The following is a 72,089-nucleotide window of genomic DNA, read 5'->3' as shown; positions in this document are numbered from 1 at the left end:
ATCCAGGCAATATTTTCTTAAAATCAAGTTGGCATGAGCACTAGATGAGACGGCTTAAACAGAAAGTGCAGATCTGCTCTTAGTTCCTATAAGTATCTATATGCTGCATTTTTTATATGTGGTAGATCAATATTTGATCATCTTACGTAACTAACATAATGACTGTAGTTTATTGACTAAACCACATTTAGGTTATAGATTGCCTAAACTAATGCTGAACAAACCACATTATGACTTAATGTGATGCATGAACTCAGTTATGGAATTCTATACAAAAATAAATGGCAATTGCATTAGGCTTATATATCAGATACTCCTCCTTTCCCCCTCCCACTTTTGATGTGACATTCAGTGACTTTGAAAAGTGAGACAAATGACATTAGCTACTGATTGACTTGAGTGTTCTGCTTTTGCCTTTCCTACATGAAATAATATCTTTCTGTATAGATGGGGCAAGTGTGATCACTCATCAAAAGTAACACAGACTGTGTGGGTTGTACATATCAACCTATTGGGAGCTTAATAAATGCTAATTTTGCCTGAGATTCCAAAGACAGAAAGCCTTTTCCAGCAGGTGGTGGGCTGCTTCACATTGGGAGTCAAAGTTATGTACATCTGTAATGTACCAAGCCTAGCAATTTAACCGTTCCTTCAGTTTGTTTTCTACTTTGTAGAAAGTATCTGTCAACTCTCGAAATGGCCAGTATCTATCAATTAATTATGCCAAAGAGCGGGAATTATTCAGAGTTGGATTTGCATCTGAGTGTGCAGAGATGATGTACCCAATAAACAGGATCTTTGAGAAAGCAACCATCTCAGAGTCTTGAACTAATTGGGAGCATTACTCGGAACCATGACATTATCCTTTCTACACTTTGTAGAAAGTGTTTGCTACTTTGTTTGCAAGTATCCATCATATGCATATAATCATATGGTGATTATGGGCGCAGCTCATTATGCCCATGTAACACCTCTCCTACGCGAGCTGCACTGGCTCCTGGTGGTCTTCCGGGTGCGATTCAAGGTGTTAGTTATCACCTTTAAAGCACTCCATGGCTTAGGACCTGGGTACCTACAAGACCGTCTTTTGCCACCAATAGCCTCCCACCGACCAGTTCGTTCTCACAGGGAGGGACTACTCAGGGTACCGTCAGTCAAATTATGCTGACTGGCGACTCTCAGGGGGAGGGCCTTCTCTGTGAGGGCTCCAACCCTTTGGAATGAACTGCCCCCGGAGATAGGGAATATCCCTGATCTCCGTGCTTTCCGCCGGGCCCTCAAGACCCTCATGTTCCAACAGGCGGGGCTAAACATATGAACATGTGAATGATTTTTTAAAATGTTATCTAATTCTGGTTTTTATTTAATTGACCAAACTAAGTAATAATTTTAATTAGCAATTTTATGATGTTTGTGTGTCTATATTTTTCTTGACTGTACACCGCCTTGAGTCCTATGGGAGAAAGGCGGTATAGAAATATAATAAATAAATAAATAAATAAATAAATAAATAAATAAATAAATAAATAAATATGCTGAAGATTCCATATATAAAATTGAGTTGGAAATGCTGTTCAGATGGTCAAGTACAAATGCCCCCTCAAATTGTTTAAACCAAACAGGCCTGTCCGTTTGTTAACTAATTCATAATGGAAACTAGAATTAGGGCTGGCCAGCATTTCAGATGTGTGTTGTAATGAATCAACTGCAGCAAAACGAAGTCTTTGCGTTGCTCAGAAGCAGCCACGGAGCTACTCTCTTCTGTTTACAAAAGCCGAGTTGCCAAAAGCGAACTGTTCCTAAAGCTTTCCAGTTAATTCTACATTTCACATCATAGCAGATATATTCCTTCTGGTCTTGGCTATCACTGCTGCCAAATCCAATTGATTCATCTCTGTCTTGCTTTTTTCAACAGATGCCAGATTGTTGCCCTCTTTTTTGCGTTCTTTATTTCCATTTTAAATGAGAGCTGGGATTGTGCTAAGAGCCCATCATTTTATTCACCAGCAAAATGAAACTGACAAACTAAGAGGTAAATTGCTGATCAGGGAAGAATTAAAAATGGGCCTTCCTACTTAACTTTCTTTCTCTTTTGGGGGTCTCATTTAGCAACTGCAAATAGCTAGGGATCTTTGATCAATACATAGTATACATTTTTGAGATAGATAGATGACACATAGATAGATAGATAGATAGATAGATAGATAGATAGATAGATAGATAGATAGATACAATTTGTTAAATCAGGAAGGAATATGTTCCGTAATCCTTGAATGTAATTTATGCTCATTCCAACATCAGCTTCCTCTCTGCACATATTGGAGATCTTGTAGAAGTCATAGTTCTTCCAGATATATAGATTTTGGGATCTTCCATGTGGTTCCACTGCAAAGCAATGCTTAGATGGAGATGGACAACTCTAGCATGTGATTCTGAAAGTGTCTCAAGACTCTGTTGACAATTCACTTTTGTCAGCTGCTTTTGGTTTTATTGGACGTGTTGGTTGCTTCTGATTTTAAGCACAATGCCCTTCAGTGCTTAAGCACAATGCTTCTATACATTGGAGATGGTATAATCTTGGTTTTTCAAATTTTATAATTTTTCTCTGGAAATGTCAGTAAAATAATGGTGCATGATAAGTAATACAACATGGATGTGACAAGACATCTGAATCTTCTCCAGATGTTTATTAAACTTTCAAAAAGAGCTGCTGGTTTACTATTATCCTATCCTACTTATGTCCTCATTCCAGCTCCCATTTACACGTCTCTTGTCATTCCCTATACTTATAGGTATAAATTAAGTCCCTCATCAGGTTACTATCTTGTTAGAAGCACCTTTTCTTCCCATTGGCCTCATGTTCTTTTGCAATTTTGAAAGGCTTTGAATATTACTTTCCAGAAGCTTGTTTGGGTCTAATAACCCATGGCCTTATCCTGGACAGCTAAACTTGGAAATTCCTGCAATAGTTTTAGAAAAAGAGTCTAAGTGGAGGTGGAAATTTTGCTGTTCTTCAGATTTATTGCTCTCTTTTCTCTATTTTTTTCCAATGAAACCGGTCCTGCTTATATTTGAAAGAATATGTATTTGCTAGAGGTAAAGCTACGGAGAGTATTTGGATCATAATTATATAGGTACTCCTTGACTTACAACAGTTCATTTAGTGACCATTAGAAGTTACAATGGCACTGAAAAAAGCAAATTATGACTATTTCTCACAGTTACAACTGTTGCAGTATCCTCAAGGTCATATGATCAAAATTCAGATGCTTAGCAATTGGCTCATATTTATGATAGTTGCAATGTCCCGGGGTCATGTGATCCCCTTTTGTGACCTTCTGACAAGCAAAGTCAACGGAGAAGCCAAATTCATTAACAACCATATTACTAACTTAAAAAGCTGCAGTGATTCTCTTAACAACATGGCAAGAAAAGTCATAAAACGGGACAAAACTCACTTAACAACTGTCTCGCCTAGCAACATAAATTTTGGGCTCAATTATGGTTGTGAGTCGAGGACTACCTGTTCGGTCCTCAAGCCTCTTAAAGCTAAAGTAAAAACTGTCCACTTCCAGCCACTTTGATGGCTAAGCATTTCTATAACCAATACAAACTTTGCTGGAGAAAATTGAATTAATGATTGTTAAGTCTAATCAAGCAATGTTGGATGAAACAATTATGTCAGAATGGGAGAAGACATGTGAGGGAATTGGAATGATTTCTCCAATCTGTCCTGGGCATGGTGCACCTTAATGTATTTTCAGTCTTGCATCCGGAAAAACATAGCCTTTAATGCTGCCAGTACAAACTTTACATAGTCTAGGAGAAGCAGAGAAAATTGGGGCACCTCGATATTTCGAATAACGTCTTTCTATGCACTGCCACTCAAAAACATTAGCTTTTGTGTGCTGAATCATAACACCAAAGCATCATTGCAAAGCAATTTTTGAATGAAACGATATACAAAGCTCCGAAGTCTAAATGTAGTTCAGACATTGAATGGTCTTGAATGCCATACAATATTTGCTGTAGATCTTGCCTTTTACCAACAAAAGTAGCTGTTAATTCAAGCACCTTCAATTCCTTTTTCTTTGTAATTATCAAATATCTTTGTAAATATGAGATAATGGAAACTGTCATGCTTAAAGCTGTGTTTTGCAATAGAAATGCTAGGCATAATGGTTGATGATACAAACCTGACATATTTTCACTTCCCCCTAGTTCCCTACAATTCTTCCTTCTGTTCCTGACTTTCTATTTTTTCCCGTCAACATATTCTATTCTCGTTTCTATACACGAATCTTATGCACTGAGAAGATAGCGTATACAATAGTGTCTAATCTTCTGTGAAAGCAAATGGAGGACAGGACCTGTGTGAAAAAGACTATCAATTACTTAAAGAACATACACACAGCAGTGCCATTAATGTAATGGCGAAGAATGACTTCAGAAGCATTTGCTCTGCTCCATTCAATGCAACAATTAATGTTGCCAAGTTGACTTCCATGTGGGCATCTCTGGGAGGCAGACCGGCTTGGACCATTAACCTTCTTGGTGTCAAGGTATTCTGGCACTCACATTCGCTTAATTAGTCTCCAAGGTAATATCACAAAAGTCCCACTGCACAAAGGAAAATGTATAGGCATCATTGATTCATAAATGGAGTAGCTCTATATTGTACTGCCATGCTTCAGGGTGATAGAGAGAATAGGTTTTTATCTCCTTGTATACAGAGACTTGTGGCATACTGTGATTCAATCAAATCAAGAATACGACGCTTTTACTCTTAAGAGGCATGATCTGGAAAAGCTATTTTGATGCCTGTGTTCATGCAATGGTGTTAGAAAGAAAGGCACAGAGATACAGAATGGCATGTGACTCTTTACAAAATGAATTTTGACGACATAGGAGAGGAGAGGAAAACAATGGAAAAAGGATAAGTGCATGTTAGGGTAAAAAAAAAAAAAAAAAAGCCCAGTATAAGGGCTTGACAGAATACTCTTAATCCTAAAGCAGATTGGAGTAATTTGGGACAGGTTCTTAAGAACACAAAGTAAAATGGATGGCTCTGAATTACCTTGTTTTGATTAGAAACCCTCCATGAAGCTTCAGTTCCAATTTTAGCTGCAGATTTTTACTGCAAAAGCAGTGCAAGAGAGGAAAAGTAGGAGAAATGGAAGGACTTAAGAGAATTAGTAAATGACAGGTCACCCATCCCAACTGCAGTATTTTGGATGAAGTGAGATCCAAAATTCCTTGGATATTAATTAGGCCAGGGGTCTGCAACCTTAAACACTCAAAGAGCCATTTGGACCCATTTCCCACAGAAAAGAAAACACCGGGAGCCACAAAACCCTTCCCGTGCCTGACTATTTCTTGAGAAGCCACAAAACTAGCATATGTAGTTGAATTAAACGTTCTGTTTTCTTCTGAAACTTTTCTTTTCTTGGATTTATCCATGGTTGGCCTACTAGGGGTTGAAAAGCTCAATAAATTGTGTGCTGGTGGGTGTCGCACATTGGCAGTTGTCACGCATATTTTGAGTGATAGGGAGCTGAAGCAGAGGGGTGAAAGAGCCACATGCGGCTCCAGAGCCGCAGGTTGCTGACCCCTGGATTAAGCCATAAGGATTAGTCTGAGAGATTGTGGAAGGGCAAGTCAAGGACAGGTCTCAAAAAAATGCAAGCATAGAAGGTTATTGGAAATTCTGGAAGTATTCTGACCAAGTAGATCACCAAAATATGTAAATGGTAATATCTTCTAACCACATGGAAAATACTTCCACACAAAGCATTATTGCATGGGAGAAGTAACACACATTTCCCCAAGTGTGAAAGTGCTAAAATTATTTTTATCCAATAGTTGGATGTTTCTCAGATTTGGATGGCTCTTTAAGACCTGTGGTGGGTTGCTACCGGTTTGTCCCGTTTCGTGTGAACTGGTAGCAGCAGCAGCAGGAGGCTCGGCCCACCCTACTGGACGTCATCAAATACGATCTGTGCATGTGCAGAAGCTTCGCGAGCGAACTGGTAGCAAAGGTAAGAGAAACCCACCCCTGTTTAAGACCCAACGCAGTTTGAGATCATACAAACACATTGCCTTGCATCTGTTCAGTGAGTATTTCAGATTATCTCTCTTTACAGGATCAAGCACAAATTCTGCCTTCAATAAAAAGTATAAAAAAGTCTGATTTCTGAATATCTTCTTCGGTGATGTCAACATACCATCTAGCCTTTTTGTTCACATCCAGTATGGATGTAAGAATTCTGATTCTATCTGAATTGGCAATTCAATTAGGAAATCCATTAAACAATCAGTTCAACATGGATGTCTGAATTAATTTAGAAAAACTCTCTTTTGTACATGTGACACATCAAAATCTATTTGACGGCCTTCAATTCAAATTGGTTTAATCATTTGATTTTATTTCTGATTTAATTTGGAATGTCAGTTAAAATTGGAGATTTGATTGAATTGCCTTTGAATTGGATCTTTGAACTGAATTGTTATGCAGCTCTATTCTCTAATAGGTATGTATTTATTTTATTTTATTTACTTAAATGATTTGTACGGCCATCCATCTTAAACACAACTCTTGGCATCTCCAAATAAAAATAAAACCCAGTAACAATAACACGAAAACAAAAACTTGGTCTTTCAACTATCTCCTGGAATGCCCCATAACTGGCTTCAGATATTCCCATTCTGTCCCAGGGCATAGACAAAAAGCCAGGTCTCAATGGTTTTCTGAAAGACAAAATTGTGGAGGATGATAAATCACTGGGAGTGATTTAGTATTTCATATGAGGAAGGCCGCAGAAAAGACAGGCTCCAAGGTCCCTCTGCATGGCAAGATTTCAGGGAAGGGATCTAGAATGTGCCTACCCTATCTGATCTGGTAGGATGATGTCAGCTTTATAAGGTGGTCTAGAAAGTAAAAATTACCAGTTGAGCTAATTCTATTCATTTTAAAGCTACATTAACATAATTTTGCAGATCTGAAAGTACAATTCTCTCCCCTACCCCCAGTCCTTTACACCCTGAGAAATTAGAGAGGGTCTCTTCTGACCTCTTGCCTTGCCCGCTGTCCAGCTGCAGAATATGCCGTCTCTTATCTGACCACTCCCTAGAGAGAATTATAAACAGGGAGATACTCTCAGGGACAGAGTGGCCCTGCAAATTGTCTGTCAGCAAATAATATGACAGATGATCTAATAAAACATCCTAATTCAGAGCTATATATAACTTCATCATGGCTGAAATTAATCAGTGGATCATAGATTTCTCTACATATTAACATTCTCAGATTGGGGGATATCTATTTATTTATTACATTTATACCCACCAGGGGTGGGTTTCACTTATCTTTGCAACCGGTTTGCTCTCATGTGCATGCTCACTTCGCTCTCATGCGCGCCACGTCTGTGCATGCACAGCATTTTTTATGACATCCAGGTGGGTAGGTGGAGCCTCCCGCCACTGCTGCTACAGGTTCACCCAAAGGGGGGCAAACTGGTAGCAACCCATCACTGATACGCACTAAAGTTACCCAGTTCTTTGTGGTTTACTGAGATCAGCAACCACAACCTCAAGATCAATATAAATTAAAATATCCACAGTAAATCTAAAAACAAATACCAGTATAGAAAGCACAAAGCCATCAAAACGAATCAGTGCAATGTTAGCTTCCTCCTCGCCGCACGCGGAAAGCAAATATACACTTTATACACCGCATACATTGCATATCTTTGCTCTCCTGAGTTCCAAATGACTTGATTGGGTCTTCCTGTCTGAGGCACTTGGGTGGAAGGGGCTCATTATCAGCACTGTGATAGGAAATAGCATTGAAAAACATCTGTAATATTTAGGAGTCTTTCAAGCAAGCAAGACACATTTAGCCACTGACTTGCAGTGTGCTCATTTGGTGCTGTCTCTGGAAAGATACAAGAATCATTAGAAAATCATGTGGATCAAAGAAAAGAGTTTCTGCCCCTTATTTGCTGTTTGAGGTATTAAATGGCAAGGATAACCAACACCATATTTTTTTTTATCAACTCTCCAGCGTTCTATAGAAGCTCCAGAAGTCCTTGTTGCTTCCCAATTGTTAAAGAAGCAACGCCCCGAGACTGAACTGCAAAACTCTCTAGGCTAAGTCCTCAAAGCACTTTTTCACCCCTTCCATTGTCCCTTGCAATATATTCTGCAACTGCATAGTGGAATATTGGTACTTCCATAAAGTAGTGACCTAAGTGAACCTTGAGCATCTTGAAAGATGACAAGTCCTGGGGAGAACTTGTCACCCTTGTCAGAACTGCCATCTCTACTCAGTGAAAAGAGAGTAAATCACCAGGATTGCTCAGGGATGGGATCCGTGCTATTTTCTCTAAAGCAGTGGATGGGAGGATTGTCTTTCCTATATCTAGATGCAGATTTCTTATCTATTTCACCATCTACAAAATTGCTATCAATTCTACTGAAATGGTGACTCACAGGAAAGTGGGAGTAAATTCTCTCTCTCTCTCTCTCTCTCTCTCTCTCTCTCTCTCTCTCTCTCTCTCTCTCTCTCTATCTACAGTATCTATCTATCTATCTATCTATCTATCTATCTATCTATCTATCATCATCTCTCTCTCTCTCTCTCTCTCTCTCTCTCTCTCTCTCTCTCTCTCTCTCTCTCTCTCTCTCTCTCTCTCTCTCTCCATCCATTTATCATATCTATATGATATGTTTATCATAACCCTAACCCCCTCCTCTCTCTTCCCTGGGTTCTGGATTGGACCTGGATTTTATTAGCACTCCGGAGGCTTTGAAGTTTCCTTGAAGTTGTGGGGAGGTCTTATGATTTGACAGCACTTTCATAAATACTGACAAGCATATGCTTCACAAAAGTGTCCTTTCTTTTTTGGACTGGTTTTATAAATCCTTTTCTTTGTACAGAATGTGTGGAACTGAATGAGGTTTTTCCATAATTTTGCTTGGATTTCTTTGGGACATGATGATGAAATAATCAGATTTTGGAATTCTTCTGTGCTCCCTGAATGACTTGGATCATGTGTGCCAAGCCCATGAACCTGCCTGCTTTTGCTACAATATTTCTGGTTTCTGGTATAATATTTGCCTGGTTCTCTCACAAAGGTCTTGCAAGGACCACTAAACTAGTTGGAATCCTTCTACATTAAAAAGGAATTTCCCAGTATTGCTTTTTCAGGTGGGATGATCCTACCCCAATCCCTCCCTCCCTTCCTCCCCCCTTCCCTCTCTCCTTCTGCCTGTCTATGTGTATGTGTCAGTCAGAAAAAAAGCAAGATGGCACATGCAGTGTTATAGTACAAATCCAGCCCTATTTTTTTAAAATTCACCATTCAATTTTCATCCAGCAGTACTCCAGTGACCTTTAACATTGATGCATATATAGATAATCCTCAATTTATGACCAAAAGTGAGCCCAGAATAATGGTCGAAAGTCACAGAAATCATTAAGCAGGTCACCACATGACCACACCCAATTTTAAAAACTTTTTGGGGGGTGATTATTAAATGAAAGTAGTGGTCATTAAGTGAATCCATTCTGCCTAATGGACAGTTTTTGCTGGAAATCTGAAGTAAATAACCAAATGGGATCACGTAAATGAAGGGCCATTGGAACTTTGAAACTGGGTCATAAGCAGCTGTGGGGAGCTCTGACATAACTTTGGTGGCTAAGCAGCTAGTCATAATTCAAAGACTACCTGTACAAAGGAGGAGAGCTTGCATGGCAAGGTTACTTTTGTCAGCTTGCCTCTTTAACCCCTCTTCCCACAATTGGATGTTTCCTAGCTTTACAGCTAACAAAGAAGAAACTATGTCCTGCAGGTTACAATGCTCAGATTCACCAAGGGTTTGGGTGGAAAACCAAAAAATCCATATTATCACTTAACGTGATGGATGGGGATGGATGGATAGTAGACAGACAGACAGACAGACAGACAGACAGACAGACAAATAGATAAATAGATAAATAGATAAATAGATAAATAGATAAATAGATAAATAGATAAATAGATAAATAGATAAATAGATAAATAGATAAATAGATAAATAGATATAGGTAGGTAGGTAGGTAGGCAGGCAGGCAGGCAGGCAGGCAGGCAGGCAGGCAGGCAGGCAGACAGACCACTGTAAGGGAAAGACAGATATCATATTTCCCAAGAATTGACAAAATCTATTATTGGAAAATAGAGGATGCTAAATTGAATAATTTATCAATGCCACATCTGACTCCTATCTGCTACTACTTATGGTATTTCTGTTACAAAGAGCATAATAACTTCCACTGCTTCCCCCAATATTTCTTTTTTAAAAAATGTGTTGTTTTATAGGCCTTGAGCATCCCAGGTTCAATATGCAATTATATTGTTCTCCAGATGTGTTGGGATTATAATTCCCAGAATTCTTGGGAAAACACCAGGAGGGTAAAATGGGGGAATTGCTTGCTTGATTCTCAGCTCAAAATTTGAGCTCAGCTCTTTCTCCCACTCTACTACAGAAACATCCATTTGTTGAAATACATCCTTTTAATGTGTTGTAGAAAAAACATCAAAAGTCTGTAATAGGGGAATTCGCTTCCTCTATTTCTCCAGGAAAAGTAAATCTTTACAAAAATGATATCCTCACAATACAGTTGATTCTCCCTTAAGTAGCCGTATATTTTACTTGCTGTTCCCTGGCAAATCAGTTTCAATATAGTACAAACAAATAACATAGGATTTGGACAAGTTGTCAGTTGTTGTCATCATTCCCTGTTAGTTACTTATCGCTTCTATTTCCATTGTTTATAGCTCTCTATTTTTGTCCATGCAAATATGTTTAAACACATAGGATCACAGTATCCCTTGGAGAAGCACACCAAAATTAGTAGCACAGATGGTTCAAACAGCAAATTGGAAGGTCACTGGGAGAAGACTACAGCTGAGAATCTCCGACAGAGTATTAAGTCAAACCCAAGCAAACTCCATAATGACTTTATTAGAACTGAATGAGCTGGACTGCCAGTTCCATTAGATGGCAACAAAGAGATCCAAAAAAATGCTAGCTGTTGTCTACCCTCTCAGAATTATTTGGACTTTTTGCAATTCAGATCTCATACAATCTCATAAATCTTCCAGCATAATACCTTATGCCACCAGACTTGAAATTTTGGGCTTAGACAGTTTAGAACTTTGCCGTCTTCGGTCAGACCTAAGCGTAGTATATAAAATCATCTGCTACAATGTCTTTCCTGTCAATGAATACTTCAGCTTCAACCAAAACAATACAAGAGCACACAATAGATACAAACTTATGATAAACTACTCCAAACTTGATTGCAGAAAATACAACTTCAGTAACAAAGTTGTCAATGCCTGGGATGCACTACCTGACTCTGTGGTTTCTTCCCCAAACCCTCAAAACTTTAACCTTAGACTGTCTACTGTCAACCTCACTTCATTCCTAAGAGGTCTTTAAGGGCATGTATAAGCGCACCAGCGTGCCTACCATCCCTGTCCTAATGTTCCCTTTTATTTGTATAATAGATTGGTCAAATTAGCCATGGTGGTTTGTAAACCATGGCTTATTATTGTGCCACAGAACACCCAACAGGGAATACTTTGCAGCACTGCATTTTGGGAAGTTGAAAAGATGGCTACCCAGGAGTTTAGCAGTTGTTTGGTTTCTACTGAAAGTTTCATTATTCCTGCTTCTATTGCTGAGGTCATCATTGGGGTTAATTCCAGGAGAGTAGAGCAACACTGGTGTCTAAGTGTCTATGGAGATTCTCAGTCGTCCAGGTCATGGTTGTCCCAAAGGTGCTTTTTTCAAGAGGCAACTGGACTTTCTGGTTTTACTTTGAAGATGTTTCACTTCTTATCTAAGAAGCTGAAAGGAGCGAAATGTCTTCAAAGAAAAATCAGAAAGTCCAGTTGCCTCTTGAAAAAAGCATCTTTGGGACTTCCATCTAAGGAGACATTGTGGATGCAGGATATGGAGCTGAGCAGTGAGTCTACTAATGCTCCTAATGAGACTGGCATTTCCCTAGGATAAGATATTGTTGAAAAAGAGTCAAGCCACTGCTACAAATCATAGTATCTGCTTGACCTATTCCCATGATTGGAGTCCTTGTATAAATTTTGCCAGATTACCAGCCATGTATTAGCCCCGTTACTCTGAGGGTCATATGTATGGGTTTCTGAGTCCAAACTCCACCACATTGTACTGCCTTTTGCCTTTTCTCACCCATTCCTTTCATTTCTTTCAACATGACTGGTATAAAAAGAAGCCAGAAGGGATGTAGTTCCCATGCCATATATTGGGCATCAATCAGTCTTTGGAGGCAAAGAATAAAAGAGAAAAACCTTAAGAGAGCTAAAGATCTGCTTGAAGAATGGCCTAAATTCTCCAAACCAGTGTTATTTGTAAGTTGAAAGAGTATTATTACCTGTCAAAGGACATCAGATTGCAGTTGGAAATGGAGGATCCTGAGGTCAGATTTCAAAGGGATGAACATATTCCTTTCTAAAGATAGCTAGCAAAGTTTTGAAGTTCTAGACTGCCAGATGGAGTTAGATAGGTGCACAATGCAAAATTGTCATGCAGGTTAAATTAATGGCTTGAGATACTTGCAAAAAAAAAAGAGGAGAAAATAATAAAAGACTTGACTTTGTACCAGCAAGTATATAGTTTGCTGCCACTCATAGAAATTGTACTATTATAGTGAAACTCACCTTTTCTAGTTTGCTTTTACAGGTTCAAGTACATTTCCATATATGAGACTTAACTTGTCTTGAAGCCCCTCTCTATTTTTTCTATTTACTACTTTTGCTACTTGCGTGAATGTCTGCTCAGTGGGAATGCAAAAGGAAAAAAAAAAAACCAGAAAGAAAGGAATTTGTAATGAAAATGAGCTATTTGGCTGATGTAGATTTTAAAATGTAGTTTATTTGAAGAGCAGATGCCCGAATTTCTAGTGCCATAAATAACAGCAGCACAAACACTGATTTTGCATAGATGGCAGTCTTTTAAAAGCTTTCCCCCAAAGGATGGAATTTAATGCATACACATAGCCCTCCTTTAATTCTGCCTTGTACAGAGACTCTTCACAGTTATGACAGTGATGAAAAAATAATTTTGTGACCAGTCTTCAAATTTACGACCTTTGCAGGCCTGCAAAGCAAAGGAAGACTGAACTGTTAAGCACAGTTGTGGTTTCACTTAGCGACTGCTTCACTTAGGGACCAAGGTACCAGTCCCAACTGTGGTTGCTCAAAGAGGACTACCTATAGTAAAAGAATGAGAACCTAGATATGAGAAAACCATAGCTAGTGGGGCAGTGGGGAGATCTATTAAACCCTTGTCTTTCAGCTTCTTGCAGTTCAATAATACTTTATAATCAAAGAAACGCAGGTTTACATTTTAATTCAAAGATCTTTGAATTACAGTCTTTTCCTGTAACAAGAGACTAGACGGATTTCAAACAAGTAGCTGTAGCTATGGCTATGGGCTCCTGATTTTGATTATAGTCGTCCACAGAGGGAAAAGATAAATCTAAATAAGGATGGGGCTTAACATTCAAGTGACAAATTGTATTCCCACACCTAAAGGGGCTCAGTAAAGGGGCTTCTTGGTTCTGGCTTTTTTGTTTTTAATTTTTATGTAAATTATATAGTTATTAAACTGTGGCACTTTCCCCTGCTCCTCCTCCCCCATTTCCATTTGGGATAAACAGATTTTGTTTCTGTTATTCGCGGATGAATTACAAGATGCTAATCCATTAATTTATGTGGTAGGAGGACTATAAAGCTCTGTTACCCAAATCATCTAATTATTGAAGACTGTTTGCAAATTAAGGCCTGGTTCATCTACCTCCTGAGTTATGGATTCTGTGTGCTTAGTGGAAGTGCAGGGGCTCAGCCCTTCATTTTTTTTAAAAAAAAAAATTAGGCTTCAATACTGCTAAATAAGTAGCTTACCGAATCCTACAAGGGTTAAAAAAACCCCACAGACAATCCAATACATCAGGGGTGTCAAACTCGCGGCCCATGGGCCAGATGCATCATGCATTGTCCATCCCCAACCCTGTTTTAGCGAAGGGGGAAAAAGTTGTGATACATCCTGTGACGAAAACGTGATGCCGTGAGTTTGACAACCCTGCAATACATGAATACTCCACCCTACAAAACATGACAAGGACATCCTATGAGGTAAAGTTAAGTCAGAGGTGGGTTTCAGCAGGTTCTGACCAGTTCTGGAGAACTGGTAGCAGAAATTTTGAGTAGTTTGGAGAACCGGTAGTAAAAATTCTGACCATCTATTCTCTGCCTCCCAAGTCCCAGCTGATCGGGAGGAAATGGAAATTTTACACTATCCTTCCCCTGCCACTCCAACCAAGTGACGCCCACCAAGCCATGACATGCCCACCAAGCCATGCCCACGGAACCGTTATAAATTTTTTTTGAAATCCACCACTGAGTTAAGTGTCTCATTCTCAAGTGCTCTCCTAACATGTAAAAGGTGAAGTGACTAGATCACGAAGAAGCTTGCATAAGTATACAATGTGTAGTATAGCCCCCACTTCTGAAATTGGATGGAGAAGAAGACCAGGCTTGCAGCTCTTCTTGATTTTATACATTCAACCAGCTATCCAAAGATGAGCTGCACTCATTTCTAGAGCAACAACTTAGTGAAGTTAAGGACTGCACTGAATACAACTCTTAGTATATTCCCGGATCACTTGAACACATTTAACCAATGGACTATTGGTTAAATGCATGAAGGTTGGGGACAGAAAGGGATGAGATCAAAAGATGCCTCCAATCTTCTATAGTTGGAAGCCACAGACATTGCTGAATGTCTGAAGAGAGTTTATAGGATAGAGGAAAACCCTCTGCATGAAGAATTATACATAAATAGCTACAAACTACACTTCAGCTGCTATCATGACATGACATGACATGACATGAGCATGGATTCACTTAGACCTCAGAGTAACTAAGGTCACTCACTGGCTAAGACATCATTTGTTTGGATTCATTTTGATTCAGTGGTTGCTGTGATTTGTAAACCATGGCGTATGATTTATCGTGATTTGTTTAACAAGTCACATTGAGCAAAACATAGTATGATAGCTAAAATTTGTGATTAATCAATCCATAGGTACAACCAGTTCAAAGCTTAAAGACAACTGGTAGTTCCAGACAGACAGCAACATTGCCACAACCATTTTTGACGTTCTTGGGAACATATGAGATGACCCCACCCAGTTCCTTAAGAAGGCAGCATCTGGAAGGATAGTGGTCTGGCCTTGCCTTTCACTCAATGAATGATACTCTTGTGAACTGCTGATGAATTTCAGGGTAACCTAAGAGAAAGGATTACAGGTAGTCCTCTACAGTTCGTTTAGTGATTGTGCAAAGTTAACGTTAGTGAAAAAAGGAACTTACTGTATGACCATTTTTCACACTGGCGACCGTTGCAGCATCCCCATGATCAGTGGTGAAATCCAAATTTTTTTACTACCGGTTCTGTGGGCGTGGCTTGGTGGGCGTGGCAGGGGAAGGATACTGCAAAATCTCCATTCCCTTTCCACTCCAGGGGAAGGATACTGCAAAATCCCCATTCCCTCCCCACTCTGGGGCCAGCCAGAGGTGGTATTTGCTGGTTTTCTGAACTGCTCAAAATTTCCGCTACCGGTTCTCCAGAACCTGTCAGAACCTGCTGGATTTCACCCCTGCCCATGATCACATGATCAAAATTTGGACGCTTGGCAATTGGTGTGTATTTATAACAGTTGCAGTGTCCTGTGATTCCCATTTGCGACCTTCTGATAAGCAAAGTCAATGGGGAAGCCAGATTCACTTAATGTTGTGGCCCGCCAGCGGCCTGCGCAGATCGGGGCTAATCCCGATGACGAGGAGGCTGGTGTGGTGTTGCGCCAGCAGCCTGCGCAGCTGGTGCTCGTGTCGGACAGCGAGGAGGCTGAAGAGGATGTGATGCCAGAGGCAGAGACTCAGCCACGACCTTCAGAACCTCCAGAGGCTCCTTCCAGTGGAGAGAGCGAAGTGGAGGAGCCTCTCCTCAATGCTCAGGCACACAGGCAGGAGTGGCTACTCAGGAGGAGGAGGTCTACTCGAGAGTAGTAGTTGAGGATAATTGGCCACTCCCTTAGCCTATTTAAGTCACACACAGCTAGCGTTTTCTTGCTAGAAACAATGTCTCATTACTACAGAGCATCTTGGAGAGCAAGCAACTTCTCATATCTGGTTTTCTGGGCTGGTTGCCAACCTTTGTTGGACTTTGTTCTTAATAACTTAATAACTTTGATAAGGACTCTTTGCACGGGAAGCCTGCATTCTTGAAAAGGGTTTGTTTGGAATTAAACAGTGTTCGAGAAGCTTGGTGTGTGTCACATTCTCTGGGAATCCGAAGCTGGGGCAGAACACTTAACAACCATGTCACTAGCTTAACAACTGCGGTGATTCACTTAACAATTGTGGCAAGAAAGGTCATAAAATGGGGCAAAATTCACTTAACAATGTCTTGCTTAGCAACAAAAATTTGAGGCTCAATTGTGGTCCTTAATCGAGGACTACCAGTACTGTATGTTTGGAGAAGATTGAGGATCCCAGATCAAGAGAAATCTTCTTGGCAATAGCATCCAGTTTATTGTCAGAGTCACAGCCAAAGTTGTGCCATTGGTCTTGCTGATATATATATATGTAGTTGAGAGGTAAAGGAAATTATTTACCTACAGAAAATCCTACATTTATAGTAAAATCTTCAAGTTGGGCTGAGAAATCTTCCTTGAGATTTTGGCAACTGCTGACCTACTGTAGATAGACAAAGAATCTGATCTGGTATAAGGCAGCTTCCAGTATTCCACCTTAGTGGAATACCGGTTGCTGTTTAGGTTAGAGAATTGTGGCCACTGCATTCCTTTCTCCCAAGGGCTACCAGATCTGAGTTGCAAAAATCCAGATGCCAGCTAGATGGTAGAAAAGGATTGGAGTTTTCTGTATCTTCAGGTAATCCTCAATTTACAGCCATTCGTTTAGGTGACCATTCAACATTACAGCAGCATTGAAAAAAGTGATTTATGACCAATGTTCACACTTATGACTGTTGCAACATCCCAAGGTCATGTGATCAGAATTTGAGTGCTTGGCAACTGGCCATTATGACAGTCGCACTGTCCCGGGATCATATGTTCACCATTTGTAACCTTCCCAGACAATATCTGACAAGCAAAGTCAATGGGAGAAGTCAGATTCATTGAACAACTGCAGTGATTTTCTGAACAACTGGCAAAAAAGTCCATAAAATGAGGCTCAACTCACTCAACAACTGCCTCACTTAGCAGTGGAAATTTTGAGCTCAATTGTAGTGGTATGTTGAGAATTACCTGTAATTGCTGCAATCTATCTGGTATCAGAGGATTTTGTAGCCTAGGTTTGATAGACTTACTCCTCCCTCCAATATATGAGCTGGACAAATCTTACAATCCATTACTTTATTTTCTGGATTATGGGCTAAAAAAAGAACTCTTACTCCTGAAAACGCAGCCATGGAATGCTTTGTACAAACACGTTATCCTCAGAACAGTCTGTGCCATATGAACCTTTAGTTCATTACAAACAGGATGGAATGAATGATCCAAGAGTTCTCCCTTTCAAATAACAGTAAAATTTGAGATCACCCAATGAAATTGTTTGGCAGATCAATTTAGAGTGGACATTTTTCATTCGAGACATAATTGATTGCAGCCGTATAATGCTGGCCACTAGCCTAGATGGCATTAAAGGAGATTAAACCAATTTTCAAGGACTATGAGCTATAAAGTGTCTTTCTCTTGCTTTTTAAAGGAGACATTGTTTTTCTGACTAATACCACTTGAGAGAAGAACTCCGACTAGTCATCAGGTAGTCATTCCAGATTCATCCACCTGACCCATGTTGCTGGGGTTAGAACCTTTTGTTCTGATCCAGTAGAGCTCTTATATTAAATTGACTCCAGTCTCTTCCTTGCAAGGGCAGACGAGGCCTCCTTCTCCTCATCTGTGAGCAAGAACTCAATTTACAAAAGTAACAGGAAACATGAAGCTGGGTCAAAAATTTAGTTCTGGCTTCTTCAAAGAGAAGAGCTCGTGACCCAGAGGGAAAGAGGAAACCCCCAAGCTTATTTGATAGGTCACGTGCTTTGAATGCTGAACGTTACAGTTTCGGTGATTTGATTCACTTCAATGAAAGACGAGGTCACATGTTAAAATGTAGATGGAAAATAAAAAACGGATAAGGGGGTATGTCCCCAGTGTCCTAGGAGGATAATACAAGGAATGTATCTGGTGGCAGGGGGATTAAGTTCTCAAACTGGTCCACAGTTTGCTTTCTATCATCTAGCAAATAACTTTGTTGGATTGAAATTTGCCCAGCCTTTATCTCATAGATTGCTTGAAAGAAATTATATATCACTTGGACCATAAGAAAGGCTGAGTGCCAAAGAATTGAGGCCTTTGAACTATGGTGCTGGAGAAGACTCCTGTGAGTCCCTTGCACTGCAAGGCGATCAAACAGGTCAGTCCTACAGGAGATCAACCCTGACTGCTCTTTAGAAGACCAGATCCTGAAGATGAAACTCAAATACTTTGGCCACCTTATGAGAAGGAAGGACTCACTGGAGAAGAGCCTAATGCTGGGAAAGATTGAGGGCAAAAGAAGAAGGGGATGACAGAGAACGAGGTGGATGGATGGAGTCACTGAAGCACTCAGCGTGAGCTTAAATGGACTCCAGAGGATGGTAGAGGACAGGAGGGCCTGGAGGAAAGTTGTCCATGGGGTTGCGATGGGTCAGACGTGACTTTGCAACTAACAACAACAATAACAAATATGCTCGCTTGCTTTTTCTCTCAAAGTCATTTAGTGAAAAAGCCAACATCTCAAATATCTCTGTGGAAGTAATGGATCAAATGTCCCAAAGATGCTTTTTTATTTATTTATTTATTTATTTATTTATTTATTTATTTATTTATTTATTTTATTTAAATTTGTATACCGCCCTTCTCCTGGTGGACTCAGGGCGGTGCACAGCCAAGTAAAAAACATCCAATACAAAAGTTAAAAATTTAAAAGAATTATATCCTTTGGCCGAAAAATTAAGAACCTTACAACTAAAACCCATGAAACAATTAAAAATCTAATATCTCAAAAACAGGGGGAAGGGGGGGTTCACGCCAGCCCTGCCTGATGGAAGAGAAAAGTTTTTAGGGCACGGCGAAAAGCCCGGAGATCTGATATCCTCCGTATCTCTGGGGGCAAATCATTCCAGAGGGCAGGTGCTGCCACAGAGAAGGCCCTCCCCCTGGGGGTCGCCAGCCGACACTGCCTAGCTGACGGCACCCTGAGGAGTCCCTCTCTGTGGGAGCGTACTGGCCGGTGGGAGGCTATTGGTGGCAGAAGGCGGTCCCGCAAATACCCAGGTCCGATGCCATGGAGCGCTTTAAAGGTGGTGACCAATACCTTGAAGCGCACCCGGAAGTCCACCGGGAGCCAATGCAGCTCACGCAGGAGAGGTGTCACATGGGAGCGCCCTCTCGCTCCCATAATCCCCCGCGCAGCCGCATTCTGCACCAGCTGGAGCCTCCGGGTGCACCTCAAGGGGAGTCTCACGTAGAGAGCATTGCAGTAGTCCAGGCGGGAAGTGACGAGTGCCTGAGTGACTCGTCACTTTGAAGAGGCAACTGGACTTTCTGGTTGTTGTTTTTTTTGAAGACATTTCGCTTCTCATCCAAGAAGTTTCTTCAGCTCTGACTGGATGATGGGGAATGGAAAGATATCTCTATAGACTTTTAGCTGTTCACTTTGGGATGAATACCCTCTGAATGATGTGGGAGAATGAATGGATTTTTCAGAAAAATTGCAGATTACAGGAACCATTTGCACTTCAGTTTGAGATGCAGAGAACACAGACTTATCCCCAACAGCCTGTGCCTGTCTTCAACAGGGAAGGGACACAGGGCAGAAAACATCCTGCATCCAAGAAGGCTTCACACACCCATTTGCACTACTCAGGTGATCCTGAGGACTCAGATAAACCTCCAAGTGCTTCAAGGACCCTCTAAAAGGATGCAGATGACCAGTTGTCTGCAAGGAGTATAAATCCTTCCATTCCCCACCATCCAATCAGAGCTGAAGAAGCTTCTTGGATGAGAAGCGAAGTGTCTTCAAAGAAAAAAACAAGAAAGTCCAGTTGCATCTTGAAAAATGCACCTTTGGGACAACCATGACCTGGATGACTGAGAATCACCATAGACACCAATGGAGCGAATGAATACTAGAAGGGAATAACTCCAGAAACTGCTTGATGGAATTTGATTCTGAATTCTGAAAGCAGGTAACAATGTTTACAATAGAATGGAATGGAATGGAATGGAATGGAATGGAATAGAATAGAATAGAATAGAATAGAATAGAATAGAATAGAATAGAATAGAATAGAATAGAATAGAATAGAATTTTTTATTGGCCAAGTGTGATTGGAAACACAAGGAATTTGTCTTGGTGCATATGCTCTCAGGGTACATAAAAGAAAAGATACATTCATCAAGAATCGTAAGGTACAACACTTAATGATAGTCATAGGGAACAAATAAGCAATCAGGAAACAATATTGATATAAATCGTAAGGATACAAGCAACAAAATTATAGTCATACAGTCATAAGTGGGTGGTGGGAACAATGAGGAGATTAATAGTAGTGCAGACTTAGTAAATAGTGTTGAGGGAATTATTTGTTTAGCAAAGTGATGGCACTCGGGAAAAAACTGTTCTTGTGTCTAGTTGTTCTAGATGTAATGGCATGCAATCAAAGACACTTATGCCCTCAATATTGCTCTCCATCTCATTTTCTACAGCACTCAAGTTTTATTCTACATTTTAACTATTATTTAATTTGATGGGAAAGTTTGAAGCAGAAAAATTCAACAAAAATTCTCTTTCACAAGGAACATATAAGTAAGCTTCTCTAATAAAAGTAACACTTGTGCCTGAAAATAAGATGTTTAATAACATAGGTACTATAATGTTGGAGGAGGAGACTTGTGTAGGATGTTACTGTTTTTGCACAGGTTGAATCCTGTGATGTTCATGTCACTCACATGCATGCTTTCCTCCCAGTGACTTCTACACAGTGATCAAAATCTGCAAGATAAGAAATACAGTGTTGTGATCCATTAGTACTACTATATATTGTTTTGGTGAGATCACACTTGGAATACTTTGTCTCCAGGTCTGGTCACCATGATACAAAAAAGAAGTTAAGAGTGCAGAAAAGAGCAACAAAGATTAGGGATCTGGAAGCTAAAACATATGATGAGCGGTTGCAGGAACTGTGTATGTCTATTCTAGTCTAATGAAGAGAAGGCGTAGGGGTGACAGGACAGCAGTTTTCCAATATTTGAGGAGTTGTCACAAAGAAGAGGGACTCAACCTATTCTCCAAAGCATCAGAGGCCAAGACAAGAAGTAATGGATAGAAACTTATCAAGGAGAGATTCAACCCAGAAGTAAGGAGAAATTTCCTGACAGAACAATTTATCAGTAGAATAGCTTGCCTCCAGAAGTTGTGGGTGTGCCATCACTGGAGGATTTTAAATAAGAGATGGGAGAGCTATTTGTCCAGAATGGTATAGGGCAGTGATGGCACATGTGCGGAAACATTGTACACGTGCATGCACGCTCATCAGGACTGAGCTCTGGAAAAGCTGAACTTCCGGGTTCTAGTGCACATGTGCTCCCAATGATCAGCCGGCCGGTGCGCATGCACAGGCTGGTTTTCGGCATTGCCACACACGTGAAGGGATCGCACTCCAGAAAAGCCAAACTTCTGGATTCTGGCACGCATGCACACCCAACAATCAGCTGGCTGGCGTGCATATGCACACCAGTTTTTGGCAATGCCATGCGCACGGACAGCTGATCATTGTGTGCACATGTGTGGCAGAAACCTGGAAGACAAACAGGCAAGGCTGTGTATGCCGGGCAATATGGATTTGTGTGCCACTTTGGGCACATGTGCCATAGGTTTGCCATCATAGGTATAGGGTTACCTGCATGAGAAGGGGTTTGGGTAGAAGATCTCCAAGGTCCCTTACAACTTTGTTATTCTGTAATCTGTATTCTGTAAGAAGTGGTTCTTTTGCCTTGTGGACACCCCAATTTCCTCCTAATGAAATCTGAAGCATTCTGTTATGTAATATGGCTCATGAGTTTAGCATCTGTGCAAGACATACAAACAGCAAGAACAGAAGAGTTGTAGATAGTAAGGAAGATTACCTTGATATGGGAAAAACTTGGTTTAAGTCCAAAACAAGCTGAAGGAAGGCCTAATTCATATGAATATAAGGAGAGGACAGTGGAGTAAAGCACAATCACACTTACAAGGCTTTGTTACTATTGTATGTATAGGATTTTATGTATAGGGATGTCACAGTGGCATAGGATTTCCTTCACAGCATCTTTGAGCACTTGTGTGCATGACTTTGAGGTCTCTTCTCAGCCTCCAGTACCTTATAGAGCAATTGATGGGGCATAAGGTCCATACTGATGACATGTCCCACTCATGGCACAGGACCCGGATACCTTCGAGACCGTCTTCTGCCACCAATAGCCTCCCACCGGCCAGTTCGCTCCCACAGAGAGGGTCTCCTTAGGGTGCCATCGGCCAAGTTATGTCAGCTGGCGACACCCAGGGGGAGGGCCTTCTCTGTGGGAGCCCCAGCCCTGTGGAACGAACTGCCCCCGGAAATACGTAAGATCTCCGACCTCCGGGTGTTTTGTTGTGCACTCAAGACCCTATTGTTCCGCCAGGCTGGTCTATCAACATAACAATTTTAAATTGGGTTTTAAATTTCTGGGGTTTTAAATCGAGCCGAATTTATTTAATAATTTTAAACTATTTTAACTGATGTTGTCTTGTGTTTTTAATAGGCTGTACACCACCCTGAGTCCTTCGGGAGAAGGGCGGTATAGAAATAAAATTATTCTTATTCTTATTCATCCCATCTGGGCTCTTAGAATCAGGGACTTCATCTAATTCAAGACCTTCAGGTGGCAAAAGAGAGTCATCCAATTGGTCTTGATGTATCCTCTTTTCTTCAGACCCTGGACAGCATGTGACAATATGCAAGCAAACAACAGGAAGAATAGAATTGGGGCTAGCACATAATCTTGCTTCATCGAATTGGAAATGCCCAATGCAGCTGATATATCATTGTTGCTTGTTTTTGTTTTGTTTTTTTTAAATTTATATACCGCCCTACTCCCGAAGGACTCAGGGCGGTGAACAGGCACAAAATAAAATACATAGATACGAAAGTTAGAAACATAATTAAAACCAGATTAAATAATTTAGCCCGAGACAATTAAAAATCCCAATAATTTAAAACAGATTAAAATTTCGATTTAAAAGAATTTTAAAACAGGGGAGAAAATTAGGCCAGGCCGGCTTGCTGGAATAGGAGGGTCTTAAGAGCACGGCGGAAAGTACGCAGAACCGGGATCCTCCGTATCTCTGGGGGGAGCTCGTTCCAGATAGTGGGTGCCCCCACAGAGAAGGCCCTCCCCCTGGGGGCTGCCAGTCGACATTGTTTGGCTGACGGCACCCGGAGGAGCCCCTCTTTATGACAGCGTACCAGCCGGTGGGAGGCTGTTTGTGGTAGTAGGTGGTCCCGTAAATAACCAGGTCCTAAGCCATGGAGCGGTCTAAAGGTGGTGACCAAAACCTTGAAGTGCACCTGGAAGACCACCGGGAGCCAGTGAGAGGTGGTCGCGCAAGAGAGGTGTCACACGGGAGTGCCATGTTGCTTCCATAACCACCCACGCGGCTGCACTCTGCGCCAGTTGGAGCCTCTGGGTGCTTCTCAAGGGGAGCCCCATGTAGAGAGCGTAAAGGAGCTATCATGTCATTCTATTGTGGAGTAGCTGAATCAATTTCATGACTGTCTTTGCCAATCCATATTATCTCAAGATGGTCCAGAGAGTTTCCCCTCCCCAGTTTACAGTGTCAAATACCTTTGGCAGATCAACAAAGACAGAGTAAAGTGGTTTGTTCTGCTCAGTGTACTTTTCCTGAACTTGTCTCACAGCAAGTATTATGCCTGCTGTTCTCCGTTCTGGCCAAAAGCTACACTGTGCCTCTGGGAGGTTTCTTTCTGAGACAATGACAAGTCTGTTCAGGAGAATGTGGGCAAAGATCTTGCCTGCAATGGACAGCAGTGAGATACACCTGTGCTTTCCAAAGTCTGACTTGCTTCCCTTATTTTTATATAGAGCCACATTGAGGGCATTGCAGAAGTCATCAAGCACCTCCTCTGTGAGCCAGATGTCTTCCAAGAAATTTGGAAAGCCTGTAAGGTGTTTGGGTCTAGTGCTTTGTAGATCTCTACAAGAATACCATCCTACCCTGTTGCTTTATTCTTCTGCAAGATCGTTAATTTTTTAAAAAATCTCATCAGTGCAGGGAATTTAATGGAATGTGTGGATAACCTTGGAGGACATAGAAAAGAGATGCTGCCTAGGAAACAATCAGACAAGAGCAATCACTTAACAGTTAGAGAAAGAAACTTAGAAAAGATTGCCTTAATTGATCAGACAGTAAAAAAAAAAGGTAGTTGGAAGTTTATACCTTCAGACCTGCAAGATTGTGTTAATGTAGACTTTATACATGTGGTTCCACATTCATTTATTTAAAGGTAAAGTAGAAGTGTTCTTCAGCAGAGAATGTTGATTGCAAAACCTGCTCCATGAGTCCTGTTGTCAGCCTGTGGTTTCCTTTTGCAAAAGAATCATATCCATTTGCTGCTTCCAGTAATTAACCCTCATCTTCAAGCTTGGTCTCATTGAGTGCAATGATCTCAGTGATGTACTGGTGAAGTTTGGCTGCTATGAATGCTGTTCATCTTTCAGACCTCGACACCTTGTCTCTATCCAGCAATTCACAGACATCCCAGGCTCCAATGATGAGTTTTCTTTGATTTGTTTTTCTTGTTACATAACCTTTAAGAAGATGATCTGCCAACCATAGAGCCAGATGTTTTGAAGCAGGCAATATTTAGGGTACTTTTTCTAACTCCCTCCCTCATGCGAGGGTGGGCAATGCTATCCTAAGAAAGGGCTGCCCAATTCTCTGGATATCTCTGCTGCCTTGGGTACTGAGATGAATGACCATTGGTGCAAAGGACATCAATGTGCAGGTTTGTGCTCCACGTAGTCATCCACCGGTTGTTTCATCACTTCCCCATCACCACAGAGAATGAGGTTTGGAAATGAGATAAATTGCAGATGAGTTGTAGATGAAGGTGAAATGCACATCAGAAACTTGTGCATGAGGGAGTTTTAAGTGGAGCAACCATTGTATAGAGACAGTCCTACTCTCTTAGCAGAAGAGACCATAATCCAGTGGCACAGACAACCGTTACGGCTGGAGACCTCTCCTGACAGAGAGATGACCAGAATCTTGGTATCTTATCATACTCTTAGTGCTCCATAATGCCTGCTGGGCCTGCCTGTTTGAGCATTGATCAGTCTCCTCTGGCCATTCTGCCATAGCTAGACTTCATTTTTCATCATGGGTCAAAGACCCATCAGCTACTCTCACCTGGTTTGGTCCATCTGTTGATATTGTTTACCAGAGTGTGGCAGCTGTGCACATCACACCTACTTGGAGCCACATATGAGTGTCATGTGGAGACCAAAGGTGAATGAGCAACCTTAAAAAGGGGTCTCATCAGAGGTGCTACCCCTCACAGGGCATCCCATCCACCCATTGTGTTACTATACCTAATCTTAAAAAGTACTTTTAGTCTTCCTATGAATTTGATTTCTGGGTTTGGTTTGCATGGTGGGGTTGACAAATCTTGATGGAAAAAGATCCATCCAATCCAGTGCTCCATTTCTTCCAAAAATTATTGAACTTCTTTTCCCAGTGTTCAAATGTCTGCCTGCCTGCCTGCCTGCCTGCTTGTTTGTCTCTGTCCATCTCTCTTTCCCACCCTCCCTCCCTCTCTCTCTCTGTCATTCATCCATCTCTAGGAGACTTATAAGGAGGACTTGGGGCAATACTCCTTTGCTACAACAGCCTTTGACCTGGCAGTATTCATTACTGTTTTTGAATCTGGACCAGTCTTAATCAATTATTGTAGGAATTGGTTGTAAAGCTGAATAGATATCAATGGGATCTAAATTAGTTTTGTGATGTTTTCATAGATCTGCCTAAATACTGCTTGTTCGTTTCACGAGTATGCCAACACTTCACTATGCCATTATGAATGACTTGAGCAAAAACTGTCAACAGAAAAAACAGGGATTTTTCTGTGGTTTTGATATAATAAGGCGATGTTGGCAAACCTAGCTTTGGAAATAAAACTATTGCAAACAAAGGGATTGAAAGCCAAGTAAACATAGTTAGGATCAGCTTGCCTACGATGAAGAAAGTTTGGACTTCCCATTAAAACTTAGCTCAACTCTTTCTGTTTACAGGGTTTCCTTTGTTCAGTATAAGTGAATTTTATTTTGCATTTAGGCTTTATTACAAAGCCACTTGGTGTCTGCTGCCAAGTTCACCCATACAATAAGATGCTTTTGTTTCTAAAGACCTGCTCGCCTCATTCACTCCTACAAACATACTGATTGGTGAATGCTTAATTTACTGAAAACGAATCATTCATCCATTTATCTTGCCCTTCTGCTTGTACAATCTGGAATTTATTTTCTTCTCATATTCAAGTCAAATAATGAAACATAGGAAATAAAAGAGAATATTTAGACCCGGCGGGAAAGAGGGGGTGGTGGTGGCAGGGAGAGGAGGGTGGCAGGGAGAAATATCTATGCTTTTAAGCATATTTGTTTCCTGATGTTACCAAGAATAGACTTTCAAAATTATTTTTTTAAATAAACACACCATGAAACAAAGTTGTCTTAAAGCCTCAAACCAGTTTGATTTAACAGTCTTGGTGTGTCAGGAGTTTGGGTTATTGCAAGTGGAGTTGTTCTTGCGTTTCAAAGGGGGCCCTAGGGCCATCTTGGTTTATCTCCATTTCAAAGTGGCATGGGGAATGATCAAAAAGTAAAAACAACAAGGGAAATAAAAACTAGAGCACCAGGCTGGATTCTAATAGAATTATGTTAATTAAGAGCTGCCAGAAACCATAATCTTTCCACCCATTGCACATGATTTGTCTTTGTGCCATGATACCTAAGAGGTACAGGGAATGAGTTCAGGGAAGGCTTTTCTCTGGATTAACACTTTAGCCTCAGAGGTAGAATTTAAAAGAACTTTCTGCATCAACTCTGAAAGATTTCCTATAAAATATAGACATGCGATGCTATCAAAATGGGAACTGCGCTGCTGGATCAGATCACTGAGATATTTTCTGCAGTTGTGGTAAATATACAGTAAATTTCTTTTGCTTTTTTTTTCAAACTTTCTACTTTAAGCTGATGGAAAAGGGAATCAAGAAGAAGCAGGGTGTGTGTGCGTCTCAGGAATGGCATTTATGGGAGTCTTCTATTTTTCTTAGGGCAAAGTAGCTGAGGGATGTGTAAGATTGCCCATTCCAAAGATTAGTAGCTTCCCATCTCCTGTTTTTTGCAGATCAGGAAGTACAAACAGCGAGAGTGATGGGAAAACACACACTAAAGCACACCAACACCACTGCCTTGCAACTTTACAGTAGTTTCAAAATATCCCCTCAACACATTTAAAAGCAAGTCTAAAGCCTGGAATGATAATTCTTCTGAAAATGGAATTGAAAACAAAAGTCTCCTTCAGGATTTGTTATTTATTACTTAGTTTACCTCCTGCCTTTCTACTCAATCAAATACTGAGGGTAGAAATTAGATATCAGATTTCAAAACAACATTAGCCCAGGCAGATATACACAATAAGTTTGCAGCCCTTATGTATTGTTTCCCTTTCTTGCCTCATTGTGCAAGCTACTCCCCCCCCCAGTTATTCGTCAGGTTCCTCCATCATGAATCAGAAATCTGTGAAGAAAGACCGCAATGATAAAGTGTCCCTTTCTCAGTCTCTGGTGACAAACTCCCTCCCTGTAATGCAGAGGTGGGGAACTGTGGCCCCTTTATGACTTGTGGACTTCAACTCCCAGAATTCCTCAGCCAGCCATGTTGTTGAAGTCCACAAGTCATAAAAGGGCCATAATTCCCCACTGTAATGAAATGAAATGTGTGGCTGACCTTGGGGGATGAGAGGAAGGGATGCCGTCTAGGAAACTTTCAGCCCCTCTGGAACCACCTCTGCTTCACCGGGCAAAATACCACATACGCACAGAGGAATAGGTCCAAAACCCAGTTTAATCGTAGCTCACGTGGTGGTTTACAGTAGGCGCTGAAGCCATATACAGAGCAAAGTTGGAGACATTTGCGTATTCCGCTAGCTTGGCTTTATAGGTTGTGTGTGTGAGAGCGTCTTTTAATCACCATGTATCCCTCTCAGCTGCTTAGCTTTGAATCTGCCACTTGTTTCATTTACTTTCAGCCATGCAAGCTTATGACGTCATCTGCAGTTGTGTTTGAGCTGTCTTTATCAGGCATGGAGTCAAGACGTCATCCTCAGCTCACCGGTCGAAATGCTGATCGAGAGACCGCTAACTGCTGAATCACCTCCCTCCTTCCCATATACTGTCCGCCACCTACTATCACCGTGTAGGATAAATCTAATCGCAACACCCCCCCTCCACCGTGCTTTGTATAAATTCGTCTCGGTCATTTTGGTAGTCCCCTCGCTTGGGTGTTCACACTGGCGCGTTGACGCTGTGTCGAGGGCTACTTGACACTTGACAGAAACAATCAAACAAGAGAGATAGGAAGGCTAATGGATTAACTGTCAGAGGAAGAAATCTAAGAAAGACCATCCTTAATTGACTCAAGGTTGACTCAGCCTTCCATCCTTCTGAGTTCGGTAAAATGAGGACCGAGATTGTTGGAGGGCAATATGCTGACTCTGTAAACTGCTTAGAGAGGGCTGTAAAGCACTGTGAAGTGGTATATAAGTTTAAGTGCTATTGCTATTAATTATTCAGGGGGTTACAAGTAGCGATGGGAACTTTGTATCTGTTGTGGCTTGCCGGCAGCTTGCAGCAAAGTCGGACAGTGAGGAGGTTGGGGAGGAATTTGGACCAGTCCTGGGGACTGGGGAAAGCTCAGACGAGGGCTCTGCATTGGAAGCAGAGAGGGGCCAAGGTCATCTGATAGTTATGTGCAGCCTCTGGAGTCTGACAGCAATGAGGCAGAAGAACAGCGGGAACCTGTTCCCAGTGTGCGCATGCGCAGAGCTGCCAGGAGACAGGAACAATTAAGGAAACAGGGTCGACTTGGGAGTAAGGCTTGGAGATGATTGGCCCCTCCCATAAGACATAAAAGAAGAGTGAATGGGACGTGAGCTTTTGCAGGAAGCAATTAGTTCATCTGGCCAATTCAAGATTTGAAATTTCTGTTTGTGTTTGGCCTTGCCCTTAGTCTGGAAATTAGCTCTCTGGCAGCGTTCCATGTGAGATAGGTGGGTGTTGATAACCTTCCTCTGAAAGACTGTTTATCAAACGTTAAGGACTGTAAATGAAAGTAATTTACAATCATAAATAGAAGACGTTTTGTGGGACTAAGATTGTGCTTTATACTTTCTAAGCAAGCCTAGGTCAAAACAGTATCTTCAGATTTGCAAGATTCTCTTATTGGAGCTTTACAATAAAGTAGGTTTATCTCAGTTAGTTGAGTTTCTTGTCTGGGGTACCCAGGAGGACATATACTTCCCAAGCAGCAACTTCAGGCTGTCACTCAAAGGATATCAACTCCACTTAGTCCTAGTACAGGGGTAGGCAACCTTAAACACACAAAGAGTCACAAAGGAACTAACTGGAAGCCCCCTGTTCAATTCTGGAGCCAACCGGAAGTCCGGTTTCCCCCACCATAGTGTCTTCCAGTAGCGTTGCATCCTTTTTCCTCTGCTGACCAGAAGACTGTTTCTCCCACCATAGAGTCTCCTCCTAGGACAACATCCTTTTTCCTCTACCTATCCTAACTGAAAGCCCTATCATTTGTGGAGCTGACGGGCAACAGGGAGCCGCAGCAGAGAGATGAAAGAGCCACATGCGGCTCCAGAGCTGCAGGTTGCTGACCCCTGTCCTAATGGATGTGGAGTGGACCGGTGGCAAGATGGCTTATTTCATCTGGGTCAGTATTTAAACCTAGCCCTATTCCAGAAAAATCGGATCCATGTTTTCCAGCTATGGCAGAACAATTGTGTGAGAAGAAGTTGCTTTTATTACTGTAAACTCCTGTAAACTCCGAACCATTGTTTGGCTAGTTCAAAGACAATTTCCTTCCCCCTCCTCAAATCAGTTATATTATATTTTAAGCACCCCTGGATCACCTGTTTTGAAAATCAAGTAAGGTTGCTAGGTGACCACATCCCAGTGCTTCCTCACAGGTTTATCGAAGCACTAGAAAGCAAGCAAATGAATCATTTCATGTCTCTGGAATCTTCTACCCACTCGTATTGAAAACAGAGGTTAAATCATCTGAGGTAAATTCCTAAATCCTGACATTCAGGCTGGTAGTGTTATTTTCATTTGTGTTGTTTTATTATCTCTGTTTTTGTCTCAAAGTAAGGATGATTCTTTAAAAAAAATAATATTAAAAGAACAAGTTGTCTTTCATTAAAATAAACTTTTTGCAAAGAAATAATATTGAGCACAGCTTCCTCTAACTTGGGGGTGGGGGGGTGGGGTCTGACAGAGCTGATGGGACTACAATTCCCAGAATTCCCAGGTTTCCAGAGCAGTGTTTCTCAACTTTGACCATTTTAAGATATGTGGACTTCAATTCCCAGAATTCCCTGGCCAGCATGCTTTTAGGGCCCTCAAAGCTTTGAGAGCAGCTTCTTCAAGAACCTCCAGAAGTTCCTCCCAAAAAGGATTTGTTAATGTAATAGAATGTAAAAATGTTAAGCAAGTGGGACTTCCCATATTATCAAAATGTAATTAATTATATTTTAACTGTAATTAAGCATACATTCCAATGAAATATCATCAAATTTTCTGTCCATTTTTGGAATGCAGATCCTAAAACACCATCCAAAGACCCAGTGTAGTCCTTGACTCAGAAGAGATTGAGCATCCCTGCTTTACAACAATCCAATTAAGAAGGTCAATATAATTAAATTACAGATTGAAGAGGGAGACATGGCATCTTAGCTAACTAGTAATAGCTAGTTAGTGATGTTCTGCAATATGTCAGATTCAATTCTAGTAAGGTGCTTCTGATGCCAGTGGACCTCCGGTCTGCAATTCCTTAAATCAACAATTTTGGGTTGGTGACTGTGATAGTGGGCAGTACGGCAGCTTCAGAGGGATACCACAATATCCTGAATATTCAACTGCTTTACGGAGTTGAATGTTGTGAAGCATTTTCCTTGAACTGTGTATGAAGCACTGTACAGCCCTATTCGTCAGTTCAAAGCTTCTGAATTCAGCACTGCAGTTCCTCTACAATTAAAAACAAGGGCGTAAGAAAAGTTGTTATCAGTAAAGCTGATTAATATCTAGTTGTGATTTGAGCAGGTGTGGCATTTGGGGCAGATGAGGTCTGGGTCAGGGGTGAAATGTAAAATTTGTTACTACCGGTTCTGTGGGCATGGCTTGGTGGAGGTGGTGGGGTAATGTGACTGGGTGGGTGTGGCCAACTTTTTTTTTTTTTTTAACTTTTCAAAGCATTTTTTCTAATGCTTTGAAAAGCCTCTGCCGATCAGGCAACTCAGCTGGAATTGTCAGAGACTTTTCAAAGCATTTTTTTTACCACCTCTTCGGCCAAGAGGTTGCAGAAAAAAATGCTTTGAAAAGCCTCTGATGATCCCAGCTGAGCTGCGTGATCATCAGAGGCTTTTTTTTTTTTTACTTTTAAAAGCATTTTTTCGTTGGAAGAGGTTGTAGAAAAAATGCTTTTAAAAGTAAAAAAAAAAAAAGCCTCTGATGATCGTGCGGCTCAGCTGGGCATGGTGGTGGTGGTGATGGGGTGGGGCAGGGATTTTTGCTACCGGTTCTCCGAACCACCCGCCACCATCGCTACCAGATCGGGCGATCCGGTCCGAACCGGGAGCATTTCATCCCTGGTCTGGGTACTGTATTTATTTAAATGGAGATGGAACCTGGAACTTTCTGCACACAAATCATGCATTGTGCCCCTGGACTAGCAGAACTCAGTAGAAAACTTCAGATGCCACTAGGTGGCAGTAGAGAGTTACAGGAAACTCTAACTCTTTGCTTCCATCTAATGGCAGCATAGATCTGTAGCTCTAATGACCAAACAGTAGCAATTCACATAATGTAACATAAAATAATTCAACTGGTTCCATATTCATTGATGGCTAATTAGCTGACATAATGAAGCAAACCCATATCTAATCCCCTGTCTTTAGAAATAGGAATTGCCAATGGGGCCATATGGTCCTGCAATTGTTATTTCAGCGCACTATGTATGGGTATTTAAAACTATAAAGTAAGAATGAATCTATATACCATAAAGGCAAGACCCCAAATCCAAATTAAAATTAATAACACAGACAACAACAATGAAGATAACTAATAGCCAATCCCTTGCATTCATAATAGCAGTAGGCAAGTTATATCCATTTACTTTGATGGCAAATCACTTACATAAATGCTCTGATAGTTATTTATAGCCAGTTTCTCCTTCCCATCCTTGTAATGAATTGGGGGAGGGGGTTAGAGTTAAAAGTAGGAGAACTTTAAATCCACCAATGAACATCTGGATAATAGCAAGTATCTCCAAAGTATTGCCAGATACAATGAGCAGCAGTACAAATAGCATCCAATCAAAGACAGCATTGGAACTGCCACATACCCATTTTTAATGCCTTGTAGGATCAGCCCTCAAGAAATGTACAATATCTATGATTTACATACAAGTTCTGCTGATTAATGTTATTCATTATGAGTTGGATTATGTTTCTAGCCCTGGATATTTGCTATTCCTAAAACTGCTTATCTGTATCCTATGACTATCATTAAGTGTTGTACCTTATGATTCTTGACGAATGTGTCTTTTCTTTTATGTACACTGAGAGCGTATGCACCAAGACAAATTCCTTGAGTGTCCAATCACACTTGGCTAATAAAGAATTCTATTCTATTCTATTCTATTCTATTCTATTCTATTCTATTCTATTCTATTCTATTCTATTCTATTCTATTCTATTCTATTCTATTCTATAGAAGCTTCTTGGATGAGAAGTGAAACATCTTCAAAGAAAAAACCAGAAAGTCCAGTTGCCTCTTAAAAAAAAGCACCTTTGAGACAATATTATTGTTTGTAACCCTTATAAGTCACTCAGAATCTCTTCGGGGAAGGCTTTATAAATTCTTTAAATAACTAAAAATAAAAATCAAAAGATGCAGGTACCCGGTATGCGTTAAAGAGTTAGTATAAACTCTGGTTCTATTTCTATAGTCATTTGCCAATTACTGACAATACTGTATATTATAGGACCAAAGAGAAGGGAATGATGTTAGCTCATAAGAGATGAGGATGGTGATGGAATAGGTTTGCTATGCCCTATACTAAATTTCATGGCCCTTGCTTAGATATGGAAAGGATTGGGTTTTAGGTAACACTGTCTAGTTCAGGGGTGGGCAACTATGACCCCTTTATGACTTGTGGATTCCAGATGGCTTCAGAATTCTGGGAGTTGAAATCCATAGGTTGTAAAAGGCCATAGTTGCTTACCTCTGATCTAGTTGCTGCTAAGCAGAATCACTAATGGAGCAGAATGATGTGACTTGGCAGTGGCAGATGCCTCCCAGTTTTTAGTTCCCAGTACTTCAATTTCCACTCTGTGTGGTCATCTTAATAGGCACTACCATGGTGTTTATGAGCTTCATGACAATGAGGGACTCTCACATTATGTCTTTGCTATTGCTAATTACACTCTTCATTTGATTCATTATTTGTGCATAAGGATGTCTTTGCAGAGAGGGACATAATGGCTCAGCAGTTAAGATACTGGGCTTGCCCGCTGGAAAGTCAGCAGCCCAATTTCAAAACCCAAGCATCATGCAATGGAATGAGCTCCCGTTATTTGACCCAGCTCCTGCCCACATAGCAGTTCAAAAGCATTCAATGCAAATAGATAGACAGATACCACTTTGGTGGGAAGGTAACTGTGTACCATGCACCTAAGTGTATACTTAGGCTGGCCACATGAGAACAGAAGGGTCTTTGGCAACACTGACTTCCTTGGCTGAGGAATGAGATGAGCACCGCCTCCTAGAATTGGATACGACTGGACAGGGGAAAATTTACCTTTACCTTTAGGTCTGTGAAATGGGGAGAGTTATGTAAAATTATACTTCTTCGGTTTCACTCAGAGCTGAACGATCTGAAGAAAACAAATTGCATTTTTAAAGGCAAAGATGCACATATAATTGCTAGATTTGGAAAGAAAGAACAACTTGGGAAGCATGATTTCCATTCCTCTGTCAATTGCAGTGCCATCCGTGGCTTGTGGCTTGTGTTCCCATATGCTCAGTTTCTCCCCCAACTGTGAACAGTGTTCAGACTTCTGCTTTACATACATTAAGGTGTACCTACTATGTGGCCGTTGTGTTCAGAATGAATAAATGAATGCAGTGTGTGTGTGTGTATGTGTGTGTGTGTGTGTGTGTGAGAGAGAGAGAGAGAGAGTGTGTGTGTGTATGAGAGAAATAGTGCTGTAGAAATTAAAACATTTCCAGTTGATTAGAAAGGTCCAGTGAATATCCTTGATTAATTCAGAATATTCCCTCCAGTAATGAAACATCAAAGGTGAGGACAATCTTACTTGAAGTGTCCCCATCTAAGGCTACCTTATAAGTCTTAGTTCAATGGTGATCTCTAGTGGAGACAAAGAGCTGCATCACATGGAGAGCCGGAAGGGCAATTACAGGGACTATTCTTGAACTATTAACTTTAATGACTGCTGAAAAATGACTTTTAATCAGCAAAACTGTGCCATTTCAATAGCATTTCACTGGATCACACTATCGAAGTCCTTTGCAAAATGTTGCTTTGGCACGAAAGCGTAAAAAAGCTTTACTTCCAAGTTGCTCATAAGGTTAACAAAGGGTCAGCAACACAAACGAGTCTGTAATAATCCTTTACATTCAACCTTGTGGTCAAACGAAAAAAGAGACAATGGATCTTAATCATGTTATTCAAAGAAAAGGCTTTTTCTCCAGGCTGTTAGGTTGCCCCAGTCCTGTATATCCTGTCAAACTAAAGAGGTTGTAGACTTTCTTTCAAGCAAGGGGATTTAGGATTGGGTTTGTCTACAATATTCGTAGATGAATAGAGCAATGGGCCAAGTAATAGGCATCACTTTCAAGGAAGTTGTTTGTTCATATCCAAATCACCTTGAATTGTCAACTAATCCTGAATTAACCTCAGTAATAGCTAATGATCCAGGTACATTTTAAGTTAGACCTAATTTAGTTGTACTAAAATAGATATTTTCAAGGATTTCCAGTCAAATGCTCAGTACATTTTGTGGTACTCAGGTATTAATATTGTAGCATCATTAAAGTTTGTGTCCTGCATATCCCACCTTTTAATCTCTCTTTTTTCCTCTAATGTGCAAATGCATTATTACAAAATCTATACACAGCTAAAACCTCCATGTCTGTTTGTTTGTAATCTTCAATTGGAGAAAGCAATGAATCATAGGGCAACAACTTTTGAACCAAGGTATTTCAAATGGGTTAATTTACAGAATACAGAACCCCATTATACCCATGGGATTGAAATCTGACAAATTTGTGATTGCTTCAGCACCATTGCACCTTTTGACTACACTTCCCAGAAACTTGTATGTTGCAAGTTGCAAGGAAACATGGGAGGGCCATATCCCAGCCCTCTTTCCCCCCTTTCTCTGATCCTGCACCCAATTTCAGGGTGCAGGGTTAGAGAATAGCCCGGTATAGCCAGCTGACGCCATCGCTGGTTATTGGGGGCGAATCATTGGCCCCCACGAAGAGGGCCCGCAACTTGGGTGTCCTCCTGGATGCACGGCTGTCTTTAGAAGGGCATATGACAGCCGTGGCCAGGGGGGCTTTTTGTCAGGTTCGCCTGATATACCAGTTGCGCCCCTTTCTAGACCGGAACTCCCTACGCACGGTCACTCAAGCACTCGTCACTTCTCGTCTGGACTATTGTAATGCTCTCTACATGGGGCTCCCCTTGGGGTACACCCGGAGGCTCCAACTGGTACAGAATGCGGCTGCGCGGGGGATTATGGGACCGACGGGGCGCTCCCATGTGACTCCTCTCCTGCGCGAGCTGCATTGGCTTCCAGTGGACTTCCAGGTGCGCTTCAAGGTGTTGGGGATCACCTTTAAAGCGCTCCATGACTTACGGGACCGCCTTCTGCCACCAATAGCCTCCCACCGGCCGGTTCGCTCCCACAGAGAGGGCCTCCTCAGGGTGCCGTCGGCCAGACAATGCCGGCTGACGACCCCCAGGAGGAGAGCCTTCTCTGTGGTGGCACCTACCCTATGGAACAATCTACCCCCAGAGATACGAGTGATCTCCGACCTCCGGACTTTTCGTCGGGCCCTAAAAACTTATTTTTTTCAGTTAGCCGGTCTGTCTTGATTTTAGGGTTAGTTTTAAAATTTTAATATTGATTTTAATTGACAAGTTTTAAATTATGGACCAAATTTATAAATTATTTTAACTTTATTTTTAACTGTGATGTTATGTATAGATGTTTTTATCTTGTTCACTGCCCTGAGTCCGAAAGGAGAAGGGCGGTATAGAAATTTGAATAATAATAATAATAATAATAATAATAATAATAATAATAATAATAATTGGATGGCAGCAAACCTGATGTGGAAGCAGTGATTGGCTGCTCTGGAATGGAGGCTGAAATTTGAAATCTCTTAGCGGTAGGTAGCAAGAGAAAGACTGAGGGAATAACTTGGATGCCTGCTGTTGAGGTAGGACAGGCTGGGAGGTGTTGGCGGTCAATGGATGAGCTGCAGGAAGGAGGTTCTTGGGGACATGATGGAATGGGAAGTAGGAGAGCAGTTTTTCTTGTGGTCCATGTCTCTTTGTTTGCCCCCCCCCATCAGCAAAGTGACAGGCAATTCGATGGGAGAGGAAGAGGAGTGATTTCTGATGCTCCCTGCCAACTTCCCTCAAGCAACGTCAATGGGGAAGCTGGCAGGAAGTCAGAAATCACTCCTGCTCCCTCTGCTTTTTTGCTTACCTATGGTCATTCTGTTTCTCTGTTTAGATAAGGAAATATCTTTGAAATGATTACCCAGCAGGGCACTGGTTGTCTAGTTCTTCTAAAAACTAAGGATCTTGTAAAGATGCATAAAATAAAGGGCTGGTTTACAAATGACTCTTGTTTCCCCCACTATAAATAGACAATCTCAGTTTGGGAAACAAACAGCATGAGATTTGATTTCCCTTTAGCTGTAATAACCTGTGGATTCTGAATTTGTGTAGCCATAGTAAACTGTTCCACATCTGACAATATATACGTTTTATGCTAGTCCAAAAGAAAAATGTCCAAATCCTTAATTTTTCCAAAATATCATGGCTGTACAACTGTGGCCTATGTGTTATGGGTGTCATTTTAAAAAAAATAAATAAAAAGAACTCAGTCATAAGAAAAATCACAGTGCATTTAAATTTTGCACTTCTCTTCTTTCGCATATTCCTCCTGATAGAGCAAATGATGCATCAGAAATGGATCTGGGTGGATAAGAAGAAATGAATGTTTATTCCAGCTAAGTAGGAAGAAATACATCTTCAACTTCCAAGAAATGAATGAAGAAACGCTACTCCTTTATTGGTAAGCAAACTCTCCAGACTCTGTAGATGTGTGGTTCGTGGGAGGTCAGCTTAATGTTTCCTTCAATGAAGACATTTGAAAGTATCCCGAGAGATAGGGGTTAAAATAACCTCTAAGGATTATCTATTTTTGCAGACTAATGTGTTTTCTTCCACTGGGCATAATTTAATAAGCGTGAATGCAGAAGGAATCCAATTTCATACAGAGGAGATGATTGCTGTAAGCGTGTGCACACACAAATACACACTCCCCTCTGTCAGCATTCACTTCCCCCGCTGCCATTTAATAAAGACAGGAAAGACAACCAAAGCAAGGAAATCAAATTAGCAGTGATTTCAAAATACAAGAGGAAAAAAAAAATGAATTGGGGAGATGCCACAAATAACAGCAGCTCAACATATAGTAGCTGATCTGCTAAATGATGAGAGAGAAAGGGAATTCAATTATCAAACCAAATTCCCCAAGAGCAATTGACTCCCTGGGTGGGAGGATGCTGCAGCTGGCATGTTTCAACTCTGATTTGCACTTACTTATATCAAAACGAAGTAAAAAATAATCCCCACCCACCTTCAAATAACAGTTGTTCCAATTTTCAGTAATACTGCTCTATTAGGGATGAGATGTCATAAGTAAATGGAGACTTTTCTGATTAGCTGGTCAAACTAAGATAGTGGGAACCCTGGGCTTGTAAAATGTAACCAATATTACAGAAAGAAACAAGGAAGAGAGGCCTGTGTTCTTTTCCCTCCATACTTACAGTCTAAATTTTAGACTAGAGTCTAAAATCAGCGTCTTTTTTTTGTTCCTTCAAGTCAGTTTTTGATTCTTTGTGGCTGCCTGGTTGATTCCCTGCAGTTTGTTAAGCAAGGCTTTTTGCAAGTGGTTTGTCATTGCTTCCTTCCTGGGGCTGTTAGGAGAGGCTGGCTCAGGGACACTGAGATAGCTTCATGCCTAAAGTGGGACTAGAACCTCATTGTCTCCTTAACCACTACGTCGAATTCAGATTACAGCATGAGCGGTGAACAACCTACTGAATCAGAGCAGTTGTCCTTTCAGGTTCTAAATGCAGATTAAATTATTAAAATCAAACTGTTTGCATTTAAACATGTCTTGTGTGTTATGGTCTTTTGTTTGAAGAAAGTGGGATTTTTTTTTTTTTGCTGGATAAAAGTGACATTCTAAACTAGACCGTCCTGCTTTGACATCTGGTTCAGAAATCCAAACAGAATAGATTTGGACAGTAGAATCAAACTGAGAATTCAAGGTGATTTAATTCCTCTTATGATCCAAATGGAATAAACAATTGGCCTCTAGAGCAGCCTTCCTAGCATTCTGTATTCTCAGATATAAGGGATGCTCTCTTTGAGTGTATGAATCTGGGGGATTGGCTAGAGGCAGTCTACGATAAGGGAACCCAGGCTCTGTTTGTGATGAAGGGAAAACTATTATTCACATGTGTATACTGTATATAAGGGCTGAAGTGCTGAGGAAAACAGAAAACGCCAAGGTCTCCTTTTTTATTTCACTTAGTTTTGATCTTTTGCTATCATACTGAAAATCCTGAGCAAATGACCCCCTAGTTGCTAGGTTTCAAAGGAGGTTGCTTATACAGTGCACTCTCCCTCTCCCTCTCCCTCTCCCTCTCTCTCTCTCCCTCCCTCCCTCTTTCTGCTCCCAACCCCTATATTGGTGCCTTCACTCCTAGTAACTACTTGGACCATTTCCTGCAGTTTTCTGTTGTGTTTTTCTTTAATATAATTTTTATTAAGGATTTTAATTACGGTAATAAAAAAAACCTAACACAAACTAAATTTTGCATATTGTTACTCAAATGATACGGATAATTTTAGCTACTATTTGCTTGTTATAAATTTAAATGTTATCATGTTTAATATGATTTTAATGTTTACATTATATTTTAATATAGGCTGTACCCTGGACCTCCCTCATAGATGTTAGTTAGGTTGTTTTACAAATGTATTTTAATTCTGTCTTAAACTTTATTTTCTTTATTAAATATACGACTACAATAAATTGAATTGAGTCAATGCAAGCTAAGCTTAAAGAAATAAAATATCATGGAAAGAAAACTAAAAAGTGCAAGACAAAAAGAAAAAGAAAGAACATACTAAAGAAATATATATATATATATAAAAGACCTTCAACTATCCAACCTTCATTGCAAATATAAAGGTAAAGATTTCCCCTGTTTTATCATGTCCGACTCTGTGGGGGTGAAGCTTATCTATGTTTCTTAGCTGAGGGAGCTGTCAGCCTTCGTTCTTTCATTGCTTACTTGCTTGGCTGCCATGAAATGGGGGGAGGGGGGAGCTATTGGAATTCTTGGGAGGGGGGAAGCGAGCTGGAGGAAAACAAAAGTAAAACTTTGCTGCAGCGTTTTCTTTGAAGCTGATAACATCTCAAGGATGATACTGCCAGACGTTTGTTCCCACATGACCCCTGGAGAACCTGTGGATTGGATGATTTACGCTGGACAGTTGCGGGGGGATGCTTTCTATATGTGATTTTTGCACTTTTGCTTCAGACCTTGCTTTTCTTTGCATTCAGTTCTTATCCAATAAAGTTACCTTTCTCTATGAAAATGGAGACGGGGTTTTTCTTTCTTGGATAATGAATGGAGGCCATCCTGACAGGAGCCAGCATTGCCAAAGACATTTCTGTGGTCATGTGGCCAGCATGACTATCTGCCAAGGTACACAGAATGCTGTTACCTACCAAAGTGGTACCTATTTATCTACTTGCATTTGCATGCTTTCGAACAGCTAGGTGAGCAGCAGCTGGGGCAAGTAACACAAACTCACTTCATCGCGCGCTGCTTGGGTCTCAAACCCAGGCTGTCAGCTTCCCAGCTGAAGAGCTCAGGATTTTTAACCAAACCATTGGGCATAAACAGTCTCATATAAACAAATTTAATAACTCTTCATCCCAACAAGGTTAAGCAAATATCTCTTCCTCCCATATACTATTCCTTATCTTTAAGCAAATCCATAAAACATCAACTTTTCAATACTTGCCTCGGCAAGTCCTTAAAGGATTTCCAGGAGATTGGAAAATAAAATCTTATTTTAACTATCATTAAGTGTTGTACCTAATGATTCTTGATGAATGAATCTTTTCTTTTATGTACACTGAGAGTGAATGCACCAAGACAAATTCCTTGTGGGTCCAATCACACTTGGCCAATAAAAAAAAAAAATCTATTCTATTGGTGAAATATACCAACTTTATATTTTCTTCTTCTTTTTACTGCTAATAATCTTTAATTCAAACAAATATTGTCATAGGATTTGATTTCTCTTCAATTTGTCTTTATCCCATCATACAGATTTCATCAATGCTTTAACAAGCCTCTTTTGTAGATCCAATAAGAAAATATTTTCTAGGTCATTTTCTTTTTAATTTTTAAGACCATCCAATTTCTTCTGTATAATCAATAAAGCATCCTTTTCAAATGACTCTCTTGACCAATAACTTGTAATTCCACTGTACTTTCCTTATCTTATTAGATAAATGTCCCTTATCTTAGTCTGTCTATAGAAGCCAACATTGTTACAGACAGTGTTGGTATGTATAGAAGTTACTAACTTCTGGCTCCATTCTTCAAAAATCTCCGGGCTGGGCTTATCTCTTATCTGCCATACTATAGATCAATGGAAGTGAGTCCAGGTTTTTCCCCACACTAAAATAGCCTCACAACTAGATGTTACATACCCTTTACCCGAGACTATGTATTGAAAGAACTAGATGAAGATGGTATTTTCTTGTTTTCCAGCCCAACTTTACTTTCATGAAATGATTGACACAAATTACCTTTCTCAGAAGGGTGACTGGCAGCTGTAATATCGTCTATTCTCACCTCTTTTGGCTAGAATAGCTTGGATCCCAGTCTTTTTGAAATGAGAACATAAATTTATTTACAACTCTATTCCACACTCTTGAAAGCCAAGACTAACTATGCAACACTTAACCTACCAGTTTATAGAATAAGCTATTTTCAGCATTTATCTTTATTGCAAAAACCAGGAGGATAAAAATACTTCTGTTGGAAAGTTCAATAACAAGCCAGACTGAAAGGACCAATGACTACATTAGCTTTCCATCAACAAAGAAGAATATAACGTGTTAGGACTTTTGCTGCGTTGACAAACTTGATTATTCTTCTTCCTCTTCTTCTTCCTCTTCTTCTTCTTCTTCTTCTTCTTCTTCTTCTTCTTCTTCTTCTTCTTCTTCTTCTTCTTCTTCTTCTTCTCCTTCTCCTTCTCCTTCTCCTTCTTCTCCTCCTCCTCCTCCTCCTCCTCCTCCTCCTCCTCCTCCTCCTCCTATCAATCAGAATAGAGATGGAAGGGACCTTGGAGGTCTTCTAGTCTAACCACTTCCTCAAGTAGAAGATCCTATGCCCGTGATGGCGAACCTATGGCACACGTGCCACAGGTGGCATGCAGAGCCCTCTCTGTGGGCACATGAGCCATCACCCAGCTCAGCTTCACCCTGCATGTGCACGTGCCACCCACTGGCCAGCTAATTTTCGGGTCTCTGCCGCACATGCGCGGGAGGTGGGGTGCATATGGGGGACACTCACGCATGCCTGGGAGAGGGAGTGGGGATCACGCGTCCAGGCACGGGGAGGCGGGGAGGAGGCGCTCATGCATGTGCAGGAGCGGGGGGAGTGCAGGGGATGCGGTGCCCCCCCACACGGTGTTTTGGGCCTAGGAGGTCTCCCTGCAGCCTCCTGGGACCAAGATCCAGCTTGGGAGGTGCGGCATGCCCATTTTTGCTCCCAGGAGGCTGCAAGGAGGCCTGCTAGGCCCAAAATGGGGCATGGGGGGTGCGGTTGTACGCACATGCATGGGGTGGTGGGGGAGCATGCGGGGGTTGTGTTCGCATGTGCGGGGGTGTGTGGGGTCGCACGTGCATTGCATTATGCGCTTTTGGCACGCAACGACAAAAAGGTTACCCATCACTGCTCTATACCATTTCAGACAGATGGCTCTCCAGTCTCTTCTTTAAAACCTCCAGTGATGAAGCATCCCAAACGCCTGAAGGCAAGGTGTTCCATTGCTTAATTGTCCTCATTGTTAGGAAGTTTCTCCTTAATTTCAGGTTGCTTCTCTCCTTGATTAGTTTCTATCTATTGTTTGTTGTCTTGCCTTCTGCTCCTTTGGAAAATAAGTTGATCCCTTCTTCTTTGTGGCAGCCCCTCAAATATTGGAATACTGCTATCATGTCACCCATAGTCCTTTTTTTCTCTAGACTGGCCATACCAATTCCTGCAAATGTTTTTCATATGTTTTTGTCTCAGACCTTTAATCATATTAGTTGCTCTTCCTTGCACTTTTCCAAAAGTGTCTTTTTTGTAATGTAGTGACCAAAACCTGATGCAGTATTCCAAGTTGCATTAACAGAGGGATACAATCAAGATCAAGTGAGGTACTAACATCACATAAAGCCTTAGTAAGATCACACCTAGAGTACTGCATCCAGTTTCGGTCACCACACTATAAAAAAGATGTTGGGACACTAGAAAAAGTGCAGAGAAAAGCAACCAGTATGATTAGGGGACTGGAGACTAAAACATATGAAGAACCGTTACAGGAACTGGGCATGGCTAGTCTAGTGAAGAGATGGACCAGGGGAGACACGATAGCAGTGTTCCAATATTTGAGGGGCTGCCAGAGAGAGGAAGGAGTCAAGCTATTTTCCAAGGCACCCAAAAACTGGACTGCCATCTGTCAGAAATGGTGTAGGGTCTCCTGCTTGGGTGTGGGGGGGGGTTGGACTAGATGCCCTATAAGGTCCCTTCCAACTCTGTTAATCTGTAATCTGTAAGTATGGTCTTACTAAGGATTTATAAAGCAGTACTTAACGTAATTTTGATTCTATGCCTCTGTTTAAAACAACCAAGGATTGTATGAGCTTTTTTGGCTGCTGCCTCATACTGCTGGCTCATGTTTAAGTGATTGTCCACTAGGACTCCAAGGTCCCTCTTACCCTCTCCCTCTCAGTTATTGTTTTTGAGTGAAGTTTCATCTAATCTGTACTGGAATCTTTGGTTTTCCTGCCTAGGTGTAAAACCTTGCTTTTCTCTACATTAAATGCCATGCTGTTGGATAGGGCTCATTGTTCAAGTCTGTCAAGATTTTTTTTGATCCTGAGCTTGTCTTCTGGGGTTTGGCTATTCCTGCTTGCTTACTGTCATCTGCAAATTTGATGGGTTCCCCTTATATTCCCTCATCTAAATAATTTATGAACATATTGAAGAGTACTGGACCTAAGACAGAACTTTGTGGTACCCCACTGTTTCCTTCCCTCCATGTAGATGTAGTACCATTAAGGATTACTCATTGAGTATGGTTTGTCAGCCAGTTACAAATCCATCTGGTGGTGATCCTGTCTATCCCATGTTTTTCTAGTTTAGGAAGTAGGAAGTAATAGGTTGTGGTCTATTTTGTCAAATGCCTTGAAGTCTAAGGATAGTATGTCCACAGCATTTTACTGGTGTACTAATTTAGTCACTTTGTCAAAGAATGAAATAAGATTGGTTTGGCATCATCTGTTTTTAACAAACCCATACTTGCTTCTAGTTATAACTTCATGTGTTTCTAGATGTTCAGAGATCTTTTTTAAATATTATTTTTTCTGGTATTTTCCCAAATATTGATGTTATGCTGATTGATTGATGTTAGGCTCCCCCTCGGCTGCCTTCTGCTTCTGGCCTTCTTCTTCTGCCTTCTTATCCTGTCCTCCTCATCCTCGCATCCATCATCAGGGCAGTAAGTACTCATCATTTTCTTCTGCCATATTAATTATAACAAATGGGTTATCCTCCTTGGAATCATGAGGACTAACAATTGGAATTAAAGAGTGTCATTGAATAAATGTGTTTTCCGTTTTGATTGTGTAAGGATTTATTTTCCTAAACAAGGTATTTACCAAATGGCAAAAGGGCATCTAAGAATTGTCAGCTTAACTTCTTTTATTTATTTTATTTTATTCAATTTTTATACCGCCCTTCTCCCGAAGGACTTAGGTTGGTGTACAGCCAAAAATAAAACTATATGAAAGTTAAAAGACAATTTAAAATATTAAATAATTTGGCCGAAAGAGCTAAAATAGAAACCACCCATTAAAATAGCATTTAGGCCAGCCCTGCTTGGTGAAACAATAGCGTTTTGAGGGCGTGGCGAAAGGTGCGAAGGTTGGGGATCCTATGAATCTCTGGGGGCAGCTCATTCCAGAGGGCAGGTGCCCCCACAGAGAAGGCTCTCCCCCTGGGGGTCACCAGTCGACATTGTTTGACTGACAGCACCCTGAGGAGTCCCTCTCTGTGGGAGCGTATTGGTCGATGGGAGGCTATCAGTGGCAGAAGGCAGTCTCATAAGTACCCGGGTCCTAAGCCATGGAGCGCTTTAAAGATGGCAACCAACACCTTGAATCGCACCCAGAAGACCACCGGGAGCCAGTGCAGCTCATGCAGGAGCGGTGTTACATGGGAGCGTCGAGTCGCTCCCATAATCACCCGCACAGCTGCATTTTGGACCAGCTGGAGCCTCCAGGTGCTCTTCAAGGGGAGCCCCATGTAGAGAATGTTACAGTAGTCCAGATGGGAGGTGACGAGGGCATGAGTGACTGTGCGCAAGGAGTCCCGGTCCAGAAAGGGACGCAACTGGTAGATCAGGCGAACCTGATAAAAAGCCCCCCTGGCTACATCCGTCAAATGGTCTTCTAAGGCCAGCTGTGAGTCCAGGAGGACACCCAAGTTGCGAACCCTCTCTGAGGGGGTCAAGGTCTCACCCCCAATAATCAGCGATGGGACTAGCTGACTATGACGGGACGCCGGAAACCACAGCCACTCGGTCTTGGAGGGGTTGAGTCTGAGTTTGTTTCTCCCCATCCAGATCCGTACGACCTCCAGGCACCGGGTCATCATGTCAACAAAGAACTGCATCAATTGGTCTCCATCATAGCAGAAGAGCTTTTAAATGATATAGTAGGCATAAACTGGTATAGAAAGAAGTGATCTCAAATGTATCCTAGGCTTGGGCCAAGTACATTTTTAAAGATCCTCATTAAAGATTTTCAAAGGTCAAAATTATGCACAGAAACAAACTATTAATAAATATGCACGCACATCCCCCAAGCAATCGGTTCATTTCAACAGGTTGTGTCAATTCAGTTAGAAACATCTACAATATTCAATTTTAGTAATGAACTGAGTAGCAGAATTGATTCAAATTGTTGATTCACCTCAGAAGTACGCAGTTCAACTGAAAATGTCAATCTGATCCAGTGATATGGCAAAAAGAGGTGATTTGGTGAATTTGTCTTTCACTTCAGATTTATTTATTTAAACAATTTATTTACCTCACAGAAGTGAATATGCATGTTCCTAATAACCAGCACAGTTTGTCTCAACAAAGTGTCCTAGGCCTTCTATTCTTTTGCTGGAGATGGTGGAATTTTTAAAGCTCTTCAAAAGTTGTTTCAAATAGATAATCCAACCTGAATCGGAGATCAGCTTGAGCTCATTATAGATACCTACCTCTGAATTTTTTCCCTGCTCTTGCCAAAATGCCATTGCTCCACTGAGAAAAACATCGCTCAACTTAGATTCCAAGTGTTAAATCTCTGTACCCTGTGGGGACTCTGCTTTCTTTAATTTTTTTAAAAAAGACAAGTATCTATTATTCTGAGCAGTAGATGGTTTCAATTGTCATGGAACCGAGCTGTTAGGTCTATGAAAGACAGCTCTGATTTGCCACAAAGATGAAGTGATGTACCTCATTGAGACAAAGAAGTGATATAATTTGCTTTGACAAAGTGCTTCATGGAGATTAGTTTGCAATCTCCTCCAGCACTGCTAGAGCTCACAAGTCTCTACTTGCTATTCCAAATGGCTGGCTAGAAGAGGCAAAGTAAAGCAAGGAGCTGTGTCGTTTCATGAAGCCACTTCAAGAGGCTATTTTGCTCAAGCCTTTGGCAATGCAAAGCACCCCACTGAATATCTACAGTTGTCCTAATAACTCAAAATGAAACACCAAAGGGAATATTGACCAATCCAGAAAGTTAACCAGGTTCATGAGGTAAGATTCCAGGGGTCTGTGTGGTACACCTTTCTTCCTTTCCATGAAAGGGCAAAAATGTTTATTTATTTATTTAAAATGTTTATATATCTTCCATCCAGTGGTGAAATGTAAAATTTGTTATTACTGGTTCTGTGGGCATGGCTTGAAGGGGTAATGTAACTGGGTGGGCGTGGCCAACTTTTTTTTTTACTTTTTTAAAACATTTTTTTACAACCTATTTGCCCAAATAGCTTGTATAAAAATACTTCTAAAAGTAAAAAAAAAGGCTCTGACAATCGTGCACCACAGCTGTGATCGTCAGAGCCTTTTTTTTTTTTTACTTTTAAAAGCATTTTTTACAACCTATTCGGGCGAATAGGTTGTAAAAAATGCTTTTAAAAGGTAAAAAAAAAAGGCTCTGACGATTACAACAGTGGCACACGATCATCAGAGCCTTTTTTTCCCTTTTAAAAGCAGGAAGTAACGACCCCTGGGCAGGTGGGCGGAGCCTCATGCCGCCATCGCTACCGGTTCTCCAAACCACCTGCCACAATCGCTACCGGATTGCCTGATCCGGTCTGAACTGGGAACATTTCACCCCTCTTCCATCCCATCTTGTAACTAGCTCTGGGTGGCTCCCAATTGAAGTTTTATGATTAATGTGCAAGAAGTGAATTTGTGTAAACTTTTCTCAGTGTTCCATGTCCTCCACAAACTGCAGAATCTGATTTTTCTTTGAACAGAATTCGGTTTGCCTTAATGTAACAATGCAGTCACATATTTTTCTGATTTAGCTGATATTTAAAATTTACTTATTTATGTAGAAAATTTATATAGCTGCCTACTCGCTTACAGCGACTCTAGTTGGTTAAAATAACTTCTAACCAATAGTTATACCATGTTTCCCTGAAAATAAGACCCTGTCTTATATTTTTTTGAACCCTGAAATAAGCGCTTGGCCGTATTGCCATGCGCTCAAAGGCCCGATTGGACTTATTATCAGGGGATGTCTTACTTTGGGGGAAACAGGATAATAAGTTGGGCTTTCATAACAAAAGACCCATATGGGAAAGAAACAGCTAGCTACTGAGGCATCCATACCGAGCCTGGGAGGTGGCTTTGAAGCAGGATGTCAGAAACTGAAACATATGTATTTAAATCCTTGAAAAGGGGATAGTGTTAAAAAGAAACCCAGACTGGCTCCTCCCTGATCCACTGAAGAATAAAAGAGAGAGGGGAGGAAAAGCACAATCAGATGTGCAAGTGATACCTTGTGTGAGCTGGACAGTCCTATAAATCTGTTAAATATAAATAATAAACGAAATTCTGTTATTAAAGTCTATCTCAATAAAATATAGTTCTAGTCATCCAGCGGAGTCAGTTTCCTGATCTGGATTATTTGGTAGGATTTTTTTTTTAAGCACCCAAACCATACAAAAATTTGCCTTTGGAGCCTATCTAAAACACACTTACTGTGTTTTATCCTACTCTGTCTGCCCCAAGCTGCCTTTTGTTCCCTGCCACACGTTGATCCATTGAGTTTGTATTTTTCATAGCATAGGCACTATATTAGGACTTGTTCACCATTCCCACTCCCCCCCCAGCCCCACACTAGCAAATGTGTCAAACCAGCTCAATTATGATGCATTTTTTTTTCTTGAAGTTAAAAATGAATATTTACTTCCTTGCTGTCAGTAATCCTCATTTTTTATATCACGAATGGGTAAATATGGATTGCTGTGATCAAAACTCACCTTGGGGGTATGGGGTATGCAAATCTTTTCTCCTTCTGCTTTATATAAATAATTTGGCAAGAGAAATAATGTCCTTGGTGATTATCTGTAGATTCCTCTTCTCCTCACCTGCCAAATAATGAAGTCCTTGAGTCTTTTCCTTAAAAAAAACAAAAACCTAGGAAGCCAGCTAAAAATACTGACAGCTGGCACAGGACCCAACTACCTGTTTCCTGAGAGCAAAACTAACACATATCTCAGAAGATCAACAACAGAATATGGGTATTTATCTGTCATCGTATCTTCTTCCAATCCCTGGCTTGGCTGCATGCACTGGAGTGGTGTTGAAACTGATCCAATAGCTGCACCATCTGCTCCTGATTGTAAACATGTGTGTACAAAGTGACTGTCACTTAAGCTAATTCTGGGAAATGATGGCAGCTCATTTAGATGCCCCTTTCAAATGTTTCTTGGTAACTCAAGAAAGAGTGAAAGGAGTCCCTTCCCACTTTAACAGTCCTGACTGGTAATGACAATAGAATGAGTTCTTGGGGTTTTATTCTGCTTTGTCCTCAAAAGGTTACAGATAGGTCTTGACACATTCTTTTAAAAAGCAAACCAGAGATATGTGTATCAATGTACACTCTAAACATAAAAACTAAAAGGATGACTTCTTGTGTGCTAAGATCAAAACAATATATCAAATGGTAATAGATTAATTAGCATTCACTTTAATCCTTTCTTCAGCACCAGGTTGATGGTGTATATTTAGATATTTTGAAGATTTTTTGAAGGATAGACTCTTTTTTAATCCTTCAGTAAGTCAGATATAGAATTACCAGATGATCTAGGAAAAAATAAATAGCTTTTGGGACATGTGAAGGCCATTTGTTTCCCCAAATATCCTTGTCTCTTTCCTGGACTCTGACACAAACCCATCATTTCCAGAGGGAGATCCAAAGAGCCCTGTTAGATCAGGGGTTACACCGTCTAGCCAGCATTCAGTGGCCATAATGACCAATCAGACACACTTAACATACAAGCCTGGAGGGCTTTTCTGTTACTTTTCAGCAACCAATACTTATTGCACACTGCCTATGATATAGGAAGATATAGGAAGTAATAAGCAACAGCAATAGGATGAGCCATGGATAGCCTGAACCTCTGAACCATTGCAACCAGTTAAATTGGCTGCCATAACACAATTGCCAGGGGCAAATTCCACCCCTTAATGCAGCACTGTATGAAAAAATAAAGCATTTTCTTCCATCTTTCCTGATTTTCCTTGCATTTCATTTCAGTAGATGAGCCCATGTTTTAATATTTCTGAGAAAGGGATAAATTTTTATTTATTTATTTACTAACATACCAGGTCATATAGGTTGTTCCAATCACTAATGTCTCCAACTAGTATGTGTATTCATGTATACATACACTAGTATATATCCCAAGATCTGTAAATTAGGTTAAAAACACACATACAAATAAAATCAAAACATCAACTTATATCAATATGGACACTGGGTACATCATTCATTATATATGGTACAGAACAAAACAAAACACTTCTTTGTGTCCAAATTATGCATGATTTATTTTCACCATGGCTTCTCTTCTTGCCTTCACTCTAAGTTAAAAAATGCCAGTTGTTGAGTTTTGAGTTCCCTTCCTGATAATTTAAACTACAGAATTTACCGTTTTACAATTGCTGAACACTGAATGATATTTCTTTTCAGCTGCCTACTATGAATCCAAGATCCTTTTCCTGGTCAGTCACAGTTAGCAAAAATAGCCTAAATTTATATGAGAAGTTGGAGTTTCTTGTGTCAATATATATTGCTTTGTATTTCTTTAGCTTGAACTGCATCTGGCATTGTGAAGTCTATTTACTTTTAGATCTCTTGGGAACTCCTAACAAATCCCTTTTCGATTTTTCTAGCCTTCTTGAATTCCTGGAGGAAATATGGGATATAAATCTAACAAATCAATCAATCTACAATTGGATATCACCAGCAAACATAGCCACTTCACTGCTCAATCTTAACTCCAGATATGTATCTGAAACTGAAGCACTGTCCAGACATACTGTTATTACTGTTTCTTTTTCAGATGCCTCTCCAATTTCATTTTCTGACTGTAGGATAGTTTGAGTTTCTTGTCAGAGAATGCTAGGGCCTGGTATCAGAAGTTATCTTCTCTGAAGTGGAAAAAGAGGAAGCATCTACAGTAAAGTATCAGATCCTCTGTGCCACGAGACACTGGTACTGTTGCCTGTGCAGCAACTGGCCCCTCTATTCCTGTCCTGGGCCAGCAATCAATGATCCAGGCTAGGAACATTCTTCTACCCTGGAGACCACTATCATCTGAAGAAGACAGATAATCTGTTGCTTCCCTTTATTCTCATGTATGGGTGATAGAACAGCTCTGTAAAACATTTTTAAGGAAAAAATCCTATTTATGATGGCTTAGAGCAAGCTTCCCTAAACAGTACCTTTCATACGTTTTGGGTCTCCAAGTGTGTATCATATTTGTCCTACCTTCTGTCACCTTGCTGAGCTTGCTGTCATAATATTTTTATATGACAAATTGTTTGCTTACAGCAAATGGGGACATATTCAAATAAAAAAAAATGATGAATGTCCAGTGAAATAGCCATTTTCCAAGGGGACATTACATACCACTGGAAGAGGAAAGTTCCTTACTTCCTCCAAATAGCAAATGAGAACCTAGTAAGTTTTGACATTGTCTTCTAGAGGAGTAGGAAGCCTGCTTCATATTCTCCCAGTGGTTCATCCATGTTGTCCATGCAAGAGTAGATGTGGGGAAGTTTTAATACAGTTTCATCTGACATTTAATAGATGCAATATCATGTAAATATTTTTCTGAAAAGAAGTGCATACATATGAAATGTAAATTTCATTTCAGTCTATACAAAAATAACTTAAAGTGATGAGTTATTTTTCTTATGCCAGTCAACAAGAGGAAGAAGGCTTGCTTCATAGCAAACCATGAGTTGAAAAGATAGTTTCTAGGGCAGAGTATGTTTTCTTTTGAAATATGAAAATAATCCCTAGAGTAAAACCTAAATAATTCTACAACTGCAGAAATTCCAGCTATTACAGACTGGGAATTCTGGGAGATGTTGGAAGCTTCAGCAGGATGACTCCCAGGAGGGGTTTGTCTTGATGTTCTAAGATGTCATCTCAGTTTTTGTTTACCCATATTACATTCTTAGGCGAGGCTCAGTCTCCTTTTATCTTTTGCCTTGGTGATGGCTCTTCCTCCTGTCCTTCAAGGCCACTCCCTCTTCCTGCTACATCAGTTGAGTGAGCGGCTTCAAAGAAGACCAGCTGCTGCTAGGAAGCCATCTGATGTCTCACAACTGGCTTGACTCAGCAAGATCTACTGCAATGGTGTGAGGAAAAGGAGGAGCAAATTATACTTTGCATATGACTTAATACCAATCCTTAAAAATATATCTTACACATGCATCAAAGTCTGTCTGCCATGGCGTGCATGTATAAAGTAATTTAAAAAAGGGCCAAACTGTTGAATCTCAAAAGCCTTTATGTGAGAGAGTCAATTTGGTGGAGTAGTTAAGATAGCAATAGCACTTAGACTTATATACCGCAATACAGTGCTTTACAGCCCTCTCTAAGCAGTTTACAGAGTCAGCATATTGCCCCCAACAATTTGGGTCCTCATTTTACTCACCTTGGAAGGATGGAAGGCTGAATCAATCTTGAGCCTGGTGAGATTCGATCTGACAAATTGCAGACAGCGGGCAGTCAGCAGAAATAGCCTGCAGTACTGCACTCTAACCACTGTACCACCACGGCTCAAGCTGCTGGGCTAGAAACCGGGAGTTTATGAGTTCAAAACTTCCCTTAGGCATAAAAGCTGCATGGGTGACTTTGGATCAGTCACTCTCTTTCAACTCAGCTCAACCCATCTCATAAGATTGTTGTTGTGGAGAAAATAAGAGGTGAGAGCAGAGGTGAAACCCAGCAGGTTCTGACAGGTTCTAGAGAACCGGTAGCAGAAATTTTGAGCAGTTCGGAGAACCAGTAGCGGAAATTTTGAGTAGTTTGGAGAACCGGCAAATATCACCTCTGGCTGGTATTTCAGAGTGGGGTGGGAATGGAGATTTTGAAATATCCTTCTTCCAGGAGTGGGGAAGGAATGGGGATTTTGCAGTATCCTTCCCCTGCCACGCCCACCAAGCCACACCATGCCCACCAAGCCACATGCACAAAACCGGTAGTAAAAAAATTTGGATTTCACCACTGGGTGAGAGCATTATATAGCAATAGCAATAACACTAACACTCTAAGCAGTTGACAGAGTCAGCCCCCAACAATCTGGGTCCTCATTTTACCAACCTCAGAAGGATGGAGGGCTAAGTCAATCTTAAGCCCCATCAGGATCGAGCTCCAGGCTGTGGGCAGAGTTAACCTTTAATACAGTATTCTAACCACTTTGCCACCATATTCCTTTCTTGATTTATAAATGGCTAGGTATAGGTGGATCACTCGGCTCATGCATCGATGAAGAGAGAATTAATGTGAATTGCAGGACACACTGATTATCGACCCATCAAACACACTTGTGACCCCGGGTTCCTCCTGAGGCTATGTCTGTCTGAGCACCACTGATGGTTTAATCGCTGTGTGTGTGACCCGCCTCCTGGGTTCAGGTGCCTCCCCATCCAGTGTGGGGATAGTCATCCGAGTCCCTTCCGGGTTAGCGCCACCTCCGATGAGGCTGGGGTTCTCACATCATCGCACCTCCGTGCCTCCAAGTCCAGACCCCGACAGCATCCATCCCACTCTGCTGACCAGATATAAATCTAAAAAACAATTACTAAATTTTATTAAAGTCTGTTAAACTAAACTAAACTAAACAGAACTAAAATCTGTTCTCAGTCAACCATAGACATGTGAAACTCTAGATAACCAGACCACAGATAGTTTGGACCATCTAAACCTGCCTTGTTGTAAGTATCATTCTTTTTACACATTTCCCTTTTTGATCTCCTTAGCTGCAAGCAGAGACCTAGTACATTCTTTCATGTCCTATCTATTTTTAACCACTGCATGTTCATTTGTTGTGGTCAGGCAGTGAAGCAAAGGGACGGTGATACCAACCTGCTGCTCCTTTTTCCTTTTGTCTTTCCTAGAGAAATATCTGGGTTGGCAGATGCACAGAGCCTCATGAAATAGATGGAGGGCAATGAGACTGAATGGAGCATTACCCATGCACATCCATTTTTCTCATTTCTCTCCCTCTCTCTCACACACACTTGTAGGATTATTGAGGAGTAGTGAATCTTTAAATTCTCCTTGATATTCTTGTATAATCTCTTGCGTGATGCAATCGTATTTCAATGCTTAAGAGACACACGAGCATTGCAGAGGGCTGTATGAAGCTTATGGCTCATGGGCTACCCATAGTGTGGCTTCAAAAAAAGGACAAGTGGATGGGTATGAGTGGATAGAGGCATCTGGCCTAAGGAGTAGGTAGAAGTCAGAAATATACCGTATTGGTGCCAAATTCTTAAGCAAATTTTTTCAGTTGGTGTTGCCCAAGCCTATAGAAAGCACCTTCGTAGTATCATGAAATCTGCACTTTGCACGAGTTTGTAATATACTTGGAACACTAAAAATGCACCCAGCATTAATGTAATAACAGAAACGCACAAAGCCCAGATGTTAAGGAAAAGAATGCACAAAAACATGTTAAATTACCCAAATTATTTTCAGAAAATGTACCCATGAGATAAATAAGTTCATTTGGAAAAAAATGCAGATGAAAATCTATATGATTTTCCAAGCTGTTGTTATTTCTGCTGCTGCTGTTGCTTATGCTGGCCAGATTCACAAATTGACCCAGAAATGAATTTACAGCTACAGGAAAAAGCAAACCAAACAAAACCATAATGTTGCTTCCTCAACTCTTCCTCAACAAAATTTTGTACCAACAGTACAGTCTGCTGCATCTATATGACAGAATTATACCTTACTATTCCCTCCCACCTCTGCCTTAAAGACAACAAGAAAAGTGAAATAATATTGTAGAGCAGGGGTGTCAAACTCAATTTCATTGAGGGCCACATCAGGGTTGTGTTTGACCTTGGGGGGCCAGGGTGGGCATGGCCAGCTTGACACCACTCGTGTCAGGGCGCCTGTGGTGGCCCAAGTGCTCTGCCAGTGAAAACAGGCTCTCAAGCTCCGTTTTCGGCTGTAATGGCCTCCTGCAACCCTCTGCCAGTGAAAACGGAGCTTGGGAGGGCAGCCCTCGCAAGCTCCGATTTCACTGGCAGAGGCACTGTGGCCCAGTCCTTCGCTGTTTCCAGGGCAACCCTGCGGGCCAGATCTAAACACCTGATTCAGCCCCTGGGCTTTGAGTTTGATGCTCCTGTTGTAGAGGCTACTGACAAATACCTTAAATGGGCCATCCAGAAGGAAAATTGACAGTCACAATTTGGGAGGAGTAAATCTCTGGTAATCATTGGAAATCAGCTGAAAATTATCAACAAAATACATTTTCTTACAGGAAGGGAAGGGAATGGGAAGGGGAGGGGAGGGGAGGGGAGAGGAATTGATAGGAATAGTTGAGCTTAGATAGATATCTTCATTCTCAGGGGCTGAATGCACAGCATTCTGTTGTCAGTAAAGAATTTGCTCAAATGTAATAAAAAAAAGACAGGAGGGGGAGGGAGAAAGGAACTGAGAAATTCACTGACTGAATCTTGAGCAATGGGAAATTGTTTTTTTTTTTTTTTTTGAACAAAGCCTGAAGAACTGGTGTTTTCCCCAGGGATGAAAGAGAGACAGTAGCAAAAAAGCATGATTAGATTCCCTGGATAATGCAAAGAATTTTTTTTTTCCCTTTTACAGTCCTAGAGATAGACGAAACAGCCAAATATATCCATTTTCCTTTTATCAAGTGGAAGAAGCAAACATGCAGAGAATACTTAACCTGTTTTATTCAGCTGATAAACAGATCCCTGCAGGGGGGTAAATCGTATGCCTATCTTTTTAAGGTGGGCCTTCTGCACAAGGCTTTTTTTTCTTCAGTCACAAAAACCTGAGCTCCTGTGTCTGTACATCTTAGTTCACACTGTCATTTGTGTCGGCTGTAAAAAGAATTGCCTTCAAGAGCTGGGCTAAGTGGCCTACATTGTCCTGTGCTATACCTCCTGAAGAGGACATTTCTCTCAAAGTAGAAAATTAGAAATAGTGGATACTTCTGTAGAAGCTCTCACCAAGTCAAAAGTGCCCATTAAAATCATTAATCATCCATCCGAATAGTATCCAGAGAGTGCATAGGAAACTCACAAGCCTCTGACATTATGAAACCTTGCTGAAAGACATGAGGCTGTGGGTTGAGTAGAAACAAATATTCAGAGAAAGGAACCAAAAGACATGGAGGGGGAACAATTGCAGTTAAGTTCAGATCAAATCCAAAATGCAGTTCTAGTAAGAGACGTGAAAATGAGTTGAATATATAAATATGGGGACAAGACAAGTTCAAGAGCCTTGACAACAAGAAAGCAACACAAGCCATTACATTGTGGTTGGATTTGGCAAGGCAGAGTTATCAAAGTGAGACGACTGAATCAATGGCCAGAAAGATTCTATTGGTGTAACAAATCCCTCATTTAAGGGATTGTCCCATATAACTCAAAGCCTTTAAGAAACACTGTTTGGCTGTGCTTGGCTGTTTGGTGCTGGCTATATTCATGATATAGAGGAGCTATCATAAATAACGTAGTTCTCTAATCACTGGTAATAAAAACATATTCCAGTGATTGTGAATTGGTAGCACAAGAAAGACAAACTTTTAAGTTCTTTTTATTATTTGTAACGAAGATGAAAATGTTGTCCAAAAATGACATAAGTGAACACAGGCAGTTACATGACACTTAATAGAATAACAGAGTTGGAAGGGACCTTGGAGGTCTTCTAGTCCAACCCCCTGCTAAAGCAGGAGACCCTGTACCATTTCAAACTAATGGCTGTAACCAGTGGTGGGATTCAAATAATTTAACAACCGGTTCTCTGCCCTAATGATTTCTTCCAACAACCAGTTCACCAAACTGCTCAGCAAGTTAACAACCGGTTCTCCTGAAGTGGTGCGAACTGGCTGAATCCCACCACTGGCTGTAACAGATTCTTCATTATAATTGTCTTTAATTCATAATATATATATGTGCATGCTTCAAAATGTTTTGGAAAGATAAGATTTGGATCTTGGTGAGCACAGCCCCTTCTGCTATTCATTAAAGCACACCTGAGCCTGGAAAATAAAAAAAAAAGATCTTGTTGTTTTAATGCATCACATTCCTAAAGCAGCCTGAGTTTGATGCAAGTCTTCAAGCAGCCAAACCACTTCTTCAAAATAGGTGCAGCCCCTAAGAATATTAATGTGTCCAGAGGGAAGGGCACACCAAAATCTATCAATCAAAAATTGTTATATTAGAGCAGTGCCCCCCAACCTTTTGGGCACCAGGGACTGGTTCAGTGGAGATACGTTTTTCTGTGGACCGGAGGGGACATGGTTTTGTGCTTGCATCCCATGGATGGGGCTTTGCTTGTTTGCATAGCCTGGTTTCTGGAATGCTGTGGACCGGTACTGGTCCATGGAAGGCAAGAAGGCAGGCAGGCAGGCAGGCAGGCAGGCAAGCAGGCAGGCAGGCAGGCAGGCAGGAAGGAAGGAAGGAAGGAAGGAAGGAAGGAAGGAAGGAAGGAAGGAAGGAAGGAAAGATCTGCTAGCAATGCTAACACTTCCCTCTAAATCAGAAAATGCACCCATGTTTATTGCCTGTAGAACTGACGCTTACTGTCTTACAGTTTATATTACATACATCAATACCAAACATTTTTTAAAAAATGATGAAACAGAATAAATGCACAATCCTGTCTACATGAAGTTTTTTTCAGGAATTTTTTTAATGGGAAAAATGATATCAAGCATATGCTTAACATGTCTAATAAAACCAATGTGTCTTTTTTATTTTTATTTTTAACAATCCGTGGGCAGATTTTTCTATCCAGCAAGCTGGAAGAAATCTCCAGCAGATACATATGCATATTGGGTTTAATTAGAGAAAAGTAAGAGAAAAGGTAAACAATGCTAATCTTATGGTTGGGTAGAATGTGCTCACAAGTGAAGCCAGAAAGTACACCTGGTAATCTTGGCATATTTTTTCCCACTCCTTTTCCTGCGGTTCTCCCTCTGAATTAGCAAACACCAGAATTTTCTTTCCCCAAGAGAAAAAGGGGAGGAGCTACTTTTGCTCTAGACCTGTTGTAAGATTATTATTTAGAGATGTAAGGTTGCCTGCCAATGTTTGCAATGTTTGCCTACATATTCACGGGGGTTGAGAAGTGTCAATGTTTATTTGTGCCAGTCATTTTTTATTTTTTCGATTTCCTTCCCTGTATTAATAGTTCAGCTAATTCATTGGCTATAACACTAGCCACATGTTAAAAAGGCTTTGGCTTTCATTTGACTTGACCAACTGAAGACTATGGGAAAACTTGCCAAGTGCTCTTATTTAAGTATCTCTCTGTGTGTATAGGTAGTCCTTTACTTATGACCGTAATTAAATCAGGAATTATGGTTGTAAGTCATGGTAATCATTAACCAGGTCATCATGTGACTGCTTCCAATTTTATGACCTTTTTTGCTGTGGTCACTGAGGGACACAGCAGCTCTTTGTGCTGGGGGAAGCAAATGCTGAAACCCAGCAAAAATGCCAAAAATTGTAGTCATGGGACAGTCATAAAGATGAGCCAGTTGCCAAGGGCCCAAAATGCAATCATGTGACTGTGAGGTATATATATGTGTGTGTGTGAATCCATCAGAACTTTGAAAATGAGTTGTAAGTAGTTTTGGGGAGGTCTGTTGTAATTCCAAATGGACATTAAGCAATTGGTCATTAAGCGAGGACCTGTGCATATATATATATATATATGTGTGTGTGTGTGTGTGTGTGTGTATGTACGTGTGTGTGTGTATGCATGTGTGTGTATATATATCATATGTGTGTGTGTGTCTGTATATGTATACACACACATATATATATATTGTGTTAAATTTATATTCACAAAATAGTTTGTTGTGAAAGTGACTGCCTGAGGGCTCCTGGATTGGGGCTGAAAGGTGAAAGTGAAAGGAACCATGCTCTTTCCCGTATTTGGGTAGACCAGGTTGCTTCAATAGAAAACCCATATATATATATGTGTGTGTGTGTGTGTGTGTGTGTAGGTAAAGGTATATATGTATAGATAAAGGTAAAGGTTCCCCTGCACATGCATGCTAGTTGTTTCCAGCTCTAGGGGATGGTGCTCATCTCCGTTTCAAAGCCGAAGAGCCAGCGCTGTCCGAAGACGTCTCCGTGGTCATGTGGCCAGCATGACTAAACACCAAAGGCACACGGGGAGCACTGTTACCTTCCCACCAAAATGGTCCCTATTTTTCTACTTGCATTTTTTACGTGCTTTCGAACTACTAGGTTGGCAGAAGCCAGGACAAATAATGAGAACTCACTTTGTTACGTGGCGCTAGGGATTCAAACCGCTGAACTGCCGACCTTCTGATCGACAAGCTTAGCGTTTTAGGCACTGAGCCACCACATCCCTTGATCTGTATCTATATCTATATCTATATCTATATCTATATCTATATCTATATCTATATCTATATCTATATCTATATCATCTATCCCACACTCTCCACAACATGTAGTATACATACATATACATCAGTGGTGGGTTCCAACCGGTGTTACTACTGGTTCTCTTCGCGCATGCGCTTTGCACGTGATCACTGTGCGCCTGCTCGCTTACCTCGCACGCACGCCAAACTTGCACTCCGCGCAAGCGCGTTAGGTTTCTGGCCAGCTGAGGTGCAGCAATCCACTCTGCCGTGCCTATCAGCTGGGCTAAAAATGAAGAAATAAAGATAGGAATAAAGCGGGGGTGGGCGGGAGGGCCCAGCTCCCAGTCACAGAGAACCAGTTCGGTAATGTCACATCATCACCACTATCAGCTTGGCCGAACCAGGCCGAACCGGGAGCAACCCACCACTGATATACATACACACATGCTACACACACACACACACACACACACACACACACACACACACACACGTGTGTGTGTATGTGTAGTATGTGTATGTATGTATATGTATGTATACTATATGTGGAGAGCGTGGGAAAGGCTTTACTCTCCTTTTTGTGATGGGCTTAATGAGCAGGTTTATATCAAGAAAAATGTAATCTTTTTAAGCACTTTCATTGTATGAGAAAAAGGGATAGAACCAATCCAAATTGCCATGCGATTGAAATGCAATGAGAATACATGAAAAAGGAATAGGATAGGATAGGATAGGATAGGATAGGATAGGATAGGATAGGATAGGATAGGATAGGATAGGATAGGATAGGATGAAACAAAAATGTATATTACAGGCATGCAGCACATTTGACTGAATCTTGGGATGAATCAGGCTGATTTTACAGCTACGAAACAAGCCAATTGTAGAATTGTTGGGAAGCTTTGTATGTGATTTAGTGTATCAGGGAACTGTGAAAAGGTAAAAAAATGCCTGCAGAAATCATAACAATTTTCTGCCTTTCATTTTCATCCCCTTACAAAGCCTTGGGATAAAAAGAAAAAGAAAGAAATCTGGATTTAATCACAAGACATGGTTCATGAGGATGCAACAATTGTAGCTTTGGGGGAGGACCACAATACTGTAATTTGCTTGCAAATGTCATTTAATGTTCTCTCCAAACAACAAAGTTATAAAGACTGTTAAAAGGGATTGGTTTGATTTTTCTATATACTTCCTTTTGAAATTTGTCAGGTTTCCTCCCAAATGCTATTGCTTGGCATGAATATTTCTAGACATCCAGCCTTTCCATTAGAGAAGTCCGATTTCACAGCTGAAATGGAACCAAGCTAGAAAAAAAGACGTTTCTTAAAAGAAAAAGTGATACAGATCAAAAAAAGGAAATACTTTAAAAAAAAGCAATTTCCAATTTTCTTTACAGTAGTTACAAACATAATACTGTTTTCCTTCTCCAAAATTGCATAACATAGTTTCCCTCATCCCATGCAGGTAGTCCTTGATTTTTGACCATTCTTTTAGTGACTGTTCAAAGTTACGACAGCCTTAGAAAAAAAGGCCTGTACTCACACTTTCCTGGACTCACACTTTCGATCATTGTGCCACGCCTGTTGTCATGTGATTGCAATTCAAGCCCTTGGCAACTGGCTCACATTTAGGAGTGCAGTGTAAATGCACTGGTTGCAGCATCCTATAGTAATGTGATCACGATTTGCAACATTTTGCCATTTTCTGTCAAAAAAACGCCCATTTGGGAAGCTGAATTGGCTTAAGGAGTATGGTATTCACTTAACAAGCATTGTAAAAATTGTTCTTAAATTGCAGACAGGCAGGCAGGCAAGACAAATTCCAGAAAGCAAGACAAGAAACAATGGATGGAAACTAATCAAGGAGAGAAGCAACTTGGAATTAAGGAGAAACTTCCCTACAGTTAGGACAATTAACCAGTGGAACAGCTTGTCTTCAGAAGTTGTGGGTGTTTCATCACTGGAGGTTTTTAAGAAGAGACTGGACAGCCACTTGTTTGAAATGATATAGGGTCTCCTGCTTTGAGCAGGAGGTCCGGCTAAAGGCCTCCAAGATCCCTTCCAACTCTGTTATTCTGTCATTCTGCAACTTGTCTGTCCTTTTTTTATTGCTTCATAGCAGTTAGAAATCAGGATCTAATATGATGCCAGATATTAGTGACAGTGTTGTTGGTTGGGCGTGATGGTGCTCAGTGTGAGAGGCTCCTAGTGCACATCTAGCAACGACCAATATCAACAGTTTTTTTTTCTTTTTTAACCATTCCCAAATGTGCAAATACTGTTTTTCCATACACAAAAAATTAGCATCTGTCAATCTTTTGATAGGATTTATTCCCACGGAAGGGCTGACTACTGTATGCATACACTATTATTTAATCGCTTTTCAAAACAATCAATGTTAAAATATTTCCTTTTCTGATCTGTTTCACTCTTGTGTTTTGTTTTGCTTAAATGTAAGGGATCGTGTCTCCAGATTCAGCACCTATTTGTCTGAAATTGGAGAGGCGATACTTTTGCTGTGCCTGGAAATGATACCCCATTCCAATTAAAGAAGACAGAGACATCTTTTCCCATTATCAACAAAGGGAGGTTTGAAAAAGTACAGATGCTAGCATTAAGATGCTTAATGCATCTCACTACTTTGGCTGCTTCCATCATATCTGAAACCAGAATAGGCTTAGAGAGGAGTCTGAAGTGCTGGCCATCTTGGACAGTTACTCTCTCCATGTTGCTTTCCAGGTAGGATCCAGGTACATTGTAAAGGGCCCATAGCCTCTATCTGAGTGCAGAAAAGGAGTGTCCTGGATGGTGATCTAATTAGTTGGCCAAAAGGTGTGTGATGATGGTAGAAGTATTTCCAATATTTGAGAGGCTGCCACAAAGAGGATGGGGGTCAACTTATTTTCCAAAGCACCAGAGGGCAGGACAAGAAACAATGGATGGAAACTCATCAAGGAGAGAAGCAACCTGGAATTTAAGAAATTACTACGAAGGCATGCGGTACCTCAAGAACCAGTGTGGGATAGTGATGAAGGGTGTAAGACTGAGGAAACCCAGGTTCTAGTTCCACCATCATCCACAGAAGCACATTGGGTGACTTTGGGCCTGTCATTCTTTCAGTCCAACATGATCAAATGGTAAGAAGGCAGAGCTCCTGAACAAAATAGTGGAATATAGATGTACAAATACAAACATGAAGAAGAGGGAATCAAGTTATTTTTCAAAGTATTAGAAGGCAAGACAAGAAAGGATGGAAACTAATCAAGGAGAGAAGCAACTTGGAATTAAGGAGAAACTTCCTAACAGTGAGGACAATTAACCAGTGGAACAGCTTGTCTTCAGAAGTTGTGGTTGCTCCATCATTGGAGGGTTTCAAAAAGAGACTAGTCAACCATTTGTCTGAAATGGTATAGGATCTCCTGCTTGAGCAGGGGATTGGACTAGAAGACCTTCAAGGTCCCTTCCAGCTCTATTCTGATTGATTGATTGATTGATTGATTGATTGAAGTATCATTTGGAAATAACATCTGGAGAGTGGCAATTAGCCCTGAGGCACTTGGTACTTTGGAATTACCTTTGATTCCTATTGGTCCACAGATCCATGAAGGGTCATCTGTGTCTCTCTATCTCTGCAGACAAAAGGTACATTGAGCATCATTCAATGAATGCTTGCCAGAAAGTGAGTCATCAAAGAACAGTAGAGCTGGATAGCAGAAGGAGTGCAAAGTAAAGAAGTGGCAGATAAGTTACCTTGGTGAATTAAAAACAAACCGCTTTATATCACCCTTTAACAGTCAACCTGAATAAACACGTCATTACTTCTCTAATGTTTTTGCCAATAGCTACAGCTTTAGCTACACTTTTTATTGGTAATCATTATCTTAAAACCAAGTTTTATGTCAGGCAACTACTTGGTCCAATATTTGGTAACTAACTGTAATTATTTCCAAATCTCCCTAAGCACATTTTCTCTCAACACATTTTAATTATAGTCTTCAAATGTATTTGTGCTGGGAGTTCCAGTATTGAAAATGCCTGTAGAATGATTCTTGTGCAGACAATCGAAAGGATTTGTCTAACTTACTGCCAACATATTATTATTGTTACTGTTATTATTGATTACATTGGGAGGTCATCCAATTCCCATACAATAAAGATAAGAAGTGGTCATGACACAAAGGAGTTGAAAATCAGATCTTCTTTAACCCATGTTGCCCCACGGGGGAATCACTGGAATTCAAGCATTTGATAAATTGGATGCATTTTCTTCCACTGGCACATATTAATTAGAAACCTGTCAAGATGGCAGAGGATGGGCCAGGAAACAGTGGGTAGGATGATCAGTTGCAGAAATGACTAAAATACCTCTGAGCCTTTAGGGTTTTTTTTTATTCTAGATCTGCCTGTTATTTTAAGAGTGAAAGTGTCATCTTCTATCATACTATCAAATGAAAACGATATATACATGAATAGCTCACTCTGCAAATTATGTCTTATGATAAACTATTAGTTCTGTTTTATATTCTGAATACGCTCTCCATAAATGTATTGGTCTCCATATTAGACAAATTCCAAATGGTGCAGTAATTTACTGTAGTTTTCAATTGTGCAGGAACGTTTACAACTCTTTAGCTGTTCACCTGCAATAAGTCCCACTGAACCCAGTGAGGTATGCTTCTAAGTAGACTTCTATAGAACTCTCCTGGATGCTTACAATAGTAAAGACGCTATTACTATGCTTATAATAGTAAAGACACTTTACATAGCAACTGTAAACTGCCATGAAATTAGAGAGACTTACTTTTGAAAAAGCATGCTAAAAATTGCTTACTTCTGATAAGATTGCCAATGTTATGGATGAGGCAGCCCAGATTAATCCTGCGCTTTTATTACCAGACAGAGATCTCCAGAAAAGACAAGTCATGCCCTTTAATAGCATACAGATATGTTAACAATGAAGGACAGTCATTTGGCTGTACAGACCATCAAAGTTATGCTTAACCAAGCAGGTTGGAAGTGCTGTTGATGGAAAGGTTGATTTAGGACTAGGCCTTCAAATCATTTTGCATGGGTTTGCTAATTTCCCTACAAATCTAATTCATAGCTTGCAGATGTTCCTGGATCTGGAGTTTGGCTATTCTTGACTATTGGTATGGCAAAGGCCATTAGTGAGGCTTTTCCTAACATATTATGCTAGCTACAACTTTCCCCATGTCTTGACAACATGCTGCTTGATCTAGTGTGAGGTGTCCAATTTGGGTTCTGCCTTGGATGAGTATTAGGAGATGTTAGTAGGTTCACAACACAACAGCAACAATCCATCTCATTTAGTCCTTTTTTTCCCCCCTTCTTGACTGCCTTTTATCTTGTTTCTGGCTTCAGTTCATTGACTCTGAAGGTCCTAGATCAGGGGTGTCAAACTCACGGCGTCACGTTGTCATGTGACGTATCACGACTTTCTGCCCCGTCGTTAAACTGAGGTGGGCATGGCCAGTGGATGATGCATCCGGCCTGTGGGCCATGAGTTTGACACCCCTGTCCTAGATGGTCATGGTCTACATCATTTGGAAGCAGTCTCCTGTCAAATAAACATCTCTTTTTCATTTAGGTCATCATTAGAAAGATTAATTCACTTTTTGTTCTCTGAGATAGTGTTTGCTAAAAGAGTGAGGGCCTTTTTAGGGAATTCTTCAGTGTTCTGAATTTTCCTTTAAGTGATCTAGTTTTTCCTTGGCCCTTCAGCAATGTATGCTGGGGCCTTCAAAAAATAGGAAGAAAGGTGTTCTGACCCAGCTCCTCAAACATGACAAACCCTCTGTAGTTGAAACAATGATTCCTTTATTATGAGTGCCAGCAGCCCCAGCAAAAAGTTTCTCTCTCACAGCAAGCTAACAAGTCTGTGTGGCAGATGAATAGTTGTCTGCCACATCTATTCATCTCTGCCCCCTGCTTTTTATCCCAGAGCTAGGGTGGGGCTTTGCTAGCAGCGGTGGCTCTTCCGTCCTAAGGATCGGCCCACAGATTTCCACTGCTCTCCCCTCCTCTGCCTTCTGCGCATCTGCGTGTCAGGCACTGGACCCAGCTGTTCCTCCTCTTCCTCATCAGCCACCTCCAGATTTGGGAGCTGTTGACTCTCCTCAGGTGGATGGCCCAGGATCCGCCTCTGTCTCTCTCTCTGACAACTCCATTCCCTCTTCCCCCTCAGAGCTCTCAGGTTGCCTTGAGGTTGACACTGACTCCCATGCCTTCTCCTCATCTGATTTGGCTGCTGGAGGGACCAGTGGCTGACAGGCCACAACAAAAGGGGTAGATGTGATTTGAGCTATGGGAGTCCTGTTCTAGAGGATTGGTCCACCGTGTCAAGTTGCACAAAAGATTAGGGTTACCAGAGTTTTCTGACCTCTCTTTCTTTTTCTTCTACTGCTGTAGTGGGGAACAAAATGGGCATTATAGTTATGGAACCATTTAAATCCTGTAAGTATTACGTAGTAATTGCATTTATTTTTGCAAAAGAAAGGGTCATGGAGGTTTCCAGATGGAAGAAAGGGTCATGTGAAGTAGGTGCAATTTTCTTCAAGGAGAGTCTTAAGACCACAGAGGCAACATACCATGCCTTTCATGGCCACCTCTCCTGGTCAGGATGGTTTGTGAAGCTGGTTTGAAGAAGTTTGATGCAAAAAAATTAACTGAAACAAAACTTTATTTCAGTGTTCCCCACAGCTCCAGTGGTTCTGAATAAAAGAGCTCAGTGATAAGAAGCTTTTATGTCTGTGGTAGATTCTTCTGCTGGGCATGGGGCTTTCTTTTCTAGGGCACTACTGTACGCAGGGAAGGATTATGCAGGAGGGCTACTACCGTATCTGGAGGCTGCAGAGGATAACAAATCCTGATGATCACTAGATGGCAGCAAAGAGGTTTTTTTTAAAATGGCTATTCTCATCCATGATCAACAGGATTTTTGCAATCCAGGTATAAAGGCCCTATTCTTTTCCATATTGTTCTATCTTTATCCTCCCTCCCTCCCTTTTATCTTTTTCTTTATTTCTTCTCCTCGGGAAAGAAAATAAGGCTTTTAACAGACAACTGGATAGTAGGAAGATGAATCTCTATCCCTCAGCGATATTTGACGCTGTGGATTTATGATTATAGTATTGTTACTGATTATGTGTGTAAGTATATGTGTGTGTGTGTCTATACACATTATGTATATTGTGATAATTGCTGGTATTTAGTGGATTTTTGATTATTGTATGCTTATATGTTCCTGCTAGTAAGCCATGAAGGTCAGGCAATTGTAGTGGCATAAACACATGCATAATAAACAAACAAACAAATAAATAAAACAAATCAAATTACCTGCCACCACAACTCTCCTCTTTTGGTTATTGTTTCCAAACGCCTCCTTGACCTTCAATGCTTTGTTTTCAGTCTCTCTCTTTCTACTTTCATTCTGCTTGCTTGACTTCATGCACATTTATATGGCAAGTGAGAATTACTTTGGTTAGGTGTTCTCTCTCTCTCTCTCTCTCTCTCTCTCTCTCTCTCTCTCTCTCTCCCTCCCTCCCTCCCTTTCTCCATTTTATTTTGTTTGATTTTACTGCTTTAAATTACAGTCTGAGCAACTGTCGCCAGGTCACTTTTTAGTTTTATTGTTTACCCCTTAATATAATTTGGAAGTGTTTATTGTTTTATGTTTTGTTAGCTGCTATTCTATTAGCACTGACGATGTGAGAAATAAATAAATAAAGAGGAACCAATTTGAATCTCTACAAGCTGTGAATTGTTCTGCTGCACTGAAAGTTTCCCTGGAACCATAACAGAATATCATACCCCTTATTTCGTTCATTTTAGGCCTTGGTGACCATTATGTAAAACTGCTGCTAGAAATTACTTTTGCTGTCCTGGTTGTACTAACTTGGGGATTATTGTGGAATTCTTGAAAGCCAAGGCTATGCAGCATGCAGCTTGCTGTTGGAAATTAGATCTAAGACAGATTTCATGTTTCTAAGCTTAACCATTAGAACTGCGGTCTTAGCCATTTTAACGCATGCAGAATAAAGGTTATAGTGGGCCTTACTAAGAGCTGTGGCTCTTACAAGGGATATTAGGTATTTCTATTGAGAAGTCTTATCACTGTCAACAAATTACAGTTCCCAGGAAATTTGGGGAGGAAGCCATCATAATCACTCTGATAGAAAATGTGTTTCTTTTTCTACAGAACTTGTGGCAATCCTAAATTCTTTTGAAAATAAAACTGCAGTGGGAACCTATTAGTTGAAAGGGTAAAGAAGCTTGCAAAAGAAAGCCAGGTCTTGCTCTGTATGTCCTGTAGGTGTGGGGCGATGCTTGATAGGAGGACAACAGAGGTAGAAGCATCATTCAATTATTGTGAAATGTTTGAGGGAGTTAAAATACCACATATTATTAAGATTTTCACTTTAAAAGGTTGAGGATTTTGTTTTGTTTTGAACTGCCAAACTGCAAACAGCTTGTAGACAGATTTTGTAAAATAATTGTTTTGGGAAATGGGCATTTGTGACTAATTCTGAAGGAAACGAGCAAACAAAAATAAAAAAAAAATGGGAGTGTGTGTATACAGCATGTACTCACGTCCCTCTGGACTGCAACTAAGATTTGAACTCAGTGTAATCCATTTACTACATAACAAAGCTGAAATTAGATTTTGATTAGCTGGATTTTGGGTCGAATCAATGCAAAATGATTGAATTAACTGACAAGCTGGTGAGCTCATGGCTCAACACAGTCAAACAAATGAGCAAAGTGAATGAGGCATCGACTATGTTAGACTTATGTGAAATCTAAAAAAAAAAAAAAAAATTAAGCAGATGGTAAGCCTTAGGATGTGCTTTTCCTGATTGTTCAGGTACTCTATATGTTCTTCACATAATTCCATTTATGTTTAGCCATATGTTTCTGAACTTTAGATAATGTTCATCTCAAATACTCTTCCAGTCTTGAGATATCCCTATTTTGTTATAAGTACCTATGGAGGTAAAATATAATTAATTACAAGAGTACTATTTGTATTCAATTCTATGATTAATTCACAATTTGGAATTGGGTCTTTTGTTCTATCTCAGGATCAAAATTATCAGCAAGAATTGGAGAACAACAGTTTGCTCCTGAAGCCATGGCAGAGGCAGCTACAGTGCCTTTCTAGCAGATAAATAGTGTCTGCTATTGTTAAACTGTAATTATTTGAAAGGCGAAGTTGGCTAGGTCATTGGTAAGAAACAGAAGAAATGGAAATGTTGAGAAGCAAGCCAACAATAGCTTGCATCAAACATTTAATGAATGGCAATGACACAATTACATGCTAGCAACACCAAGTCCCAACAGCTGCCTAATTAAAACTGGACTCAAACAAGGCAGGGAAAATAACTTGATTTGGATGCTATTTGCCTTGGTAATTTGGTGCCGGGTTGTGCATTCTTATTTTTTTTTCCATTCGGGGCTGAATGTTTATAAAAAACTTAATTAAGTTGGAAGGGAGAGATTGATATAAGTCTTTGCCTTAATGGACTCTCTTCCCGTGGGATATTAAGGAACTTGCATATGCTGAAGGACATAATGGAATTGGAGGGGGAGAGGGAAAGTGAAGAGGCAAGCCACCTCTGATTGTTTTGCAGATAGATAGCTGTTTATTTTCTATTTTTTCTCAGCAAAAATTCCAAATCTCAAAATCGGACTCCAAGAAAGCTATTTATAAGCTGTCAAGAGAGGCCAGCATTTCACTATTAAATGGATAGCAAATGCAATTCGAACTTTCTTCTAAAGTGGCAGATAAACACGGACTGGAGAGGAACAGAAATGTTCGGGGACAGGAGGCCAGGGAGAGAGGTATGAAAAGCTGCCAGGTGCACCTTATTATAAAGAAGAGTAGGCATTAAGCTGGCACAAAAGGGAATCCGCCAGGAATGGTTGTCCCCTGAAGAGGTAATATCTGAGGAAAAGCCATAGTGAGTAATGGAGAACGAATTGATTCAGAATATTTCAGCCTAGTAGAATTCAGCCTATATAAATTACATCAGAGCATCATCTTGCTTTATTCCCTACCTTACCCCACCCTTCAAAACCCTCTGCTCATTGGCTGTATTAACACATTATACCAGGCCAGTCATTATGTTAACCATGGTTTGTTAACATAGTTCTGTTCGTACCAGCCCTAGGCCATAACTATTGCTTACCAAACATAATAACTAAGATCACTCATCCTAAGAAACCAAATAATCTATATCCGTGCTTAGCATGAGGTATGAACCAGGTCGCTGTTTTGAAAAAAAAGTTAAAATAATCAGGTTAGGGAAGTTTTAAGGAAGGGGGACATTTGTGACACTTAAGACGTTAGGATGTGCTTCTAAACAGAGAGACTCCTATAAGGCAGCTCACCAGAACTGGGAAATGGGTATATAAAATTGATCAGAGGGCTTTAAAGTCAACCCTGAATGGAAGAAAGCTTGGGTAATAATGCAATACTAAGCATGGTAAATAGATCTGAGAAAAAATGTACAAGATGCATGTAATAATGAGCATGTAATACAGGAAAGATTTGGTGAAATTACAGTACATGATCCATACAAGTGCATAGAATGTGGGAACAAAAAGAACCTGGACTGATCCCTGAAGTTTTCTTGGCAAGGTATTTCAGAAGTGGTTTGCCATTTATTTATTTATTGGTTCGATTTATATGCCGCCCTTCTCCGGAGACTCAGGGCGGCTGACAATGCGTTAAGCAATAGCCTTCATACTTTTGTATATATCTGCTTAGTAGGGCTTTCGCCCCCCCCCCCCAAAGCGGTGTTCTTTTTTTATACAAAGTCAGCTTATTGCCCCCACAAACTGGGTCCTCATTTTACCTACCTTGAAAGGATGGAAGGCTGAGTCAACCTTGAGCCTGGTGAGATTTGAACTTGCAGTAATTGCAGGCAGCTGGTGCTATTTAACAGCACTTTAGTCTGCTGCGCCACCAAGGCTCTCCTTCCTAGGGCTGAAAGTGAATGACTAAGGCAGGACTAGAACACATGTTCTTTCTCACCTATGCCTTAACCAGTGCATTCTCTTCTGGCTCTTATCTTAACATAAGAAGGTGAATATGACTTGGTAAGCCTTATGAAACCAAGTAAGATGAAACCTTGGTGGGGTGCAAAACCTGAAGGGCATATTGACTAGACAGAAAAAAGGGAGGAGAGGGAAGAAATGTGATTATATATGAAGGAAGAGCACACCTAGATTATCTTCATTTACAACCACAATTCTTTTCCCTCCTCCCTTTTCTAGGAATCTGAGATGATTCCTAGTTTTCAACCAAGATGTCAAACAAGATCATTTGATCAAGAATGCAAATTAGGGGCAACAGAAAGATAAGAGTGGGTACTATTAAGCTGCCAAACCAGGCAGAAATTTTGAATAATGCATCTCTGGATGAGATTACAAAACTTCTACAAGACAGGAGAAACATTTTGATAATGTTGTATTGTTAGTTATAGTAAGTTAGTTACAGTCAGTTATCTCTCGGAAAACCAATTTGGCAAAGGCTGCAACAGTCAGCAACACCACTGGAAAAACTCTTTAGTGCCTTTGCTGACTTTCATTGCTGATTTTCATTTTCCATAAGGTTAAAAAAGAAACCAGGAGTTCTAAATCTAATTCAAATAATTATGAAAGAATTAGCAGAGGAGATAAAAGCTGGGAGAACCTAGGGAGAAAGCAGTCACATTATCACAGGGTTCTAGCTACTGGTGAAAAAGAAACTGGAGCACAGCCAAGCATGTACATTACATTTCAATAAAGTCAATGTTAAGTTTAGATAACTGCTAGGTGGGATTTCATGAACAAAAATTCTTAGGTCAGAGTGGGAATTTTTAAACTACGAGATAAAATGTCCTACTATTCCAGTGATAAAAAGCAGGGATATTACTGAGGATGCAGAGGATCCTTTAGATGAACATTGAGTTAAAAGGGGCATACAAAGGAAGAAGGAGGTGGATGTAATCAACAAGAAAGCAATCAGCAAGTAGCTAATATTTGCAAAAGGAAAATCAGGCTGAAACATAAATTGAACTGAGGCTCACAGTGGAAGCTTAAAGCATCATAAAAGGGCCTTTCTGGCTATGCAGATGATAAAAGGAGAACAAAGAAGGGGCCAGCCCACTGCTAAGAAAAGAGTAGAACCGAAACAGATGACAGGAAGAAGATGGAACTCTCCAAGATCAACTTTCCACACACAAGGAGGTGGTGAGGGAACATCTGGCTACAATGAATGAGTTTAAGTATCCTAGACCAAACCAACTGTATCTGAGAGCTTTGGAAGAACTTATAAATGTCATCTTGGAGCTCCTTTCTGAGATCTTGGAAAAATCTTGGAGGATGGCCCCAGTGCTAGAGAATTGGAGAAAGTTAATGTTGTTTCTGTCTTTAAAAAGAAGATTTTTTTAAAAAAATATGTCTGTTCAGTATTGATACCAGGCAAAATCCTGGAACAGATTTATTAGGAAATTGGTTTCCGAACATTTAGAAAAGCAGTCCATTGTTTGGTAGGAGCCAATATAACAAGGGTGTCAAACTCGATTGCATCACGGGCCAGATAGTGATGTATTGTGATGTTTTTTGCCTTTGCAGAGCTAGGGTGGGTGTGGCCTGTGTGTGACGTAT

General features: G+C 40.7%; 2 pseudogenes; one reads left to right on the top strand and one right to left on the bottom strand.

Moving 5' to 3' along the window:
* Positions 1–45,087: 45,087 nt before the first annotated feature.
* Positions 45,088–45,876, bottom strand: LOC148115383 (uncharacterized; annotated as a pseudogene).
* Positions 45,877–53,259: 7,383 nt separating this feature from the next.
* On the top strand, positions 53,260–53,398 carry LOC148115382 (5.8S ribosomal RNA; annotated as a pseudogene).
* Positions 53,399–72,089: the final 18,691 nt, after the last annotated feature.

The sequence above is a fragment of the Pantherophis guttatus genome, chromosome 2, assembly GCF_059756535.1.
Source record: "Pantherophis guttatus breed Tessera chromosome 2, ASM5975653v1, whole genome shotgun sequence".
NCBI classification, from domain to species: domain Eukaryota; kingdom Metazoa; phylum Chordata; class Lepidosauria; order Squamata; family Colubridae; genus Pantherophis; species Pantherophis guttatus.
Note: the sequence above shows the minus strand (reverse complement) of the source record. Positions and strands in the feature narration are given on the sequence as shown.